Below are 72,089 nucleotides of genomic sequence, written 5' to 3'. Positions count from 1 at the left end.
AGTCAGGATGGCTGCTATCCAAAAGTCTACAAGCAATAAATGCTGGAGAGGGTGTGCAGAAAAGGGAACCACCCTCTTACACTGTTGGTGGGAATGCAAACTAGTACAGCCACTATGGAAAACACTGTGGAGATTTCTTTAAAAACTGGAAATAGAACTGCCATATGACCCAGCAATCCCACTTCTGGGCATACACACTGAGGAAACCAGATCTGAAAGAGACACGTGCACCCCAATGTTCATCGCAGCACTGTTTATAATAGCCAGGACATGGAAGCAACCTAGATGCCCATCAGCAGACAAATGGATAAGGAAGCTGTGGTATACACCGTGGAATATTACTCAGCCATTAAAAAGAATCCATTTGAATCAGTTCTAATGAGATGGATGAAACTGGAGCCCATTATACAGAGTGAAGTAAGCCAGAAAGATAAAGAACATTACAGTATACTAACACATGTATATGGAATTTAGAAAGATGGTAACAATAACCCTATATGCAGGGCAGAAGAAGAGACGCAGAAGTACAGAACAGACTTTGGGACTCTGTGGGAGAAGGTGAGGGTGGGATGTTTCGAAAGAACAGCATGTATATTATCTGTGGTGAAACAGATCACCAGCCCAGGTGGGATGCATGAGACAAGTGCTTGGGCCTGGTGCATTGGGAAGACCCAGAGGAATCGGGTGGAGAGGGAGGTGGGAGGGGGGATGGGGATGGGGAATACGTGTAACTCTATAGCTGATTCATATCAATGTATGACAAAACCCACTGGGAAAAAAAAACCAAAAAACTCAGGGGGAAAAAAAAAAAAAGAAAAAAAAATTGTGCCCTGCCTGCTTCCCTCTTGTTTTATACTCTATGTGTAATAAACCACTTAACTTGTAATAAAAAAAAAAAATAATAATACTAGGATGAGGAAAAGGAATTCCTCTCTTTTGTATATGAACCAAGGCACCGGGGTTGACTTAGTGAAACAGGTTACCAGGGATAGTGTGAAAGATGACAAATCAACATCTGTGTGCAGTGGACAACCAGATATTTTTCTGTAGATTGCAGTAATTCTGGATGACTCAGGATAAAATGAGACTTATATGTAAATAATTATACTTTAAGTTACCAGCCTGTAGGTTGGACTCTTACTCAGCTGTTTGATATAAGCAAATACTAGCAGACACATTTTATGGGGAAATGTTTCACCTGACCTAAGTACATAGGAGTATTTACTGCAATTCTGAAAATAATGTGAGATTACAAAGCTTTTCCATTCCTTTTACTGAGAAGATGCCCACTCTCGGCCAACCCTATTCCCCCACCACCCTGCAAAAATACTTTCTTCATTTGCCAGGATCCTGAAATTCAAGAAGTAAATGTTTTATTCTTTGCTTATTTTTTGTTTATCTAAAATTTATATAATTCAGGAATGATAACCGTTGAAGCTTTGTCAGCTATTTATATACGAAAGTGAGTCTATCCCATCATTTCCTGGAGGAAGTATAGGTGAGGGGTGAGGAGGCTGGTTTGAGAGCGAGGAAGATTACAAGGGTGAAGGAATGAGGGGGGCGTGCGTGGGGAATTCACGTGGGGAAGGTCAGGCAAAGGGAAGGGGGCTCTGAAAACCACAGCAACCTACTTGACACTCTGCCTGGCCGAACAGCAGCCTGCCATGATCTCAGTCTGGCTTCTTTCCTGATCCTTGTTAAGAAATGGTAGATGTCTGAACAAGCTCAAGAACCTAAATAACAATTGATGTGGCACTCAAGAGCCACACCTTGTTACACATTGTCTAGTAACATAAATATTATTCTGTATAGTTCCATGTATTCAAAGCTTTTAAAGCACACTCTATTATCACTTAAACACTCCTGCAGTATGGTTACTTTTTTGTCTGATGAAGATCTATTAATGATATGCAAATTTTACTGTACACAGGCAATGTATACTTGTAGTTACATTTTCTGAATTTCTATATTTTGAGCAAATTTAATTTTCAAACTGGGTACTTTATACTATGTTTAATAACACTGTCACTATTAAAACTGGTCAATTAGTTCAACTAAGAAGATGATTAATTTAGGAGAATATTATTTCAATTTGACTATTTTATTCTGTTATTTTAAAAATGTAAACAAAATTAGCCAAAATAAACAAACAAAAAATCCCAAACAAATACTAAGCCTTTCAGTTAACTCTATCAAAAAATTTGAGGCATTAGAAAACAGGTTATCGGCAACAGCAATGTGAATTTTTGTGAATCCACCAAAAGTTGAAGGAATCTGATTATGATTAACTTGGTTTTAAGAATTAGTTCTTAAAATGTATATGTTTATAAAAATTTCCCTCTGTAATGGTGAATAACTTGGATAGTTACTGAGGATTAAAATGTCAAGTACGTTTGTCCCAACTCATAGAATGTACAACAGCAAAAGTGAACCCTAGTATAAAACTATGGACTTTGGGTGATGATATATTAATGTAGGTTCATCAGTTATAACAAATATACCACTCTGTGGGGAATGTATATAGGTAATGGCGGCCACAATACTCGTATGGGTGGTGGGCAGGAGGTATATAGGAAATCTTTGTACCTTCTGATTAATTTTGCTGTGAATCTAAAACTACTCTAAAAATAAAGTCTACTTTAAAAAAGAAAAGAAGTCTGAACTTAAGAATGTGGACTTTTCACCAAGGAGGCAGTGATAATGGAAATTCTTCCCCCGAAAAGTGCTGGTATATGAAAGATTAGCACGATTAGGTTGAGAGAAATGAAACAGAAAAGTAATGTCTACAATAGACTAGGAAAATTTAGAAATATTTGGCTAAACTCTTTAGGCATCAAATTGAATTCATTAACTTACTAGGGTTTCCCTCATTTATGCTGAAATCAGTTTTGCCTCATGAACCGGATTTCTAAAGACTAATGGCCACCCAGAAAAGAAGCCAAGGAGGAGTAGGGGAGAGAGAAGTGTGCAGACATATCTGGGCACACACATCGTGGATCTGCTCTTGGTGGACTGCCTAGCCGCCCCCATACCTGTCAGCCAAGGGTGGATAGAAAAACCACTGCTTCTTTTATGGGGACAGAATACCCTCTTCCTACTGGCTGCCGTGTTGGGAGGTTTGCCAGCTTCACTGCAGAGGATGGACTGTTTGTTGTTGGTAAAGAAAGGTGGAAAGAAACAAATTGATTCCTTGGCTTTGTTAAAAATAGGATACTTAAGCTTGGAGGTCAGAGAGGTTTGAGAAGAGGGGCATGTCTGGGTCTGACCCTCGCTCTCAGCTGTGCAGTGTTTACTGAATAAAATTCAACATGTAACAGACACAGCAAATGCAGATAATCTTCAGAGGCTTAAAAATCTTCAAAAGTAAAATAAGTTAGTCTTTGACCCTAGGACACTATCAAGAGTCAGATCCCAAGGCTGATATGTTTTAACTATAAATAGATTAACTTTCTGAAACTATTAAGGGACAATAAAGCCAATATATGCACAGGTACGTATGTACATATATACATATCTATGTAAGTTCCAGGGTTAAGGGTTTACAATAAATACTAATTAAAATGACAAATACACAGCTATTTTTGGTTTACTTTCTTTTAGATTCCCATTAGTTAATGTAGTAAAATAGGGCATCTTTCCAGTAAGTTCCCTTTTAGTTGTTGTTGTTCTATTGCCCAGTTGTGTCCAACTCTTTGTGACCACATGGATTGCAGCACACCAGGCTTCCTTGACCTTCACCATCTTCCAGAGCTTGTTCAAACTCAGGTCCATTGAGTTGGTGATGCCATCCAACTATCTCATCATCTGTTGTCTGTTTCTCCTCCTGCCTTCAATCTTTCCCAGAATCATGGTCTTTTCTAAGGAGCTTCGGCTTCAGCATCAGTCCTTCAAATGAATATTCAGAATGGATTTCCTTTAGGATTGACTGGTTTGATCTCTTTGCTGCCCAAGGAACTCTCAGGAGTCTTCTCCAACACCACAGTTCAAAAGCATCAATTCTTTGGCTCTCAGACTTCTTCATGGTCCAACTCTCACATCCAAAATGACTACTGGAAAAACCATAACTTTTACTATATGGACCTTTGTTGGCAAAGTAATATCTCTGCTTTTTAATGCTCTGTCTAGGTTTGTCATAGTTTTAATCCCTTTTAGCACTTCAGTATAACAATAGTTTATTTATTAAAAATAATTTCACATATTTTATAGCTCTACTCTACATAGGAAACTTATGTTAGCATGTTTAATCTGTCATTTTGGTTTTGGACTATTCAGAATTTAAAAAATAATAGCTATCTTAGAAGCCATTATGAGTTTCCCTGGTGGCTCAGTGGTAAAGAATCTGCCAGCAGCACAAGAGCAACATGCAGCACATATAGAGGCCATTCATTATGCATCATCATGCATTTATTTTTCTTATGTAATTCACCTTAATATTCAACTCACACTAAAGTAACTTATTAAGACTATTTAATTTGCTTGAGAAGACTGAGACACAGTAGACTTTTTGGTGTTGATGTCTTGACACAAAACATCCATAGCTATTACTACTGCACAATGAATCATGTTTCCAGAAATGTGCTGTGCTGTGCTTAGTCATTCGGTCTTGTTTGACTCTTTGCCACCCCATGGTCTGTGGCCCACCAGGCTCCTCTGTCCAGGCAGATGCTCCAGGCAAGAATACTGGAGTGGGTTGCCTTGCCCTCTTCCAGGGGATCTTCTCAACCAAGGATTGAACCAGAGTCTCCTGCACTGCAGGCAGATTCTTTACCATCTGAGCCATCAGGGAGTATATAAATTGGGATAATTCCAAAATTATGTATTTGGAGGAGTTCAGAGAATAAAAATCCATTTTCCCCTCTAACACCAGTTATCTAGTGTTCTTGCACTCCGAATAGATAACTAAATTAGTCCTCCTTAACCTTGAATTAAATTTGGAGAACTCTTATTTTTAATTTGGAGAACTCTTATTTTTAATTTGGAGAACTCTTATTTTTAATTTGGAGAACTCTCACCAGGATTTCATTTTTGTTTTTTAGTGAATTTGTGCATCTTTGCTGAGAAAAGATATTTCAATATAGTAAGCAATTTGTCAAAATACATTCCTCTGCAAAATACATTCCCCTACAAAAATCCCCGGCATAGGATTTTTGTTGCTATTTAATTTTGTTTTTTAATCAGCAGTTTTGTCCTGGGTTGGTTAGCATCAGAGATTTGACCTCAAGCCTGCACAGTCTTATAATTATGATGCCCATATCTATGCAGAGGCAAGGAGCTCATTATTGTATTTATTTTTATAATATATATGTAACAATCAAGTTTGTGAAGCATGCAATGATTCATTGCCTACTGATAGTTTCTTTTTGTAATAAATAATAATTTATAATGGTTAAATGGAATTAGGATGTTTTTGTTTCCCTAGTTGATAGAAACACAGTAAAGAAAGAAAAACAAGATAAATGTAAAATAAATTTAATAAACACAAGTTATGCAAATAGCACTTAAAATATATCATAAAAAAATAGTATCATGTGGAGTTTCAAACTGCAAAATACTTCTTATTTATACTTTTGCAGAAATTTTTTTCCCAAAAGTACAAAGCAAATCAGTTATTTTTGTGATATTGTAAGTATTACTGAGACTGTGTTGTATTTGGTAAGCATTAGGTATATAAATCAGTCCTTAGCCTTAAATAAAGCTAAGCAAAATGAGCTTGTGAACAGATGGCTTGATAAAAGAACAAATAGTTTTTACATTTTTCTCAGGGTTTTTGCCCATAACACAATTTTTACCTGAAATTCACCCTCGTTTCTTATCCCAGTCAATTGTGCTTTTAACAAATGCCAAGTCTTTTCCACCGGCAGAAGGAAATGGCAATCCGCTCCAGTATTCTTGCCTAGGAAATAGAGGAGGCTGGCGGGCTACAGTTCATGGGGTCACAAAAGAGTCAGACATGACTTAGTAACTACATAACAGCAACAGTCTTTTCCAAATACTTCCTTTGTATTTCTGCTTCATGTCATTTCCTTCTTTGAACCTCTGGGAGTTCTCTGTGTATTGAAAAACACCTTTATTAATTCTTTATCCATTACAAAAGCTTTCAATGTTGAGCAACAGAGATTCTGGTAGTAGCTTAAAAATAGGGGATTTGATTTTTCGCACATGACACAAAATCTGGGAGGATGTGGCTAAGGGAAATATGTCAGCATCTTGTCTTAGTGATGTCAGCACCAGCATCACTGATTGTCTTGTTTGTTCCCATTTGATTCCAATACGGCTGCTACAGCTCCAGGCATCACTTCAGCTCTCAGATCAGGAAGCAGGGGAAGGGGCAGCTGCAAGCCATATAAGATGGCTATACTCCTTACAGTAAGAAAAGGAAGGATTTCCTAAACACACTCTACAGACTCCTTACATTTCATTGGCCAGAACTGTGTCACATGGCTACATCTACTTGTAAGGCCTTGGGAGAGTGAGTTTTTAGCTTTTCTTGCCTTTGTGGTAAAGGACAAGTGGACTGGGAACCAAGAATAACTGACACGGATGGTAATCTGTGTTTAGTCACCCTTATTATCTCTGTATTGCTGCTATATCTCCAAGCTATAGACATCACCCCACTGTTACTTACTGATATAAATTATTTTTGTGTAAGAACTATATACTTTTCAAAAACACATTAAGGTTTATTAATTTATTTGGGATCAGTTATCAAAATTTAGGGAAAAAAATCACATTATGTTGATGGAAAGTATTTAATCACTATTGATTGAGTATCTATAAAACAAATAAAAAGTAGTTCTGGCAATGTTCTAAAGGGTCACAAGAAAGACATAGCTTCCTATGAAAAGTGAAAGTGAAGTTGCTCAGTCATGTCTGACTTTGTGACCCCATGGACTGTAGCCTACCAGGCTCCTCCATCCATGGGATTTTCCAGGCAAGAGTACTGCAGTGGATTGCCATATACTTCTCCAGAGGACCTTCCCAATCCAAGGATTGAATCTGGGTCTCCTGCATTGCAGGCAGATGTTTTACCATCTGAGCCACCATTCACATAAATATTTATGCATGTGGTATCGATAGATGATTTTGATGAAGTACAGGATAGGTTTGCCTTTGATCTTGCTAAACTTCATACTTTATTTTTCCCTACTTTGGAAAGCCAAGAAAGAAGTAATTGTTAGAGGGGATAGAGCATCCATCTCTTTTTTTCCTAAATTAATGTATGTGCAACAAAATAAAACTTTTAAGTAAGCAAAGTGCATTTTAATCAATGAACAATGAGCAATATAACAACACATGTATTTTATTTGTAAATAAAAATTTACAGTATGTATTTTGGAATAATTTTCACTTTGGGTGAATTTATTAATTTTGATACATGAGGCAAAGAGAAGGAAAAGAAAGAGAGATTGACTTTTCCTTTTGTCAATCATACAATTTTAATCTTTTTTACAACTATTTTGACATGAAGATCTCTACTTAGTCATTTTCAAATTTCTAACAAAAGTTCCTTTTCAACTTTTCCTTTTCCAACCAATGTCCTCATGTGATATGCTTTAAATATTAAAGGTGTTTTGCTTTCAAAGTGATCATTGTTTTATGTTAAGTACAAGCCTGGGAAGACAATAGATTACATTGTCTAATAGAGTAATAGATTTACACATGAAGGGCCTTGTTTGACATAACTATATTCTGAATCAATTATTGGTTCCTGCTTTTTAAAAATTTCTCTTGGCATTTTCCCTCTGTCAGTAATGAAGACACCTAAATGTGTATCATTTGTGAAACTGAACCTCAGTGTGTTATCGTCACACATGACCCTTAGTGGGATGCCTGTAAATGGCTGAGGTCCCAGTAGCCAAGACTGGCCTGGATTTGAACAGCAGAAGTTCACAGGGACCTTGAGTATGTCCTATTGATAGCTCCCGCTGCACCATCCCGGCCCCTCACCCGCCCCCACACCCGGCTTCTCAGGTGCGAGAAGAACTAATTGAGTCCAGCGATTCCCAAGGACTCAAGTTTCTTTCACTAAGTGTGGCTGTCCCCTGGTGTTCCTGGGCCACCTAAGTACTAGAACTGACCGATGTCCCCAGGGACAGTAATGGTCCAGAGATTGAGAGTCTGGAAAATGGTCAGTGATTTCTTCAGATTTATTTGAATCTGACTACAATGAACAGAGTTAAAGTCTTTTTGCCGCTGAACTTAATAGTGAGTGTAAGGGCTTCTACATTATTCCTTTTTATCTAGTACCCCTTCTGATGTAAATACTTAATTAATCCTGAAAAAAGTAAGAGACCAGAGAAAGGCTTTAAAATTATTACAGTTGAGAAAGAAGAATGGAACTGGAGGAATCAACCTGCCTGACTTCAGACTCTACTACAAAGCCACAGTCATCAAGACAGTATGGTACCGGCACAAAGACAGAAATATAGATCAATGGAACAGAATAGAAAGCCCAGAGATAAATCCACGAACCTATGGACACCTTATCTTTGACAAAGGAGGCAAGGATATACAATGGAAAAAAGACAACCTCTTTAACAAGTGGTGCTGGGAAAACTGGTCAACCACTTGTAAAAGAATGAAACTAGAACACTTTCTAACACCATACACAAAAATAAACTCAAAATGGATTAAAGATCTAAATGTAAGACCAGAAACTATAAAACTCCTAGAGGAGAACATAGGCAAAACACTCTCCGACATAAATCTCAGCAAGATCCTCTATGACCCACCTCCCAGAATATTGGAAATAAAAGCAAAACTAAACAAATGGGACCTAATGAAACTTAAAAGCTTCTGTACAACAAAGGAAACTATAAGTAAGGTGAAAAGACAGCCCTCAGAATGGGAGAAAATAATAGCAAACCAAGCAACAGACAAAGGATTAATCTCAAAAATATACAAGCAACGCCTGCAGCTCAATTCCAGAAAAATAAATGACCCAATCAAAAAATGGGCCAAAGAACTAAACAGACATTTCTCCAAAGAAGACATACAGATGGCTAACAAACACATGAAAAGATGCTCAACATCACTCATTATCAGAGAAATGCAAATCAAAACCACAATGAGGTACCATTACACGCCAGTCAGGATGGCTGCTATCCAAAGGTCTACAAGAAAGAAATGCTGGAGAGGGTGTGCAGAAAAGGGAACCCTCTTACACTGTTGGTGGGAATGCAAACTAGTACAGCCACTATGGAAAACAGTGTGGAGATTTCTTAAAAAACCGGAAATAGAACTGCCATATGACCCAGCAATCCCACTTCTGGGCATACACACTGAGGAAACCAGATCTGAAAGAGACACGTGCACCCCAATGTTCATCGCAGCACTGTTTATAATAGCCAGGACATGGAAGCAACCTAGATGCCCATCAGCAGATGAATGGATAAGGAAGCTGTGGTACATATACACCGTGGAATATTACTCAGCCGTTAAAAAGAATCCATTTGAATCAGTTCTAATGAGATGGATGAAACTGGAGCCCATTATACAGAGTGAAGTAAGCCAGAAAGATAAAGAACACTACAGCATACTAGCACATATATATGGAATTTAGAAAGATGGTAACGATAACCCTATATGCAAAACAGAAAAAGAGACACAGAAGTACAGAACAGACTTTTGAACTCTGTGGGAGAAGGTGAGGGTGGGATGTTTCAAAAGAACAGCATGTATATTGTCTATGGTGAAACAGATCACTAGCCCAGGTGGGATGCATGAGACAAGTGCTCGGGCCTGGTGCACTGGGAGGACCCAGAGGAGTCGGGTGGAGAGGGAGGTGGGAGGGGGGTTGGGGATGGGGAATACATGTAACTCTATGGCTGATTCATGTCAATGTATGACGAAACCCACTGAAATGTTGTGAAGTAATTAGCCTCCAACTAATAAAATAAAATTTAAAAATAAATAAATAAATAAAATAAAATTATTACAGTGAAGCTACATAAAACTGGATAAAAACAATAATTACAAATGAGAGCTATAGATATATTTTTAGTCCTTAGAATGTGTCAAGGTTTTAGAAAAATATTGGATTAGGAGTAATTTGCCATGATTGGAAGTGCTTTCAAGATGAAAGGCATTTTGGTAAATACAAAGAATGGTTTTTTTAGTTAATAATAAAAGTAATTTAGTACTTTTATATGGAGACTTCAATGCACATTAGATACATCATTAAATATTCCAACAGGCAGCCTTTTTACTAGATGACTGAATGGACAGGAACTGATTTATGAAAGTTCACAGAACGAGTTACCAACATAACTTGAATTTCAATTTGTGACTTATTCCCAATCCAGGTAGCTACCTATGATTATACACCCATAAGGTGTATGTTTATTAGTCAACTTTGATCCAGTAGTGACTATGTATAAAGCACTATAGTAGGTACAGGGTTTCCAAAAGTGAGTAATATCTAGTTCTGCCTACAAGAAGCTCATAGCCATTCTATGTTCACCTAATCACCCTGCGGCTGCCCACATGGTTATCATGGAAGCGGCAGTAGCCTCTTCAGTTTTACTCTGCCTTCAGCTTGGGAATTTGTCATGAAATATACCTGAGAAACATGTTTAGAGCTAGACTTGCTTAGGCTATTTATGTATCATACACTAAAAATACAATTGTGCATGGATATTTGGGTGGGACCAGGACTTTTTTTTTATGTGAATGTGTAGAAATGCCCTTTCATAAGTTTTCAAATATTAAATTATTGACAAATCAAATATACTATCATCTTTCTTTTAAATTTTCTATTCTTATTTTCCCTGAAATATTTTCCTCTGCTCTTGAGCCAGTTGGTTCTAAGCCAACTGGTTCTTGCCACCAAAACACTCCCCATAGTTGGCTTCCTCTCATAAATTTATTTAATGTTTATTTCTGACTTTGAAGATCAAACGTTCTTAGAAAACTTCTTTTCCCTTTTCTGTGTAATAGGTAATCCACTGATTACTTGTTAACTTTTTTGTCTTCCAGACACAGATTCCTAAATGTTAGAGTGGAAGAGACCCTCCAAATGGAAACGTCTCAGCTTTCATGTTCCCTCAGACCCTAATTTATTTCCAGGGATGCATCATTTCTCTTCAGTGTCCATGTATCGTGAGCATAAACTTCTCAGAAAAATAAGAGAAGCAGTTACAAGCAACAAACCCAAGGTAGAAATTCCTACTGCTCATCAACTTTTTATATTATGTTGATATTGTACTATATTCATAGCCCAATTTAAATGGTTTTTTAAAAAATATTTGGAATAGATTGGTAGTTGCTAAAGGAAAGGGTGAAGGGAACCAAAATATATAAACTTCTAATTATAAAATGTCATAATATACAGCACGTTGGCTATAGTTAATAATACTCTATTGTGTATTTAAAAGTTCTGAAGGGTGTAGATCCTAGAAGTTCTCACCTTAAGGAAAAATTCTGTAATTATATATGGTGATGGACGTCAAACAGGTTTATTGTGTTGATCACTTCACTATATGTATGAATATCAAGTTATTATATTGTACCTTTGAAACTAGTATAAAGTATGCAATTCTATCTCAAACTCCATTAAATCCACAGAAAGGTAGTGTCCAAATAAAGATATTTGGAGTGGTCTTTACCACTATATTCCCTATTAGCAGGGATAATTAAGAGAGGTGATTATATGGTTACACATGTCTCTGGAATGTGTTTTGAACTTTATTTTATTTTGTGTCACACTGAAAATCTACAAAAATTCAGATAAAATAATGAAGCTTTACCATGAAGCTGAGACTCCTAAAATACAGAAATTGCCAGCTTTTCATGACATCAGCTTTTGCTTATTTCCTCACTCTCTACCAACCCACTCCAGTATTTTTGCCTGGAGAATTCAATGGACAGAGAAGCCTGGTAGGCTGCAGTCCTTGGGGTCACAAAGAGTCGGACATGACTGAGCAACTATCACTCACTCACTACCTTATGTTTGCGATGGCCAGCATCTTTACTTGGTCTAAAGAAACATCATCCTCAGCCTAAGCCATGACTTCCTCCACTCCCATCCAGATGACCTGCTGTTGGTCCCTCTTTCATGTTTGTTAGGAAGGTTAATTAAAATTTTTACTCTAAATCGTGTTAATTAAAATCTTTTCCCCTTAGTTTTTGGTAGGCTGTAAGAAAACTATTGAGGAAGCAGTTAAACAGGAAAGTAGTATCATGAACCTGTGCAAAGAAAAAAACATGTACTGCTGTCGATAATAGGAGCAGTTAATATTTATTCATTTTCTTTAATCACAGATTTTTAATATATTTGAGGATTTTTCATGTGTGATAGAAAATTTTGCAATTGTATTTCTTTTTCTCAGTACTGGATTTCTTCCACTGAAATTATCTAGCCAACCAACAAACTTTTCTCTGTACTATGCCTGTCTGGACATGGCTCACTTATTCCAGTGAGAAGGCAAATACACTGAACAGTTTCATTTGTTTTCACGAAGCAAGTGAAATTCTTCCTCTTTTCTTCACTTCAAAGCGTGTATCCCTTGAGGTCAGAAAGGAGCGCTATCCCCTTTGTTTATTTCTTAGATTCTCAGCATCATTCATTTTGAAGATAAGGGTCAGAATCTGGAATCTGCTGTGATAACTGGTGCTGCTCAGGTGAAGGACCTCTTGTGACTTCATGTTGTTTTTTTATAAGGAATTCTCATGGATATAAGAGACTAGAGTTGTATATCCCTTTAAGCTTTCTGAAAATAGCCCTTCAGCCTACTTTGAATTCTCTAAGCATTTTCTTTATTTAGGCAATATCCAGGTATTGTTCCCTTTAACAGGGAAAGACAAACACTTTTATACAGTGTCATAGTAAATAATGATGCTGAGTATTTGACAGTTTAAAAAATGATGATTAATCATGCATTCATTCTAAAAGTATTTACTGAGTGTCTTCTATGTGCTCAGACTGCCTCAATTCGAAGATTCCAGGTATTTCTATGATTGTTATTTTCAAAGACTACTGATTATAGTCCATAGTGTAGTCTTGTCTACTTAGGATCCAGAACAGGCAGGAGATGAGGATTTTTCAGGTGCTCTCAAAGTTTTATCTGTTAGCCTCACAAGTCAGCTGGACGCAGAATGGTGCAGTCTAGAGCCTGATACATAGTGTGCGCACAGACGATGTGAGTTCTCGTTCTGTATGCACTCCTCCATACTTTGCTGCTCCGTTGTTTAGTCACTCAGTCGTGTCTGACTATTTGCAATCCCATGGACTACAGCATGCCAGGCTTCCCTGTCCTTCACCATCGCCTGGAGCTTGCTCAAACCCATGTCCATTGAGTCAGTGAAGCTATCCAACCATCTCATCCTCTCTCGTCCCCTTCTCCTCCTGCCTTCGACCTTTCCCAGAATCAGGGTCTTTTCTAAAGACTAGGCTCTTTGTCTCGGGTGGCCAAAGTACTGGAGCTTCAGCTTCAACTGCTTCAGGTATAAGGGATCAATATCCTAAACCCTGAGTTGTCATAATGGGTATAAGTCTGATAGGGATAGAGATCTTGTCTATAATACTCACTTCTGTATTTAACCACCTGGATTAATGTCTGCCACCAAAGTAGGTGGCTGCCTAAATGAGTGTCCCAAAGAAAGGCAATGCCAAAGAATGTTCAAATTACTGTACAATTGCACTCATCTCATACGCTACCAAAGTACTACTCAAAATTCTCCAAGAGAGGCTTTAATAGTACGTGAACCAAGAACTTCCAGGTGTTCAAGCTGGATTTAGAAAAGGCAGAGAAACCAGAGATCAAATTGCCGACGTCTGTTGGATCATCGAAAAAGCAAAAGAGTTCCAGAAAAACATCTGCTTTATTGACTATGGCAAATCCTTTGACTGTGTGGATCACAACAAACTGTAGAAAATTCTTCAAGAGATGGGAATACCAGACCACCTTACCTGCCTCCTGAGAAATCCGTATGCAGGTCAGGAAGCAACAATCAGAATCGGACATGGAAAAACAGACTGGTTCCAAGCTGGGAAAGGAATACGTCCAGACTGTATGTTGTCACCCTGTATATTTAACTTCTATGCAGAGTATATCATGCAAAATGCCAGGTTGGATGAAGCACAAGCTGGAATTAAGATTGCTGGGAGAAATATCAATAACCTCAGATATGCGGATGACACCATCCTTATGGGAGAAAGTGAAGGGGAAGAACCTCCTGATGAAAGTGAAAGAGAAGAGTGAAAAAGCTGGCTTACAACTCAACATTCAAAAAACTAAGATCATGGCATCCAGTCCCTTCACTTCATGGCAAATAGAAGGGGGAAAAATGGAAACAGTGACAGACTTTATTTTCTTGGGTTCCAAAATCACTGCAGATGGTGACTGTAGCCATGAAATTAAAAGAAGCTTGCTCCATGGAAGAAAGTTATGACAAACCTAGATAGCATATTAAAAAGCAGAGACATTACTTTGCCAACAAATGTCCATCTAGTCAAAGCTGTGGTTTTTCTAGTAGTCATGTATGGATGTGAGAGTTGGAGCATAAAGAAAGCTGAGCACTGAAGAATTGATGCTTTTAAACTGTGGTGTTGGAGAAGACTCTTGAGAGTCCCTTGGACTGCAAGGAGATCAAGCCAGTCAATTCTGAAGGAAATCAGTCCTGAATATTCATTGGAAAGACTGGTGCTGAGGCTGAAGCTCCAATACTTTGGCCACCTGATGTAAAGAACTGGTTCATTAGAAAAGATCCTGATGCTGGGAAAGATTGAAGAAAGGAGAAGAAGGGGAAAACAGAGGATGAGATGGTTGGGTGGTGTCATGAGCTCTATGAACATGAGTTTGAGCAAGCTCTGAGAGTTGGTGATGGACAGGGAAGCCTGGAGTGCTGCAGTCTAGGGTATCACAAAGAATCGGACATGACTGAGCGACTGAACTGAGCTGAATGAGTGTTCACAACCAGAAGGATGACCCTCCCCAGAGCTGTCCAGGACCTGCTGAAGCAACTCTGCACCCCCTTCCCCCCAACCTCAGTGAAAGCACCAGGTCCTCTTATCTCTTCTCCCAGATTCTTTGGATGCCTCAAGATTTATGAGGTAAAAACTATAGCAAGATTAGAAAGCCATGCCTCATGCTTTTCCTCAGTTTACCTCTTGTTTCATTACTCTCTATTTTGATTAGCTTATGTTAATTTCTTTAACATTGATAATGTAACAGAATACTTGAAGCCCCATTTCATAGACTTAGCTCCTAAAAAATCTTCTTCTGACCAGAGTAACAAAATTTAAATGACTTGCTGGTCAAATATAAAAGTTAAGGAATTGTTCTGTGCTTACACTTTGTTGGTATTTATTTTCAGCTAATCTATTAAAGATCTTTAGAATTATAAAAAAGAAGCAGTCACACCTCAAATTTAACTTTTAGTCATATACTTTGTGGAATTACAGCGGTTCCAAGGGAGGCAGGAAAACTCTTACTACACTGTGTGGTGAGTTTTAAGTACTTGCAATTCAAATATGTAGTACTTGCAGAAGAAATTTGTCCTTATAAGGCTGACATCTTGGGTATACAGCACTGCTTCTAACCCAACAATGTAACAGTGTGAGTACAAAATTGTAGGCAATATGTGCATCCTGAATAGTTATGCTGTTTCAGACTGTCTGTATTCAGTGGGTGCTAGGTAAATGGCAGCTCAGATCATAACTCATTCATAGCTGACCAATAAGATGTAAATTCTGTTTGCAATTCTTCATTGCCACCTTAATTCTCAAGAGAAAAATGCACCATATACAGAGTTACTGAGACTGTACAAGTTCTACCTGTGTGGTACTATGACTGGAGAGATTGTTTCCAGCCAAGTATTGGAAGGTAGAGTATAGTAGGGGTTCATTACTGGTCAAGGATTTAGTTTCTTAGTCCTCAGGCCTAGAAACTCAGTAAAATGCTCAAGAGATCTAAACCTCAGTTTCCTTGTCTGTAAGGTGGGCAGAATCATCATGCTTACTTCATGGTTTACTATGAGAATTAAACAGATTAGTATATGTAAAGTATTTAGGGAAGTGTGAGGCACATAGCATCTGGTCCCATCACTTCATGGGAAATAGATGGGGAAACAGTGGAAGCAGTGTCAGACTTTATTTTTCTGGGCTCCAAAATCACGGCAGATGGTGATTGCAGCCATGAAATTAAAAGAGGCTTACTCCTTTGAAGGAAAGTTATGACCAACCTAGAGAGCATATTAAAAAGCAGACATTACTTTGTCAACAAAGGTCCGTCTAGTCAAGGCTGTGGTTTTTCCAGTGGTCATGTATGGTTGTGAGAGTTGGACTGTGAAGAAAGCTGAGTGCCGAAAAAATTGATGCTTTTGAACTGTGGTGTTGGAGAAGACTCTTGAGAGTCCCTTGGACTGCAAGGAGATCCAACCACCCAGTCCATCCTAAAGGAGATCAGTCCTGGGTGTTCATTGGAAAGACTGATGCTGAAGCTGAAACTCCAATACTTTGGGCACCTCATGCGAAGAGTTGAGTCATTGGAAAAGACCCTGATGCTGGGAGGGATTGTGGGCAGGAGGAGAAGGGGACGACTGAGGATGAGATGGCTGGATGACATCACTGACTCAATGGGCATGAGTTTGAGTAAACTCCAGGAGTTGGTGATGGACAGGGAGGCCTGGTGTGCTGCGATTCATGGGGTCACAAAGAGTTGGACGTGACTGAGCGACTGAACTGAACTGAACTGAACTGAGGCACATAGCAAGAACTCCATGTTAGCTATTATTATTGCTTATTATTATAAGTAGATTACATCTGCTGAACCCAAGAGATGCTGGTTTCTACCATTGTTTTACTTTGCAGAGAGGCATATCCTTTCTAGGGAAAAGAATCCTACCCTAGTACACCCTCTAGCCAGCACTATGTGATCTGTGAAATTAAATTAATAAATACTAGACTACTTGGTGAGAACTAAGTGAAAGGAAAGTGAATTGGATGGCTTTAAAGGATTTTTTGAGTAAGTGTGGCAAAGCCAAATGAGTCTCATATCTACTATTATGATCTTTCTAGGGCTTTTTGTCAGGTAGTTCTCTTTTCTTTGGATGGTATTGACAAACCAATTTCTCTTTCCTTTCCTTCCTTCTTTTCTTCTCTCTGTCTCTCCTGAGTAGGGCCAGCTCCTTTCCAAGGAGAGTTTAATCTCTCTAGAGAGACTTTCCACCCCTAGGACAGCCTCAGATATTTCTAATTAATTGTGATTATTTATTGTATTAGTTTGCTAAGGCTGCTGTAGCAAAGTACCACAAACTGGGTGGTCAGAACAGCAGAAGGGTATTTGTCTCATGGTTCTGGAGGTTAGCAGTCTGAAGTCACAGTGTCCACAGGGTTGATCCCTTCTGAAGGCTGAGAGAGAGAATCCATTCTCTACCCCGTCCCAGCTTCTGGTGGTTTGCTAGCAGTCTGTGGTGGTCCTGGCTTGTAGAGCTCTGCCTTTACCTTCATGTGACATTCTCTTTATTGTGTGTCCTGTGTCCAAATTTACCTTTTTATAAAAGGATACCGGTTATATTAGATTACGGGCCTGCTCTACTCCAGTATGACCTCATCTGCAATGACACTGTTTCAAATAAGGTCACATTTTAAGGTACTGGGGCTAGGATTTTAACATAGGAATGGGGGGAGACACATAATTCAACCCAGAGCTATTATGGTCCCCAGATTCCATTTTTCAATGCTCATGTGCATGGGGACCTGTCCTTTGGGTTTGTACCCTACCTGAAAAATATATAAACAAAAATTCACCAGCCAAAAATACACAGATGAATCTATTGACCAACTAATCAACACATTGCCAGTCATTGATTTTAAAGCTCAGTTGACAAGTTGATTGAGATAGGCTTCATCTCATAAATACAGATTCAGAAATGACATTCCCTTAAATTCTTACAAGGATCTAACACCCAGTAAGTTGCAGTGTAAAAGGTAAGTTCTAAAAAAAGAATGAGTAAGCAGATAAAAGAGAAAAGAACCAAATTTGAAAATTTTCAGATTTTATATAATCTACCGACTAGGAAACTCTAAGGGTGCCACCCATCCTGTATTCCGTGGAATTGTTCCAATCTTACCAGGAAAATCTTACATTCTATAAACAACTTTCATATCTGAATAAATGCTTACTATGGACTAGAGTGGCAAAACAAGTTAATGGTTGATGACAATTAATTATATTACCACCTCTTTTTTCTTGGCAAAAAAGTGTGGAAAGTCTACCAATGAATAACTGAAGATATTTTTAGTAGTTACCGTTTACAACAGATAACATTTAAAAATAAATGACCTTTAATTGTAACTATTGGGTATTTTTTAAAAGGTAGAGGTGAGTGTTTTGGTTTAATAGCCGGGTTTACCCTGATATATGTCTGTTTTTAATAAATTTTAAATACAGATTCACTTGGGGCTTCCCTGGTGGCTCAAGAATCTGCCTGTAATAGAGACCTCGGTTTGATCCCTGGGTTTGGAAGATCTCCTGGAGGAGGAAGTGGCTACCGACTCCAGTATTCTTGCCTGAAGAATCCCATGGACAGAGGAACCTGGAGGGCTACAGGTCAAAAGAGTCGGACATGACTGAAGTGACTAAGGATGGACATTTGGGAGCACAGTTACAATGAACAGTTAATAAGCTGAGTTTTTATCCTTTTACCCAATTTATAATCCTTAATACTTATTAAAAATTACTGGAAACAGGTGCTTTTTTTTTTTTTTTTCTGAGGAGACATCTTACTCTGAGGCATCTTTACTATGACACAGGAAATTCTTTCACCTGAAACTGACTCAATGACATCATCACCGACTTGGTGGACGTGAGTTTGAGCAAACTCTGGGAGATGGTAAAGGACATGGAAGCCTGGTGTGCTGCAGTCCATGGTGTCTCAAAGAGTCAGACATGACTGAACACTGAGCAACAACAATCACCTAAAACAGTATATCTGAAAACTAAGCAACATTTTTCTCACTAGTAATAGCAATCTGGAGAACCTCACAAAGCAGTAAAACCCTATTAGATCATATATACTGCATAGACTACTAATTTCTAAAACTTTGTACTTTCTGGTTTAATTTGAGAGTGATACTTTGAGACCGAGCTTGTCTTTTCATAAATAGTTTCAGTTCAGTTCATTCGCTCAGTCCTGTTCGAATCTTTGCGACACCATGGACTGCAGCCCGCCAGGCCTCCCTGTCCATCACCAACTCCCGGAGTTTACCCAAACTCATGTCCATTGAGTTGGTGATGCCATCCAACCATTTCATCTTCTGTTGTCCCCTTCTCCTCTTGCCCTCAATCTTTCCCAGCATCAGGGTCTTTTCCAATGTGTCAGCTCTTCACATCAGATGACCAAAATATTGGAGTTTCAGCTTCAGCATCAGTCCTTCCAATGAACACTCAGGACTGACCTCCTTTAGGATGGACTGGTTGGATCTCCTTGCAGTCCAAGGGACTCTCAAGAGTCTTCTCCAACACCACAGTTCAAAAGTATCAATTCTTCAGTACTCAGGTTTCTTTACAGTCCAACTCTCACATCTATACATGACTACTGGAAAAACCATAGCTTTGATTAGACAGATGTTTGTTGGCAAAGTAATGTCTCTGCTTTTTAATATGCTGTTTAGGTTGGTCATAGCTTTTCTTCCAAGGAGTAAGCGTCTTTTAAGGTCATGGCTGTAGTCACCATCTGCAGTGATTTTGGAGCCCAGAAAATTAAATCTGTCATTGTTTCCACTCTTTCCCCATTTACTTGCCATGAAGTGATGGGACCAGATGCCATGATCATAGTTTTCTGAATGTTGAGCTTTAAGTCAACTTTTCCACTCTCCTCTTTCACTTTCATCAAGAGGCTCTTTAGTTCTTCTTCACTTTCTGCCATAAGAGTGGTGTCATCTGCATGTCTGAGGTTATTGATATATCTCCCGGCAGTCTTGATTCCAGCTTGTGCTTCATCTAGCCCAGCATTTCTCATAATGTACTCTGCATATAAGTTAAATAAGCAGGTGACAATATACAGCCTTGACATACTCCTTTTCCTATTTGGACCCAGTCTGTTGTTCCATGTCCAGTTCTAACTGTTGTTTCCTGAGCTGCATACAGATTTCTCAAGAGGCAGGTCAGGTGGCCTGGTATTCCTATCTCTTGAAGAATTTTCCATAGTTTATTGTGATCCACACAGTCAAAGGCTTTGGCATAGTCAATAAAGTAGATATAAATGTTTTTCTGGAAGTCTCTCGCTTCTTTGATGATCCAGCAGATATTGGCAATTTGATCCCTGGTTCCTCTGCCTTTTCTAAAACCAGCCTGAACATCTGAAAGTTCATGATTCACTTATTGCTGAAGCCTGGCTTGGAGAATTTTGAGCACTGTTTTACTGGCGTGTGAGATGAGTGCAATTGTGCGGTAGTTTGAGCATTTTTTGGCATTGCCTTTCTTTGGGATTGGAATGAAAACTGACCTTTTCCAGTCCTATGGCCACTGCCGAGTTTTCCAAATTTGCTTATATATTGAGTGCAGCACTTTCACAGCATCATCTTTTAGGATTTGAAATACAGTTTAACTAAGTTAAATTTGAAAAGGTTGGATTCCACTTTTTTGATGGCTTGTATGATACTGTATACTAGATATAATATCTAAGGCATCTATGATACTAGAAAGCTGTTTGAATTTTTCACTTTATGATTCATGATTTTACTCTTGTGGTCACGGATTATTAGGACAAACACAAATCAGTATTCTTATGCTCACAATAAAGGACAAGTTTTCAGAATCAGTCCAGATCTTAATTTATTTCTATTTGTTGAAACAGATCTTATTTCCTTTATGAATACAAAAAGCCATTCAGACACACATCTTCAGAAATGGTAGCAACATCACAGACGCTGACAAAAAATCTGAAGGATTATTAGCTGCTTTCCTTGAATTATACACAGTATTTTATTTAAATTATTTTATTAACATTAACAAATTAATTAACATTGCCTTAGTTTTGCATTCACTTCTAGCAGTGCTAACTAAAAGCACTAATTTTAGTCTAGTTATAGCCGAGGAAAATGAACAGAATACTGAGTTTTAACACATCCTCCAGAGTAGGTTTGAGGATGGCAAAGCCATTCATTCTATTTCTTCTTCCTTGCTCACAGATATTAGCTGGAGAACCAATGATCTCAGGGAAAGTGGTCCTATTTTCTGGGCCTAGGAGTGAGAATGAAACCCAATTCTGACCAATGAAGTGTAAGGGGAAATTCCCTAGAGGTCTCCTATGAAATATTTTCCTCTCTGATAAGCTCTCTGCTCTGTACCACTAGTTACATCTGTTCTTGCACATGTTCCTGGGAAGACATGATGCCTGGGACTCCTGCAACAATCTTGCCAGCCAGAAAAGTTCAAGGGCTCTCAGAGGCTCTAAACCTGACTTCACAGGGCTACTGGGCTAACATAACTGGAACAACCTTTCTCCAAACTGTCAGGGGGAGAAAATCTCATTTATTTAGGCCACTGCTGGATAGGCATTCTGACTTGCAGTTGAAAGCATTATTAACAGGTATAACCAGGTATAACATATAGCAAACACATGGGCAGATTCTTTTTTTAAGACTTTTTATGTTGTATTGGGTTATAGCCGATTGACAACGTTGTGGTAGTTTCAGGAGATTAGTGAAGGGACTCAGCCATACGTATATATGTATCCATTCTCCCCTAAACTTCCCTCACATCATCCAGGCTGCCACATAACATTGAACAGAGTATACATAGGTCCATTCTTAATGGCGTCTATTTGCCCATTCCTTGTTTCAGGCAACAAACATTTTTTAAGCAGCTGCCGTGTGACAATTACTCTGCTAGACACTGGAAACACAATGTTAAGCAAGACAAACATGTTTTCCTGCAATTCGAGTGAAATGGGGTGAGTTATTCAACTCAGTGGCCAACGAATCACCCCGTCTTTGCATCCCTGCTTTTAGGCCCGGTTGTGCAGACCCATTTTACAGCCCACTTCTTGTTTGCAAAATTATCTAGGAGGTTTGGCTCGTCAGTACTACCCAACTCCTTAATAAGATCAGAAGGAAGACTGGTCGATAATTTTTCAATGAGTTCTAACCCTCAATGTGGGACTTTAATTTGTAAATAGGGAGACTTAAAGGAGGAATTATTGAAGACAATGAAATTATAGAAGGCAGAACAAGTGAGCATGAACTTTAACAACTTTTAAGGGCTCTAATCAGGATTCTTTCCTGACAGTTTGAAAATGAGATTTCAAGGTAAATAAAATAATGAATGTAAACAAATGGACTATTTATTCCAGTTAGGGAGTGATAATAAACTTGTGTTACAAAATCAAAACACAGATAGAGGAAATGTTGAGATCAGTGAGAGATAACTCTTAGCAGGTTTCTAACGTGTCTGTCTCTAAGTTCTGATGAAGAAATTGACATGTGAGGTTCACCATGTACCAAAGACATTTCATTTATTCCTTACAGTGCCTATGCAAAGAGACACCACTATCTCCACTTTATTCGAAAAGGAAGCTGAAGTCCAGAGAGCTTGTAACCTCATCACATGGTTGACAGGGAGTAGACTGATTGAACTCAGAGTTGTCTAGTGAGGACCAGCATGTCCCGCCCTATGTCTTACTAATGATGCTTCCTTAAAGAAAAAGAAGCAAACCGCTGTCATCTTCTTACAAATTACCCTTTTGTTCCAAGGTGGAAGACTAAATCTTGGATCCAGGTGACTTCCTTCTGACATTTAGAGTCCTGTTCTTGGGAACAGTTTAAACAACAGTGTCTAACTTCTTAACAGCAGAGCCAGGAAATAAAATTTAAGTTCAGAGAATCTGGACTAAGTATCAGAAGGATCTTCTTTTCTCTTTTAATTTCAAAATAAATGGATTTCAGTACCAATGTTTCCTTTCCCTTGAGGAAGTAAGTTACACAGGGATAATTTGAACAAAATTTATACCCAGAGTTGACCTGAACATATATAGATAAAGGGAAATTTATCAGAGAGATATTCTGACCAGTAATCCTTATAAACACCCCAGAAATGGTTACCCACTCTTTCGTTGGTTGAGTCATTGGCTGGACTTTTAGGTTTATATATTTGGCTGGACTTTTAGGTTTAGTAATGTAAGCCAAACTGTCTTTTTACAAACATGAAAGTGTTTTGAATTGGAAGTATCAAAACAACTATTTTGATCTTTTTCTACAAGAAGATAGCCACTTAATTTGACCAAAAGTCATGGTTAGGGCACTTCTGGAACTTTTGTCCCTTGGGGCCTTTATATACTGTTATGGTTTGCAAAACTGTTTGGAACAAATGGCATTGATGAGCCAAGCAGCCTTTGAAATAGAATAAATCAAGAGAGTTGTCATATACTTTTACTTTAAAAAAGTGTCAACAGTTGAAAGAGAAAACATGCCAGATTTCCCTTGGTACCATATAGCACAATCAAATAAAGCTAAATACTAATTTAATATAATTCATGAGATTTTAGTGAGGAATTATTTCCTAAATATTTATCCACCAACTCAGTATAAGTTCACAATAGGTAGGTGAATGCAGTTAATTTGCTAAAGAGCTGGTCAACTACGAACTGTAATGAGACTTTTTTTTCAGTAGACTGAAGAGATTTCTATGATGTAAATATGAACCTTCCCTCAACCATTTTATCCTTAGTACTCAACTTTAGCTTAGATGGTCCACCCTGTGAACAGCTGACACAAATTAATCATCATTATAGGTCAGTCCACTTTACCTTAAAGGGCAATCGATTGCTCACATGAAGAAAAACAAATTAGGCATGTCTAAGTAATTGGTGCTGAGAAGAAACAAGCAAACTCATGTAATGATACCCTATGTCCTCATAAACTGATAATTGTAGCCCAGGTGTTTTTCATTTGTAGTTTTAAATTAGTCAAAACATTAATGTTTTCTAGTGTGACTTCTTAAGGACGCATCTTAATGCTAGGAACACAAGGTAGATGACAAGATGTACACACCTCGTGACCACAAGAAATGGGATGCTGAGCTTGCCACAGCACAGTAATTGTCCATTAATGTCTATCAGAGGGAGAGGGTGGGGGTGGAAAAGGGGAGACTCACGGGCAGTGTTGATGGAGGGTCAGGTGAACCCAAGAAAACAACTCTTGAAGAAGCTGAAGCTGGCCTAAGCTGGACTTCCAAAACCAAAGGAAACCCAAAAGTTCGAGAACACCTTCTTTGAGAGTGATAGCCTTGAAAATATTTTTGTTCATCAGTTCTAGCAGCATATTTTTTTATTTTTGGCAACAATAGGTATGTATGGAAAACCAGTCTTCACATGTAAATACAATGTTTTTCAGGAAGAAAAATCTATTGTTAATTTCAGATGGCTGATGGACTAGACAATAAAAAGAAAATTAAAGTACAGAAGCACCAAAAGAGTTACCAAACCAAGGTCTCTTAGTTGGTGATATTACTTTCTATTTTATAAATATTTGGACCAGGTAGATAAGTAAAGTAGTCTAGAAATAAACAGGGATCATATGTTACTTTAATAACTAGCTCAAAATTCCCCAGTGATATAATAATGAAATCAATTTGAGTGCAATATTAAAACTAGAAATCTATCATCCATTTTCCTCTTGAATAAAATAATACCATATACGTGGCAGAAAAATTTATTGAGAGTTACTTCAAACACATTATTGCAACTCAGTTTTAAAAAAAAAAAACTTAATTAATTTAATTAGTATTTTATGGATCATTGTCCTTGAAGATAATTTACATTTAGTCCTGTTCAAAGGTTGAAGTGGCATAAACTGATACAAGAAAGCCTTTCTGTGGTTGAAGGAATTAGACCACAGAAAGTTTAATCTTTTTGTTTCTGAATATATAGGTAATAGATGCTCATTATAAAGGTATGTAAGTAATACATGCTCATTATGTGGAAAATTATTGAGAGGAAAATAAAAATCACTGAGGCTAACTACTGTTATTGAATCACAGACAATTTTGATGAATTTGACCTTAGAGATCAACTAAAGCCTTCATTTACAAACAAGAAAACAGACCTTGGATAGAGGTAAAGTAAGTTGCCCAAGGACACAAAGCTGCCAATTAGGAAAGATGGAACTTTGTCTCCTGATTTCCAATCTGAATTTTGTTTCTGATGTACCATGCTGCCCACTCTCTTTCTCCCTGTTCTTTTTTTCACTTTTATCTTCAGCCCCTTAAATTCTCTTTAACTCAGTCCCCTTTCCAAACCCATAATATCCTACATTATGAACTCCCATCACTGGAAACCTTTCCTGCTTCTAGAGGGACACGTACCGTGTGTGTGTGTGTGTGTGTGTGTGTGTGAGCACAGGCAATGGACTTCTGGGATTAACCTGATGTATGATGGCCGTGATCAAAATGCTGTACAATTATTAGACGGTTAAGCAAGAAAACATCAAAGCACATTCTAGACTAAAGAGACCTACGCAGATATTTTGTAATAAGGAGCTGATGATCTGAGCCACAGTCAGATCCAGGTCTTGTCTTTGCTAACTGTATAGAGCTTCTCACCGTTGGCTGCAAAGAATATAATCAATCTGATTTCAGTATTGACCATCTGGTGATGTCCATGTGTAGAGTCATCTCTTGTGTTGTTGGAAGAGGGTGTTTGCCATAACCAGTGCATTCTCTTGACAAAACTCTGTTAAACTTTGCTCCATTTTGTACTCCAAGGTCAAACTAGCCTGTTACTCCAGGTATCTCTTGACTTTCTACTTTTTCATTCCAATCCCCTATGATGAAAAGGACATCTTTTTTGTGTTAGTTCCAGAAGGTCTTGTAAGTCTTCACAGAACCCATCAACTTCAGCTTTTTTGGCATCAGGAACTGGGGCATGGACTTGGATTACTGTGAGGCTGAATGGTTTGCCTTGGAAATGAACAAAGACTGCCATATTTGAGATTGCACCCAAGTACTGCATTTTGGACTCTTTTGTTGACTATCCTTATTGCAAAATTTAGGTTTAAATGGAAAAAAGTAAGGAAAATCACTAGCCTATTCAGTCATGACCTAAATCACATCTCTTACTATTATACAGTAGAGGTGACAAATAGATTTAAAGGATTAAACCTGGTAGACAGAGTCCCAGAAGAACTCGGTACATAGGTTCATACCATTGTACAGGAGCTGGTGACCAAAACCACCCCCAAGAAAAAGAAATGCAAGAAGGCAAGGTGGTTGTCTGAGGAGGCCTTACAAATAGCTGAGAAAATAAGAGGAGTGAAAGGCAAAGGAGAAAGGGAGAGCAATACCTGGTGCAGAGTTCCAAGTACAGCAAGAAGTAAGAAAGCCTTCCTCAGTGATTAGTGCAAAGAAATAGAGGAAAACAATAGAATGGGAAAGACTAGAGATCTCTTCAAGAAAATTAGAGATATCAAGGGAACATTTCCTGCAAAGACGGGCTCAATAAAGGACAGAAATGGTATGGACCTAACAGAAGCAGAAGAGATTGAGAAGTGGTGGCAAGAATACACAGAAGAACTGTACAAAGAGGTCTTAATGATCCAAATAACCATGAAGGTATGGCCACTCACCTAGACCCAGACATCCTGGAGTGTGAAGTCAAGTGAGCCTTAGGAAGCATCACTACAAACAAAACCAGGGGTGGTGATGGAATTCCAGCTGAGCTATTTCAAATCCTAAAAGATGATGCTGGGAAAGTGCTGCACTCAGTACGCCAACAAATTTGGAAAACTCAGCAGTGGCTACAGGACTGGAAAAGCTCAGTTTTCATTCCAATCCCAAAGAAAGGTAATGACAAAGAATATTCAAACTACCATATAATTGTGCTCATTTCACATGCTGGCAAGGTAATGCTCAAAATCCTCCAAGCGAGGCTTCAATAGTACACAAACCAGGAACTTCCAGATGTACAAGCTGGATTTAGAAAAGGCAGAGGAACCAAGAGATCAAATTGCTAGCATCTGTTGGATCATCGAAAAAGCAAGGGAAGTTAAAAAAAAAAAAATCTATTTCTGCTTCATTGACTTTGCTAAAGCCTTTGACTGTGTGAGTGAAAGTCACTCAGTCATATCCAACTCTTTGGTATCTCATGGACTAGGCCATGGAATTCTCCAGGTCAGAATACCAGAGTGGGTAGCTGTTCCCTTCTCCAGGGGATCTTCCCAACCCAGGAATCAAACCCAGGTCTCTCGCATTGCATGCTGACTCTGCATTGCAGGCAGACTTGACTATGTGGATCACAACAAACTGTGGAACATTCTTAAAGAGATGGGAACACCAGACTACCTTACCTGTCTTCTGAGAAATCTGTATGCAGGACAAGAAGCAATAGTTAAAACCAAACATGGAACAATGGACTGGTTCCAAATTGGGAAAGGAGGACTTCAAGGCTGTATCTTGTCACCTTGTTTATCTCACTTATATGCAGAGTACATCATGAGAAATGCCAGGCTGGATGACTTACAAGCTGGAATCAAGATTGCTGGGAGAAATATCAGCAACCTCAGATATGCAGATGATACCACTTTAATGGTAGAAAGTGAAGAGGAACTAAAGAGCCTCTGGATGAGGATGAAAGACAAGCATGAAAAAGCTGGCTTAAAACTCAACAATCAACAAATTAAAATCATGGCATCCAATTTCATGGCAAATGGATGGGTAAAAAGTGGAAACAGTGACAGATTTTATTTTCTATGGCACCAAAGTCATTGCAGATGGTGACTGCAGCCATGAAATTAAATGCTGCTTTCTCCTTGGAAGAAAAGCTATGACAGAACTAGACAGTGTATTAAAAAGCAGATACATCACTTGGCTGACAAAGGTCTGTATATTCAAAGCTATGGTTTTTCCAGTAGTCATTATGGATGTGAGCGCTGGACCATAAAGAAGACTTAGCACCAAAGAATTGATGCTTTTGAATTGTGGTGCTGGAGAAGACTCTTCAGAGTCTCTTTGGACAGCAAGGAGATCCAAGCAGTTAGTACTGAAAGAAATCAACCTTGAGTATTCATTGGAAGGACTGATGCTGAAGCTGAAGCTCCAGTACTTTGGCCACCTGATGTGCAGACCTGGCTTATTGGAAAAGACCCTGATGCTGGGAAAGATTTAGGGCAGGAGGAGAAGGGGGTGACAGAGGAAGAGATTGTTGGATGGCATCACTGACTCAAAGGACATGAGTTTGAGCGAACTCCAGGAGAGAGTGAAGGACAGGGAAGCCTTGCATGCTGCAGTCCATGGCTTGCAAAGAGTGGCACACAACTTAGCAACTTAGCAATAACCCCATGAAAGAGATAGCACTACTCTTGATATACTCTTCCCATCCAGTTTTACACTGGCCTCCACTGGTCAATGCTTAGTTCCAGTTCCCTACTGGTGCCTGAGGCCCCATCATCTCTAAAGGAGCCAACAGTAAAAAAAAAAAAGCCCTATTTATGCTTATTGGCATCACCTGTGTTGTCCCAAGCTTATTAGGTGGTGACAGGCAGAATAACAAAGCAGAAAGAGCAAGGGCTTTGCAACTAGACAAGTCTAGGCTTGAATCCTTTCTAACTGAGTGACCTTAGATGAGTTATTTAACCTCTCTGAGTCTCCAATTTCTTTCTGTGTACAATGGGGATAATAATAGTATACTTCACAGGGGTGTTGTGAAGATGAGACAAGATAATATCTGATAAGCCCCTTGTTTAATATCTGCCACGGTGCTCCACATGTGATACCTTTTATTATACATGTAGCTCAATGCAGTTAAGATTGCAGTAAAACATTTCTGGCAGACACCTTTGTGAAGACCACCTCATTGTATTTTTAATTGTCCTTAAATGATTAAACAATCACTCTAGTTAATATTTTCTAATTGCATTAAACCGGAGGTTTGTGTCTAGGGCACATGATAAGGGTCTTATTTACCATATTAGGGTCTATTTGTGTGCAAATTCAAGGACCCAAGATGAGGGATACCATTAATCAAGATTTTATGGCTGTGAGACACTATTATCTTTTACTATGCTGCACTCATAACTGACATGTTGTCACAACTGGGCATCTGATGAAACTGTTAAGGGACAAATCAACACTATGGAAGTGGTATTTACTGAAATAAAAAACAAACAGAAGAGCAGGCACAATGATCACATCAGTAAGAGATTGGGGTGGGGAAGGAGCTGGAACACAGAGACTCTTACACTGGACATGTGGACTATGTTCCAAAGGGACATAGTTAGGAACTCTGAACGTTTTGTTAAGAGTCCAGAATGCAAACTTCATGCGTAAGTGTATGGCCAGCTTAGTGGGAATCAGCTTCAGGGTGATGCCCAGAAATAGGGGTGCAGTGTGGAGTGTCTGAGGCAGATGACTGAGAATATGAGCCTATATGACATGGGAACTCTACTCAAATGAGTTAGGCCCTATGTGCTGTCTCCTGGGAAGGCCTTGCAAGCAAATGGTGCAATTGAAAAGGGTTACCAAGAAGATCAGTTAAAATGACTGCATACCAGAGAAATCCATCCCCTTTTTTTTAAGCCGAGGACAGCAAGGCTGGGTGAAGCCAAGCGAGTTTTGGGGAATATGAAGGGAATATTGTGGAGCTAAGTGTTTGTCTTCTGTTTCTAAAGACAGCATACAAGAAAATGGTAACATGAGAGAAACAGATTTGACAGCAAATGAAACTACCTATGGCAAAAGTTGAGAGGTTGAAACATTCATTAAATGAAATTTGTATGTATTTTCTGGCTGTACACAGAGAAACTAAACAGCAAATGCAGTGCCATGTTTTTTTGGGTTTCCAGTGAGTGTCATGGACAAAATGTCTCTTTTTCTCCTTCAAATTCTCCTTCTTTTCAAGATTTTCTAAGACCACTTTTGGTTTACTTTTATCCCAATGAATACTACCATTGAAAAATGGCAAACTTTCCATAAATGAATGCATTTCTTAAAAAAAAAAATTGGGTAAACCTGACATAACACAAAATGCATGCATTTCAGTAAGTTTTAGTATATTCAAATGTTCTGCAACCATTGCCACTGAACATTTTCATCACTGCAGAAGGAAACCTCACACCCGTTAAGCAGTTACTATCCATCCTCCTCTCCCTCAAACACCTTCTATCTCTATGGATTTGTCTTAGGAATGTATTTCTTTTGGAATCTTACGAATTCTGTATTTAATTTTACAACTAGAGGTAGAAGACTACTGAGTGTATCTGTTGTGTGTGCGGGTATGAGATGGAGAGAGAGGGAGAGGTGAGCATTCATGAGAAACTTTGCAAGGTAAAATCTTGTGAAATAGTACAACAAAATGGAAACGTGGGAGGATACTTATTTTTTAATTAGCTGTTCATAACTTAAACTCGATATCTGAAGGTAAATTCCTCAAGGGTCTAGTCAATTACAGGTTCAAGAAATGGCCAACAGTTCTTGAGATATGCCTGCAACATTGAGAAAGGTTCTTGAGTGGCAGTGTGGCTTTATCACTCCTACGTTAGGCTAAACAGTTTCACGCCCGACAGCAGCTCTGTCCTGGATCCAAGCTCTTCCTGTAATTGCTGATGATAACCTTATTACTTTTCTTTAGAGCAGGGTTGCAGTGACCATTGCTTATTCCGCATTTATTTGTCCTGGTGAGCACATCAGATACAGCAGAGGAAACTTAGGATGCCTGACGGGTAAGTTAAACACAACTTAAAATAATAAAACTTTTTTTGTAGCCATAACTACTTATCAATTTTAAATTAAAATACACATTTTATTCTGGCTGGAATTTTTTAAAAGTTAGGTAACATATTTAATTTAAAAACTTGAAGAATGAGCTAGAAAACGTTTTATAGGGCATTTTTTGGTAAACTGATTTAAAACTTGCATGACTTCCTTCATTATGATTATATTGACAGGAAATTTGTGTTGTCTAAATTCTGGAAAAGATACATACAACTTGAAAGAAATCTTAATTTTCAACCAATCAAGTAAGTCCTCAGAAGGAGGAATAAATAGCTTGTTGGGTCTTGTGACTTCAGCGGTGCTTTGTAATCTAGACTGTCAAGGCCAGGAGCTTACTGTCATTTTGTATTTTGTGTGTATTTTGAGGAGTTTTATTCCATTTTCATTCTCAATGCCTTTCCATTTCATAAGCCCCAACTAATTATCTTAGTCATTTCCACTAATAAGGACTGGTTGTGGTTGTGGTGTTATGGATCTTGCTTGTTTTCTTTCCAAACTTCTTATCCACATGCTTCACGGTAGTCTCCCACCTCTTCTTTTTGCCCCCATTCTCTCATTTTGACTTCTGAGGACTCCCTGATGACGATGGAAAACAGAGACTCCACATCACATTGTGAAATGTGCATGACTTAGCTACTATTCCAACAAACATTTCTCAGACAGTGTGGGCCGGAAGTAATTTTTTATTTAACCAACTGAATCTCCTTTAAGCTACCTGGAAGTTGAGGGCAGCACAACACTTCTCTGGTGGCAAGTGCAAATTAACGTAAAGCACTTGGGGGTCCTCATTGCTGAGAGACTGCGGTGAACCTTTGGTGCCTTGCTTGAGGGCCTATCAACAAAATTCATCTCCCAGAAGAGACTGCCATAATGTGGAGGTGCTGGATTCCTCAGTTCCCTTCTTCTGCGTGTGCCTCATGTGAGGGCGCCTTGGTTTCCTTCTCAAGGACGTGTGGGTACATTACCCTATTTTCCAGCTTTAGAAGACAAACCAAAACCTCTCTAGGAGTGAAAAGAAAGGACTTGAAAGTGTTGTGAAAGAAACGGGGGAAAAGAGGGCTTGAAAAGGATAAAGGCAGTTAACAGCAGTAGCTAAACTGTAAATCACCTATCTCTGACCTCCAGACCACATCCCAACGGAGTCCAGCTGCACCCCGCCCCTCCGACCTCTGGGGCTCCTGACTGAGAGTCTAGATACAGGGCACATGTTCACTTGTCTCCTTTCACTACTGGGTGGCAGTCTGGCCTTTGCAGGGAGTGGAATCTGGCTGGAGTTTCAATGTGTAGAGTCCAGCCCCCAGGTTTCGGCGAGACTGAGACAGGTAAGTTTAACCTGGGGGCTTTAGGGGCTCCAGGGATTTTGGCAGAGAGGTGGTCGGACGGGGTGGAAAAGTCAAGGGAGGTTCAAGTCTGGTGTTCTTTAGAGTTTTTCACTAGCCCCTCCAGGAGGCCACCGAATGGCTTTATCTGGACAGGGACACAACTGGGATAACCGGTATTCCTGGTCACTGCCTGTCTCATCCTGGGCCGCTTGGAGGAGACGTGGGGAATGGCCATGTGGGTGCGGGCAGGGCTCAGAGGGCGCCGAGGGCGAAGCAAGGCTGCTGGTGAAGGAAGCGCTCGGGGGCTTCCTCCCGGTTGCCTCTCCAGGAAGGACACGGAGTCCCCAGCTCTGGGCTGGGGCTGGGTCCCTACGTCGCTTCGGGACTTCACCTTTCCAGAGGCTCCGTTGACTCCTCTGAAGAGGGCTGGGCTCTGATCCTGGCGCCCCTTCCTGCCCTTTGATTCTGGTTCTTTGAGGGAAGCCCCACTATGAGGCCCTGGGAAGGAAAGGCATTCTCTGCCCGCAGGCGGGCCGGAACGGGAAGGCCAGGAAAACGGCCTCCGTGACACGGACTCTATTTATTTATCTATATTAAAAATGATTTTCGTTTAAAAAAAAAAAGGGGGGGGGGATGCTTCCCCACACCTCCAAGCCCAGACTGGCGCTTTGCACGACGACCGTCGACCGTCGGCGGCAGCCCGCTCCCCGACCGACCAGGCCGCCGGTGCGAAGCGCGGCTCGGCAGCCCGGCCCGGGCCTTGGCTCTCGCCGGCCCCGACACCGCCCAGCCGGCTGGCTGCCCGGGCTCCCCGACCTCGTCTCGCGGCCTCCCGGAGGGCGGGGAAGCCGGCGAGCTCAGCCCGTCCGGCGAAGGCTCCACCAGGCCCGCGGGTCGTTTGCGGCCAGACGGCCTCGAGGGCCGCGGGTGGGCGGCGACTCCTAGGAAGGGCGTGGAAGGCTGCGGGGCGCCTGGCCTCGCGCCGCGGCGGCGGCCGGAGCTCCGCCCCCGTCCCCGTATAAGTGGCGGCCCGGGCCCGGCCCGCGGCGGCGGCGGCGGCGGCGGCGGTGGTGGTGGTGGTGCAGGCTCCCGAGTCGGTTCGGACGGCCTGTTGAGCCCCCTCCACCCGCTTCCATAAGGCTTTGCCTTTCCAACTTCAGCTACAGTGTTAGCTAAGTTTGGAAAGAAGACTAAAAGAAGACCCCCGGCCGTTTCCCTTTTTGTTTTTATCATAGTCGTCGTCGGAGGCTTTTTGCACAGAGCTGTTGTGTTTTCGGCGGTGCTTTCTTCAGTTTCTTGCACTCCTGGTGACAAACGCCTCAGCAGGAGCCGCAGGAACAGCAGAAGAACAAGCGGGGGGCGTCTGGTGCCATGACCAGGACGAGCCAGCAGAGCCGTCAGGGAGGATGCTGTGGTGAGTTGAGCCCACGCATGGCGTAGAAACAGGTTGGTTCGGTGGAGACCTGCAGCTCCACGCGGGTTTTGGAGGAATGTGGCTCAGCTCTTAACCAGCGTGCTTAGCAGCTCTTTTGACTCCTGTTTTGGTGGAGGTTAAGGAAGAAAGGAATTTCAAGGTTTGGGAAAGGATTTTGCACACAAACGAGGATGGAATCGACTAGAAGGTTTGGATTGCCTTGTTAAAAACAGAATGGCGTTTAAGACTGTTGAAACAAGAGCGTTCGTCACTGTATGTGAAGTTTTGCAGGTTTTGACCAATAATAGGTCATGCTGAATTTTTCATCTACCCATCAGTTTCTAGGTGGCTTGATGAAATCTACATGGTTTGCCCCACAAAGCAGTTTTTAATAATTGTATTTAATAAGAGCAAATGAATGAGCATTCCAACCTCAGCTCGCTCAAGGGACTAAACATGCTTTTTATCTCCTCACTGTGTATCTTTGCAGGCTCCTTGGCAAACTACCTGACCTCTGCAAAATTCCTTCTCTACCTTGGTCATTCTCTGTCTACTTGGGTAAGTGATGACCTACAGTAACTCTTACAACATACTTGCACAATTTCTTGTTTCCTTTCATTTGGGCCAGTTGTATTAAGCCATCTTCCAGTTTTGTCATGCATCTGAAGAAATCAATTGGACACACATGCTGTAAGTTGTTTTCACCAAAGATGTTTTCCCATAGGTGTTGGTGAATGCTACTTAATTTTTAGGTTATCATACTTTATGTAGACCAACAGCTATCCGAAGACAGGATTTAAAAAGGCAGGATTATCTTGTATTGTATGTTGCCTTACAAGGCTTAATAAATGGTAGTATCTGCTACTAAGAATGGATGAATGTCTCACTGATATTACTTTCTGTTTTTACATATTTTAAGGTATTTCTCTATTTTCTTTAGTTAAGATAAGTTCCAGCACACCACACTATGAAAATACAGTAGAATAATGGCATGACTAACAGGCTAAAAATAGCAGTTCTAAGATTAATGTAAATATAATGGACCCCAAGAACAAATATATGAGTGATGAAAATTCTGGTCTTTTCAAATGTTATCTGTAGCTAGATATGTGTGAGATATCTTAGTCTATCTTAAAAGCCATCATCCAATGAAAATCAGCAGCTGATTGATAAGTCACCCTCTGACTTCTTATGTGGTTTTGGAAGAGTCCCAGTGTTTCTGTAGGCCTGGGTTCCTTCACCAACATCCCCCGACCCCAAAGAATAACCCCCAAAGGATGATAGATGTGTTTTTGATTATTAAATCATTTGGATGGATAAAATCTTTTAAATTAAACAATTAGTCTTACTGTTTAAAGCAATAAATCTGAGTATATTTTATCCATGTGTCATGTGTGATAGTTACAGAACCATATGTTTCTGTTTTACAGAACTGTAAGTATGGAGAAGGAATTTTGAGAGTAAATTTTGTGAATGTTATTTTCTTTTTAAATTGGAAACTGCTATTGGATCATCCTTAAGACTTACAATGCAAACTATAGTATGAGGAAATCTGTACCCATGCCCTTGGGAAATTATTAAGCTAGGTTATCAGCTCTTTAAGAAAGAGCAGTTCAAAGATGGTTTTTTAGAAAGGCCAGCTTCTATCTCCCCAGAGGCTTAGACAGGGATGACTCTGCAAATACATGTAAACAAAGTAGACTTGGCCAGAGTTTCATTTCCGGTAACTGATGATTCTAAGTAGAAATCGAGTGAAACTGCCCTTAATTAATTTAAATCCAATTAAATTACTCTTCCAATTTAATTCAGTAGTATTGAGTATTTTTTTAAAAAGTGGTAAGTGGAGAGGGGGGATCGGGATGGGGAATACGTGTAACTCTATGGCTGATTCATGTCAATGTGTGACAAAACCCACTGAAATGTTGTGAAGTAATTAGCCTCCAACTAATAAAATAAAATTAAAAAAAAAAAAAAGTGGTAAGTGATAGACGTAAGTGTCTGAAATGCTTATCTTGTGATCTGGACCTATTTCTTAGGGGAAGAAGGTGCCTAACTTCCAAATACTGATTAAGTTTTAGGTTTTTATGACCTTTCGTTAGTAGGTTAACAGGTCAGATTTGCCAAAAGAGTGGAACTGTGATTGTTCCAGGAGGATTTGTTTTTTGTCTTACAAAACACAAGAAAAATGACAGATGGTTACTCCAGTCTTAAAGATAATTGAGCAAAAGGAGTTCTTGTGGGAAACTTGGATTAAAACAAAACACAGCAATTACAGCTGGGTAAGGTTTAGTGGGTTTTCACTTCTTGGTGCAGAAGAGTGCAAAAAAGGAATGCTCTCTAACGCTAGATAATTCTGCTTTTTGAGTATTGTCTCCTGTTTGACGCTTTGCCTGATTTTATTGCAACAAAATAAATGTGCTTATTTATTATATATGCATGTGTATACAAATCTATCTATCCATCGCCCACGGTTTCCTGTACGCTGAGTATATAGGTGTTAGGGTAGAAGGTTATATTGAGTTAGATTTGTGTGAGGTTGAATGCTTTTTGTTTCTGACTTCATTTCTTTCTGCCAGTGGATCAATATATTTTACTCTGTGCTATCAGAATACAAAATATGGCAAGAAGTGAATCCTGTTTTCAAGAAACTTATGATGTAATTTGGTATGGGTTTTAAACAATGTATCTAATTACAAAAAGATAACTAACAGTGTAAGGCAGTGAAAAAGGGTGGCCAGTGTTACTACCTTATGCATCATGCTATGGACTGGCTCCATTTACGTGCCAGATGTCTGCATGGCGCCAGCTGTTACTTCCTTGGATTTCTACTCATAGGTCTGCTTCATGCAAAATGCCACCTTCCTGCCCCACGCTACTTTATTTTTCCACATAGCATTTGTACCACCTGGCCTACTCTGGGTTTACTTTAGGTCTCTGTTCACTGGGATGCAAGCAGCATGAACATATAGATCTTGATTTTTATGTACTGCTGAATTTCTAGTGCCTGCAGTATGGTTGGGTACATAGTAGCCTCTCAAAAAGTATTCAGTGCAGTAATGACATTCATTTGGCCTTTGGCTCAGTGCCCTGGAAGTAGATGACCATGTAAACAAATCCTCAAAGTATGATGAGAGCTTGTGGGAGGGCAGGAAATGGAGGTTAGGAAAGAATGGGTGGGTGGGCCTGAGATTGCGCTTGGTCAATGTTTACAGAGACTTTACCTGATTCTTGCGCTTGGTGAATGTTGAGCCTGTTACTTCTTAAAGCCTAAGCCTTTGGAAATCGGAGCAAGTGAAGCAGTTTTATTCTTCTCCATCAGGGAGGCGGCAAGAGAGAAAACTTTTGTGGCACTTGTTTCAAAGTCCTTCTTTAAAAAATCCTAAACAGATTCTTTTGGAAAAAAAATATAGGAGTAAAACAACAGAGAAAGAAAGAAGAACCTACTACATAGCGCAGGGAACTGTATTCAATATCCTGTGATAAACCGTAATGGAAAAGAATGTGAAAAAGAATGTGTAACTGAGTCACTTTGCTGTACTCCAGAAACTAACACAACATAGAAAGTCAACTGTTCTTCAATAGAATAAGTGTAATAAAGGAAAGAAAGAAGCAATCGGAATAATATTTCTTATTCTTTACGCTAGGAAAGAGGACATTCTCTCATGGAGGCAGGCTACCATTTGAGGCATTTATGTGTGTTTGTCTTTTTAGAGGATTGAGATTAGGATAAAGCACCTCTGCTCTCCTCATCCCATTTTATTCTAATCAAATCTAAATGTACTTCTCATGTTAAAGGTTAAGAAAATAGGTTAATTTGTTACTCTTATTGACATTTTTATCTTAATGTATAAATTGTCTTTTTATTGTTTTCAGACAAGCTGTATCATATATTTTTAGTCATTTAGTACAATGGTATTTGAAACGTTATTCCTACTTAAGTGGAAGACATTTTCTATTATCAAAGCAAACTTTAAAAAGCTGTATGAGAAATGTGAATTATGGTACTAATTAAACCTCAAACTTCTGGAACATTCATGTAACAGATCTAGTGTACCAGAACATTACAGTTGATAACTTAGTCTTACTCTGCACTCATTTACAGCCAGGACCCCTGCGCATCCGCTTTGTTGATTGCACGGTTATTTGCTGTGTTTCTAGTCTGGGATTTTGCCCTGCGCTGAGGCCTATGCTAGAGCTCACATTCCAGACCATCAAGTGAGAATCAGTCTTTCAAACATGCTGCTTCCCCTGGTTTCCAGACGTTTACTTGTCCTTATTCACCCCATCCCTCAAGGCCCTACTCTCATGTTAACTTTCAACTGTGGTTCTAAATAATGTTCATAACCCTCTACACCAAATTTTCTGTACGTTGGCACTATTGACATCTTAGCCTGATTAATTCTTTGTTGTAGGGACTGTAGATGCCAGTAGTAAACCTACCCTCACAGTTGTGACAACCCAAAATAGATCCAGATGTTGCTAAGTGACCCCTGGAGGATCACCCCCATTTGAGAAATACTGGTCTACATGAAACTTATTGTAAATGTTTACTACAGTATGCGTATCCATTTAACTTTGGATGCATCAGATTGTTGTCTTGGCTTTATTAAATGTTTAAAATCATATGACATAGCAGGATAATACATTGCTCCTTGTACACTAAATTTGTCAAGAGGATGTTAAGACGTTGGAAAGAACTAGGAGTGTAGTACTGCTTCCAATCCGTAACTATGGAGGCTAGCCTGGGAATTTAGTTTCCTATAGTGATTTCTCATAGGGATAGGTTATGATAGAATGTTATTGTCCTGGTTTAGGTTAACCTTACAAGTCAGGAATGGGGCCTAAAAGTTCAAAATAAAGTCCATTTTAGACTTCTTACATATTAATTTGGCTCAACTCATTTAAAAGTTTCTGTTACTCGTTTTGCAGCAGTGAATTCCAGAATTTCCTATATGCTCTGGAGAGAAGAAATCGTTTTTTTTTTTTTTTTTCCCCTTTTAAAACTCATCTATGTCAAAATATTAAAATTATCTATGTATTTATTTCTGACATCTTCATATGGTGCCAGAATTTGAACATATTAACTTCATCTTTTTGATTGTCCTGATGTTTTATGTCTTTGAAATTTATTTGTGAAGTAGAACATAGATTTTAGAATGTTATAGGTAAAAGAAACTTGAAAGGTAATGTAGTGCATTCTTAGCATTTACAAATTGGGAAACTAGCTTTTACTTGACATCCAAGGCATACTGATGTTTGTAAACTACAATACTGTAGTTTCATTCTGGTTCAGTAGCAAACTCCTTCATGCCTCTCACTCCCAGGCCTGGCTAGAAACCTGACAAAAAAAGGGAACAGGTTTTACCTCAAAAAATCCTTCTTGAACATGGAAACTGTATGCTTTTCTGGAATGATAAGTATGTTTGTTCCATTAATATGCTTTTCCTCTCAGGTTTACTTAGTAATTGGGCAGGAATATTTTCCACTGTGCCAGGATGAACAGTTTTAACACCTGACCACGTTCAATTCATAGAGGAATTGTTGACTTTGAAAATCTCCTGATGTAGCCGGAAACTGCCCCTTTGTTAGGAAAGCAGCTTTTTGAGTATGATTGACTAGCAACTCGCGCCCGCAAACTCTATGAACGCCTCTTCTCTCTCCTCCGACCCCAGGGGGACCGGATGTGGCATTTCGCGGTGTCTGTGTTCCTGGTGGAGCTCTACGGGAACAGCCTGCTCTTGACGGCGGTCTACGGGCTGGTGGTGGCAGGCTCTGTGCTGGTCCTGGGAGCCATCATCGGCGACTGGGTGGATAAGAATGCCAGACTGAAAGGTGAGTGGTGTCATAGGAGCCTTTGTGCTCATGGGACCAGGGCCTGCGCTGGGGAGAAACCCCTGTGGCGAACCCTCTGCAGCCCCTCTCTGAGTGGTGGGGTGCTCAGTGGCAGCACCCCTGCTTGGAGGGTCCTGGGACTCCTACAGAAAGATGGGATATCAGGGTATTGAGCTTACAGATTTGGGGAGGTATCTTTTTTGGCTATTCATAAATTAGGAATGTTAATGGTTAACATCATAGCACTTTTCTGTGAACCATGTTAAACATTAAAAGTTTACTTAACTCTGGCATCTTTTTAACCAGGACTTGCATTGGAGTTCATTTAATACAATGTTCCTGGGACAGCTTTAACATCTGTCCTCTGGGTTACTGTGTTTCATATAGGCGGGTGTGTAGGGGAAGTGAAAACAATGGATTTAAAAAAGAGCATCTGATCACAGAGAGTTGAATTACTAATTTTTTAAGAAAAAAGAAGAAATGGTAGTATACTGACATTAATCTAGAGTATTAATACTGAAATCATTAAGCATTGTATAAGAAAAAGAAAACAGTTCAATTATTCAGAATATAAGAGCAGTTTGGATAATAATTCAGGGCAGAATTTCCCAGAATTATTCAGTTGATAATGCTAAGACCTGGCCATGTCTGTCTTAGTCATTGGGGAAAGATTGAGGTATCTGTTTCTTTCAATGCAGGATGACGGCCCCTGGTTAGAAAGCAACTGGATTATCAAATTCTAGGACTTGATGCTATTAGTAAAATAGCCAAGATGGACGTTATTTTATTTTGAGAATCAATAGACCAAAGAACATATAGAAAAAGGTTTTGTATCCTAGAAAAAATTCCCAGTTATTTACATCACTATACATATGGGCATGGGAATGCTATATATAGAAACCTTTAATCTTATGATTGTTGAACAGTGAAATTGTAAGTTAGGAAAGAATGTTGAGTTGGATGAAGAGGAGTTCAGTGGGATAGCAGTCTTGCCCTTATTTGATGTAATCAACTCGTGTCTGCCTCCATGAAAATCTTTGATGTCTCTAGGCTGAGTTAACTAGAGACACGTTTTTTTTCTGCAGTCCCATTAAAGCTTTGTTAATACCTCTGCTATTTCACTTATGCTCTTATAATTATCTGTTCACGTGTCTACCTTTCCTGTGGTCTGTGGGGTTCTGAAAGCCAAGAATCTCATTCAGTTGATATTTAAGCCTTGTACAATAAAAGAATGACTTATATGTTGGGATTTTATTTCATACTAATTTCAGAAAGCAGTTTGTTTTGTCTAGAGGCTTTGATATAGCCTTCCAAGTCAGAATGAGCTTTACTGTCCTTCAAGGCAAGAGCTATAATTATACCTTTCATATACAACCCTCTGTGTTTTTCAGAGTGCTTTCATGAGTATTTTATTTGAGCATCATAATAACCCCATAAAGTGAGGAAGGCAGATAGATGTGTATTATATCCTCACTTTATAGACACAGACACAAGGGTTTAAGTATGCTGCCCTAGATCACCTGCTGCAGCGAGTGGCAAAGGAAAGCCTACAAGGTGTCCTTCCCTGGATCCTGACCTGTGCTTATGTCAGCTCTTGTCTACACGGATGCTTCACTCTCAGAAAGCTGCCATTTTCTCTGAGGAAAGATGTAGTTTAGAATTTCATAGCAAAGCAAATAGCTTTAGTGTTCTAAAAGGAACACACTGCTGCCTTATTCTTGGCAATTTTTTATATGTCTTTCCTACTCATCCGTACGATCTTATCAAATTCAGCCCACCATCTAGGAGGTCATAAATTCCATGACCTCTTCCTTAGCCTCTTCCACGTTCTTATTTTTGCCTAAGCTACAAAGGGCTGAGACATGAATCTTGTTTATCTAATATAGTTCTGTTTATGACAGTATACTTTCAAGAGAATAAATGAAAAGGCAGTCATTATGAATGGCTTTACCAGGGAAAATGAGAAGTACTTCTTTATTCTGTCTGTAAGTTTTACTGACCTGATGTGATATGCTGGGTCTTGCTAGAAATAGTTCAGGTAGGAATGTTTTTATTTCTTGTAATTTGCATATGCATTAATACAGTAAAACAGTGATACATGGATGGGAGCAGCTCCATTGAGATACTTTGGTGTGTGAACACTGTTTCTCCCTCTGTATAGTGGCCCAGACTTCACTGGTGATCCAGAATGTTTCAGTCATCCTGTGTGGAGTCATCCTGATGATGGTTTTCCTACATAAGAACGAGCTTCTGACTATGTACCATGGATGGGTTCTTGTAAGTTCTCAACAAGATTCTTGATGGCAGAAACCTGATGTGTCTGTTAGTGATAAAAGAGGAAAACTCTCTGAGGCTAGGGAATGTCATTTTGCAAATGGGTTAATTTTAATCTCATAGTTTCATTGAATTAGACAAGGCTGTGATCCATGTTACTTTAATATCCCCTACCACTTTTGTTTTGTTTGGTTTTTTTTTTGCCCATAACAGGCATTCATTGTGTGTTGTTTGAATTTAAATTTTATTCTATTAGTTTTCTTTCCTTTTGTGTTTTAATGGCAGTTCAAAGAATTTATTACATAATCCAGTTGCTAGCTTTCAGGTCATCAGTATTAACCTACAATTTGTTCACACCATATAAGAAATGTTATCCATGTATATAAATCAGTCATGATTGTGGTCCTCCAATAATAATTGGTATTTTTATTTGAGGACATAGAGTAGATAACTTCTCACACTTTAATTTCATGATAGCTTGACGGAAAAGAGCACAGAGATGGGTGTAGTGGAAAACAATAAATTTGGTGTCACTAGTAAATCTTAGGTATATTTGAATTGATATTGTAGAGTTCCAAAGCTAGATGGCCAAGAAACCTTCTACTCTATTCCCTTCATTTTGTTGATGAAAAAGTGAGGCAAGGTGATGATGTTAGCTGATTGCCTATTGTCATGCAACTGGAAAATGTCAGAACTCTGATTTAAATGCAAGACCTTTCACTTCCCTTTCAGTGTTTCTTCCAAAGGACATATTTGTGGGAGGAATTAAAAACTACCCCGAGGTTAACACTCTGTGATAACTAGGTCATATAAACGTGCATTTGACTGTTTTGTATCATGTATACCACAGACGGGGTTTCCCAGGTAGCCCAATGGTAAAGAATTCACTTGCCAAAGAAGGAAACGCAGATGTGGTTGGATCCCTGGGTTGGGAAGATCCCCTGGAGAAGGGAATGGCTACCCACTCCAGTGTTCTTGCCTGGAGAATTCCATGGACAGAGGAGCCTGGTGGGCTACAGTCCATGGGTCACAAAGAGTCAGACATGCCTGAGCACTCAACATGTTTTTGTACCACAGAAGATACAGATTAGAAAGATATTAATGCCCTTTAACTTGACCACTGCTATCTTATTGTTTCATGTCTACAAGTAAGATGATTTTTTATAATTTATGAAATTAAAATAAAAATTTTATTAAGCTACCAAAGACCAGTAAGTACAGTGTGGTAAAACTGACAGTTTAATGTTTTTTCTGTAATTCCTTAGACTTCATGCTATATCTTGATCATCACAATCGCAAATATTGCAAACTTGGCCAGTACTGCTACCGCAATCACAATCCAGAGGGATTGGATTGTTGTTGTTGCAGGAGAAGACAGAGGCAGATTAGCAGGTAATTTGCTTTTCTCTTTCTACCAAATGATCTATATTAGGATTCACTTTAAATCAGTGGTAATAACTGAGGCTTAAGCCTTTTTTTCTGAGTAATTTTAAGGAATACTAAATTGAAAGCATAGTCTTTTTCTTATATTATCAATCTCAGCACAAAGATTTGTCTCACTGTTAAGAAGCTAATTTATAGGCTAGTGACCTTCTATTTTATTCTATGAAAACCTGGTAAAGATTTATCTCACTGTTAAGAAGCTAATTTATAGCTTAGTGACCTCTTTTATTCTATGAAAACCTGGCAAATAGAAGAATATTTCTTTTGAGCTTTTTCTTTCAAATACTTAAAACAGCGAATATCTGACATGAATTTTATCATCATACTATGGTTATTATTGTCACTACTTATTGGTCATATTGTGGATGTTATTTTTATCCAAACAAATAGAAACAAATATGTGGCTCAGCTGGTAAAGAACCCTCCTACCAATGCAGGAGATGCAAGAAATGTGGGTTTGATTCCTGGTCAGGAATATCCCCTGCAGAAGGAAATGGCAATCTGCTGCAGTATTCTTGCCCGGGAAACTACGTGGACGGAGCCTGGCACACGGCAGCCCACGGGGTGGCAGAGTCGAACGTGACTGAATATGCAGCACACACACACACACACACACACACACACACACACGATTCTAGGATAGACTCTGGACGTTAATTCCTTCAACTTTAAAGTTCTAATTGATAACTCTTACTACATTATGTATGATGCACTATAACTGCTGTTATGAACACTCAAGAAGTATAGGATAGAATGTAGGTCTTCCAAAACTTGCATTTTAGTTGTCCATTGGAAATGTACAAGAGGGCAAACAAAGGCTGAAGAATGCTTACAAAGCAATATATCCATTACGTCAGTAATACTTGGGCTTAGAGTAACCTACCTTACTCAACATTCCCTACTCACCCCTTACTCCATACAGCACCCAGACACAGATGGATTGAAATTGCGCAGAGAGAAGGAGGAATGTACACTTATTTACTGATCAGGTCAGCTGAGTCAACTCTGCTAGTCACTAAGATTGATGGGTATTACAAACTCATTGCCAGCCTTCCTGACTGACAAGACCATTCCGGATCACTTTAGTGGCTTATCCCAGGACACAGAGGCAAGATTAAGTACTGGGGTTAGCAAACAACTTTGACTAGACACGTGGTTAAAAAAAAAAAGACAGGAAGTTGAGAGAAAGGGAACAAAATCTGTGAAAGGTCTACATGAAGAAAAAGAAGGATTTGCTCAAGTCATCACTTTGTGATAGCAGTAATAATACTGCTTCAGATAGAGATACCACAGTGATTTTAGAGGCCAGTGAGTATGGAAGATGCATTTAGCACAGGAAAGCCTGTATTGCAGAAAATTCTCTCTAGAGCTAAAGTAGTGATTCTCACTGATTTTTCTTCCTGTGATCATTTACCAACAGGAAATAACTCCATATCTCTTTTAGTCACATAGAATTAAAAGATAAGATTTTGTCCCTTTTTTGGTGTTTTCTCCTGTTATTTTCTTTCTCTTTTAGTGTGTTATTTTAAGGATGTTAATGTATGCCAATGTTTTGAAATTCAAAGGGTACAAAAGGATATATTTTAAAAATAGATCACATATATCTGTTTAAATGTATTTGGGGAAACAGTTAGCTTTTAAGATGATTTTCTTTCTCTTATCTGAATTTCTTAACTCATGCTGACTGTGAAGTCTATAGAGTCTATAATTAGAGGGGAAAAAAAGCCCTGAGTAAAGAGAAAGTTACTCAGAATCTTTAATTTGTGCTAAATATCTAAATAAATAAATAAGTAACAAAACAAAGATCCCATGTAATTTTCTGGGACCTTTCTGACTATAAAGTGATATTCCAGGAAAGCAACAAAAATATGACTGGCCACTTCTCAGCTGTCTTTCTTTATTTGAGGAATCATTGCATAATGGAAGAATCCAGGCTAACCAGTTTATTTTCTAACCTTCTGGAGTTTTTGGAGTTTAAGAAAGGAAGTAAGCTGCCTGTTGAACTCTTGTCCACTGTGAATTAGTTTAGGAAGTGGTGCTGTTTCAAATTCGGCCACAAGTACAGGATAGAGCCTAAAGAAGGAAAACTTCCATGTTGTTTTTCCTCAAGTTTTGACCTCCATATTTGTTTAAAAACTAATTGAAAATGGTCCTTCAAAATAGGAACAGATAATTCTTCCATCCTGGGGGTCAGCAAGGCTCTCACCATGGATTTTTGGTAGTATTCCTGCTATAAGGCAGAGGTACAGAACAGATGAGAAAAGAGGAGGGCAAAGGAAAAGCAAAAGAGAAAGGGGGAAGGTGCGGCAGGAGGGGGCTGCCCGCGCAGCACCTCTGGTTCTGTGTCTCTGTACACAGATACACACCTGTCCGGTCAGGAGTAATTTATGTTCATGCAGGCCGATTTTTGAGGTTGCTGGCAAAGACTGCCAAAACCAAGCAGGAGGCTGGGCAGGACCAACTGAGCTCATGTGCATCACGCACACGTGTGAGTGTGTGTAAAATGTACGTGATGGGGTAAGGGTGTGCCCATGAAGAGGGACGGTTGTCAGCTGGAAGCTAGTTGTTCCCAATCCCTCATCCCAATGTTTCTTGTTTTCAGAGTAGTTTATAAAATTGGAAGTTGTATCACTGAGGGTAAAGAACAAGAGAGATATTCTCTGGAAGGTTGAAAAGTTTTCTAATTTCAGTGGCATCAGGTCAAAATATAGTTGTTACCATCCAGTTTAGACAACTCCAGAAAAGGTACTTTTTCCGCATATATACTGTTAATTAATCTGTCAACTAATTTGTCTAAGTACTTGATTTAGTGTCTTATTAAAGTCTTCTCTTGAATCATGACCCTTAGCCTGTCAAATCTGTTTGAAATTTCCTTTCCCTGACTTTTTATTCCATCTGTTATTTTATTTCCTTCTTCATTTCCTTTGTTAATTGCTTTTTGTTCATAGCCTATGAGATTTTTCTTGTTCATCATTCTAGAGAAACATCTGCTGGTTGGCTTGATCAAGTAAGGTAGATACATTTCTTACTTGGACTCCATTGACTGAAAATTGTCTTCATATTTGAGGTAGACAAAACTGCTAGGTGCTCTTTGCTCAGCAAATATGTTCTTTATTATTCTATAAGATATATACCCTTTATAACAGCAAGTGGTTACTGATGTCCGCTCTGTCACAGCTGCAGCTGAAAACACTTAATTGGAATTAAATGAGCACACGTTTGTGTGTTTGCGTAAGAATCAATACAAGCCTGTGAGAAAGAGTATGTTTGCACATTGAGAGGACCAGTTCTTCTCTAGTGTGTTACCAGTAAAATGTTTATGTCTTTTTCAAAAGTTATTTAATTAATTCTACTTCAGAAAAATGAAATCTCTTTTCTGATACTACATTACATCTAAACATTATTAGCTTCCTCAGATAGAAATTTCTAAATTTTGATAATAAAGAAAAGAAATTGGTGGCATTAGGAAGTTTCATGAGCTCTTGAAAAGGGAGGTAGTGAAAAAGTAACAAATCATTTAAATTACATTTCATTGTTGTTCTGAGGCCTTCAGATTCAAGTGTATGTTTTCATGAATGTTTGATTTTTGGATTCAAGTTATTGAGTTATTAGGAGCAATCCTACATTTCCATGTTAAGAAATTATTAGCAGGGGCAGTTGGAAGTTAATGAGGCCTCTGCAAAATTGGTTATGTACAAGATCAATGAAAACTGCCTTTGCTTCTCAAGTGAAAGGTGAAATATGTCAAAGTTCTCCTGTTATCATGCAGGCGTTCTGCATGCATAGGACTAATTGGAAGGCAGTTGAGGACCAGGAAGAGTGAGGGAAAGAATAATGACGGTTTTCTGTTAATGTTCTTATTAGTCATATAATGCTTTTCCAAGGTGCCCCACATGATTGATAAGGACTTTCTCAATTTTCAGTCTACTCTGTGAGATAGAAAATGAGAAAGTAGGTTATTTTCTTGACTTCCTCTCCTTTATGCATCTTGTCCTCCACTCTAACTCAGCTATATGTTCCCATGGTCATACGAAAAGACCTTGTTATCACTGCTAAACCCTCCCCTTCCCTAATCGCAATCTTTGGCATCCAAGACTTGAACTATACCTCCTGTCTTATCAGCTCACTCCTCCTGGTTCCCCAGTCACAGCAATGCGCCAGCCTGGTTGGCACCTGCAAGGCATCAATTCCACTGCTCATGACCCCATCGTCTCCTCTCTTTACCCAGTTTAAATTCCAAATTCAGTCATTCCAACCACATAAATGCCTCCTAGTATACACCCTCAGTTCACTTGGCCTCCTCTCCTTTTGTTACTCCTTTCATAAGATCCTGCTTAAGTCCAGCTCTCCATGGTAGCACATGACTGGTGAAAAAAACAAAAGCACAATTTTGCTCACTGCTCTCACTTAAAATTCATGACCACTGGGTTCAAGCTGGCCCTTTCATGCTGCTGTATGATCATACAGTTTTCTCTGGTCCCTTCCTCCTCCCACTTTGCTAAAGGACTGCATCTTACTTTTTCCTCGTACATTCAGTGCCGCCTCGCCCATCCTCACTTTCTCTGATGACCTTGCCTTGTGTTCTACTGAGAAAATGGAAAGATGAGAAGAGAACTTCCATGTGCTCCCGTCTTCACGTGTTGCCTCTTCCCACTTGTACCTACAGCCATTTACGTGACCTACACTTGTGAATTGCTTGTGGTCCTATCTAAGAACAGCTCTGCCGCCTGTGCGGAGACTCAGATTCTATCCTTTCTCATTGACTGTATCATTCACATTAGCATATAAACATGCTGTAACATTGCTTATCTTAAAAATGCCCTTCTTTACCCCCTCTATCACTCCCATTTCTTTATTCTCCTTTTGAACAAAACTTAACAAAAAGAAATATCTGTGCTCACTCTTTCCAATTCCTTTGTTTGGTTGGGGCCTTGCTTTCCATAATACCAGGGCTGGTGGAGGAGGGTGCAGCATTCACATTGTGAAGCTGGACAGTGCCACTCACTTAGAATATAATAGAAATGGTGTCCCCTGGAGTTGGCGCCAACCTCTTTAGTTCAGTTCAGTCGCTCCGTCATGTCCGACTCTTTGTGACCCCATGAATCACAGCACGCCAGGCCTCCCTGTCCATCACCAACTCCCGGAGTCCACCCAAACCCATGTCCATTGAGTCAGTGATGCCATCCAACCATCTCATCCTCTGTCGTCCCCTTCTCCTCCTGCCCGCAATCCTTCCCAGCATTAGGGTCTTTTCCAATGACCTGTCTCTTTAAGCAGCTTCAATCAGGCATTTGCCCTCATTGCCTACCAGAATTACTCCTTTTAAGGTCCTCAGTACCTTCCATGTGACCTGTCTAGAGCTGCTTCTCCATGCTCATCTTTCTTGACTTAACACCACTGCTTGCCAGTTGATCACTTCCTCCTCTTTGAAACATTGCTGTCTCTTGGTTTAGGACACCACACTCTGCTGGTTTTTCTCCTCTTTTGCTGGTTCCTCTTCATCCTCCTGACCTCTGAACAGTGGCATGCCTAGGACTCAGTCCGCAGACCTCATCAGTCTATACTCAGTCGCTTGGTCTCAGCCAGTGTCTTTGGTTTAAAAATCAAGCAGCTGGTGGTGACTCGCAGACCTGGTACCTGCTGCTTCCCTGGACTCCAGAGCTGTATGTTTAATTGTCTGCTTGACAGAGCCTCTTGAATGTCAGAATACCTAGAGAAGTCAACACCTCTAGAACCAAATGCTTGTTCTTTTGTCCAGACCTGATTCGTTTGAAGTCTTCCCTTTCTTGGTAAGTGGAAACTCTGTCCTTCCAATTGTTGCTCAGTATAAAAACTTTAGAGTCATCTGTAATTCTTCTCTTTCTCTCTCGAGTACCATATCTAATCTGTTTTCAAGTCTTCCTGATTCTCCTTTAAATTATATCCAGTATCTGTTTCTCTGTTTCCATTGTTACTGTCTTGCTCCCCCACGCATCGTCTCCACCTGTCTCCTTGGCTGCACTGCTGTCCACACCCTCGCCCCACCCATGCGCGCGCGCACACACACGCGCACACACACTACACACTGCACACTGTTTTCTCATCACAGCAGCCAAAATGAACCTTTGAAAATACAAGTCCAGTGGTACCACCTCTCTGTTCATTAGCTTCGAAAGATTTCCTAAGTCATTCGGCATAAAAATTGATTTCCAAGTAGTAGGCTAAGATCCTGCCTGATTGGGCCAGTCCCTCCCTCTCTGACCTCATCTCTTCTTATCCTCGCCCTTCCTCATTCTGCTGCAGTCTTACTGTCCTCCTCGCTGTTCTTCTGGGCATGCTCCTCCTGTCCCAGGATTTTTGCACTTGTCTTGGCCTGGGATTGTCTTTTCCCTAATACCCACAGGACTCACTCTTTTGCCTCCTGCTACTTCATGCCTTGCTGTGATATTCTCTTTTTTTCAGTGAGTTCTTCCCTGACCTTGCCATATATAGAACTGAAGTTCCCCCTTCCCCTGAGCTCTCTCTATGCCCCTTTTCTGCATTTTCACTCTAGTCTTTAATGAACCTCTGACTTGCTGTGTATTTATATGCTTGTTGTTTGTCTTTGTTTTCTCATGCAAGTATAAACTTCATGAAGACAGGAAGGGTATTCATTTTTTGTCATAGCCTAATTCATGATAAGCATTTAATAACTGCTTGTTGAAATAAATGAATGTAGAGTTACTATTGAATTCATTTTTAAAAAGCTGATGTTAGACTAATTTATATAATCCTAGAGAATCATGATTTTTGAGGCAAGTTTAATGTGACTTGCTCCAAACAGCAATTGATTTTCTAACAAAATTGTTTGCTTGCAGAATGCTTTTAGAAATTTACATCTTAGGAATCAATACTCTTGGTTTATTAGTTGTATTATGTAAGTGGGCAGTCTCTCTTTGATAGATTTGCACACTTCCCTGCCTTCTCCACCTCTCTCTGTAGATATGAATGCTACAATACGAAGGATTGACCAGTTAACCAACATCTTGGCCCCCATGGCTGTTGGCCAGATTATGACATTTGGCTCTGCAGTCATTGGCTGTGGTTTCATTTCGGCATGGAATTTGGTATCCATGTGTGTGGAATACTTTCTGCTCTGGAAGGTTTACCAGAAAACCCCTGCTCTAGCTGTGAAGGCTCCTCCTAAAGAGGAAACTGAGTTGAAACGGCTGAATTTATACAAAGGTAAACTCAACAAAATGTTCAGTCCCTTTATTTTGATTTGCAGATCCTATATGTTGGTTGAGACCAAAATAATTCTGAATTTATGTCAGGTTTAGTTATTAATGATGGCCTGCATGAGGTTAACCATATCAACATGGTAATTAGCTAAAATCCAGTCTTTTGAGGATCTGTGGAACAAATCTAGGTTGAACCTCAAGGAGTTGGAATGGGGCCTCTGGCCCTTTTTTTTTTAACATGAATAGCAGGCACAGAGGGGCAATTAATTGAGGGCTGGGCAAAGTTGAGCATAGTGATGGGAAGAGCACTGGGGGAAAGAGAAGAGAATTCCTAGAAGTCTGTAAAGAAGGGAGTTACATGCCCTTTGTAGGACAGTGGAAGAGAGTGAGGATATGAGGTGGACATTTTTCAAGAAGAGAAGAGGAAGTTGGGCTTCTGAGCAAATGGAATCTTAAATGGGCCTCAAAAATAAGGTTGTGTATTTTCTCAGACAATTATTATATTTTATCTGATAAGTTTTCCTGCTGTTTACTTTGGTGGGATTATAGTTTCTGAGAGAGAGGGGGAATGGGGAGGGGAGAAGTATCAATAGTATTTTGTTTATAATGTAAATACTTGGAGTTTATTCCTTGGCTGAAATCCTTAGATGAGTAAAAGAAAATACATATTATATTGTAGTAGCCGAGGGTGTCCATGGGTGATGCCCTCCATGGGTGAGGGAAAGGGGAGAAGAAAATTACTGTATAAGGTAGTTAGCTTTTTCCTCCATATCCCCTCCTTCAAATAATAATGTCTTTTATTAACAGAATCTGAGCCAAAACCCCTGGAGGGAACTCATCTAATGGGTGAGAAAGACCCTGACATCCATGAACTTGAACATGAGCAAGAGCCAAGCTGTGCCTCGCAGATGGCTGAGCCCTTCCGCACCTTCCGGGATGGATGGGTATCCTATTACAACCAGTCTGTGTTTCTTGCGGGCATGGGTCTTGCTTTCCTCTATATGACTGTCCTGGGCTTTGACTGCATCACTACAGGGTACGCCTACACTCAGGGGCTGAGCGGGTCCATCCTCAGTATTTTGATGGGCGCATCGGCCATAACTGGAATAATGGGAACTGTGGCTTTTACATGGCTGCGTCGGAGATGTGGCCTGGTTCGGACTGGTCTGATCTCAGGAATCGCGCAGCTTTCCTGTCTGATCTTGTGTGTGATCTCCGTGTTCATGCCTGGAAGCCCCTTGGACTTGTCTGTTTCACCTTTCGAAGATATCCGTACTAGGTTCATTCAAACAGAACCGCTTTCAATTACACCTACAAAAATGTCTGAAATCATCTCTACAGCTGATGCGCACATGTCAAATGGGTCTGTTCCTGCTAGTACTGTCCCAGAGATGAGTTCTGAATCCGTGCCTATAATCTCTGTCAGCCTGCTGTTTGCAGGCGTCATTGCTGCTAGAATCGGTAAGAAGTCTCCTTTTGTATATTCATGAACTAAAGTGTCTTTTTGCAATGGAGGTTCAGATAATTCAGCAGAAATTGGGCTAAAATATTCCCTGAATGTTAATTTAAGCAAAATCCACTCTATTCTTAGGTATAATCCAGTCATTTATTATGAAAATTTAACTTTATAGTTTAAAAGAACCTGTATTTTGTAGAATGTGTATGTATATGTACTTTCTTAAAACATGGTTAGGGCTTGAAGATTTTTTACTGAGTGGATATCTTTCTCTTTTAATGTAATTTAGTTAATTTTAAAAAAGATATTATCAATAATGATTATAATTTTAGTAATTTAGAGCCTTTTTATTATTATAACTCTACCAAAAGGACTGTAATTTAGCAAATAGTTCAGTGCAATAAAGTTAAAAAAAGTGGGATTTAAATTAAAAAAAATAAGACACAATAGAGAAAAATCCTTCAGAGTTCTTCTCTACCTGATATTTCTTTGTTGTATACTTTGCCAAACAAATGGTTTTTATAGCTCTGAAAGGAGGCATAATGTAAAAACCTCTTACAAAGGAAAGTCTAACTAATCATTAATAGAGTACTGATGAATTATCTCTATCTGAATTCATTCTTGAAATGAAACCATATTTATCTTGTGATACAAAGCAGTTCATTAATTTATTAAGTATATTAATATTAAAGTAAGACAGCTTTATTGTAGGGGCTTGAGAACGAAAGCAGTAAATGTATTAATGGCTTAAAGTTTCCTTACACTTTAAACCTAACAATATATTAGGTCCGTTCATTTTAAACTTTAAAAATACTAGTAATTATAATAGGATTTATTATGTCTCTGATTTCAGAGTTCTGCTTTCAGAGTATGAATAATCACAGAAAAGAATTGTTTCTTATGGCTGTAAAAACAATTTCTTGAAACCAATAATAGCACAGTATTTATTAATTGAACTCTCTAAAATTCAGCTATGATAAATATACATATGGTGATTTTAAGGTAATAGTGTTAAGTATGTATTTTGTATATGTCAACAGATATTTAATGTATAGTTCTGAAATGTATGGCTCTAAGTTAAAATTAAGTTTCTAAGAAATATCTTTTATTTTAGGTCTTTGGTCCTTTGATTTAACTGTGACACAGTTGCTGCAAGAAAATGTTGTTGAATCTGAAAGAGGCATTATAAATGGTGTACAGAACTCCATGAACTATCTTCTTGATCTTCTGCATTTCATCATGGTCATCCTGGCTCCGAATCCTGAAGCTTTCGGCTTGCTTGTGCTGATTTCAGTCTCCTTTGTGGCAATGGGCCACATCATGTATTTCCGGTTTGCCCAGAAAACTCTGGGCTCCCAGCTTTTTGCCTGTGGTCGTGATGATAAAGAAGTTACAGATGCAGATCAAGCTAATACTTCTGACGTGTAAGGCAGTGCAGCTGTTGCCACCCCTAGATTATGTTACTAGATTATGTAGAGCACATGTGCGTATTTTGTTCTTCAGAATTCCAATAAATTGCTGGGTGTCTCTCTCTGGTTTTACCATAGCTATGCCTTGAGGGCCAAAAGCTAGTTGGAAACAAGCCAGGAGAAATGAGCTGGTTAATTTTCCTTATATTTAAGGATAGAAAAAAAAAAATAGAGAAAGAGAAACTCAACAGAGACTAGAATAGTAACACTGATTTTCCCTGTTTCTCGTAAGAGTGTAAAATTTTCCATAGAAGAGGGATTAGTCAGGTGAATTAAGTTATTTTTTGGCAGATATTAATTATCTGTACTAGAATTCAGATATGTCAGTTTGCCCTAACACTCTTGTTCAAGTCTAGTTAATTTACTTTTTAAAAAATCTTATTCTCAGTTATATTATAAAAACAAATTCTCTTCCAAGTTTGAAGATTAAAGTTTGATAACCAGTATTATCCCTGTTGGTCCTGTTGCTGTTAAGGGATTGACATATATGTGGAGAAATGAAATACTTAACTAGAATTCTTTAATAGGGTTTATGGTTTAACTTTAGAGAGCACCTTTGTATTTTTCTTATCAGCTAGGGCAAAATATTGTATTAAGCATATGTAGCACTTCATAAAATGGTTATTGTGTAAGCTACAGGTAAAAGCAAAGCTATAGGGTAGATTTATAATACAGTGAAGGCATGAGGACTTCAAACGTGTCCGTAGTTTGGCCATAGAAACTAGGAGTTAAAAGTCACATGAAGGTCAAGATCTGGACTTAACTCATACAGCTATCCTTCATGATCTCTGTCTTGGAACATGAGGGAGTTGGCAAGTTAAATGTAGAAAGCAGGCCCAAATTTGGAAAGGTTTTGTTTTTATAAATCATTTGATTTACTTTTAACATGCTCGGTAGAACATTTTTACTTTTACTGTTTTGTACCCAGGAGTTATTTTTACCTAGTCGTAGAGCAAAACTGTTCATAAATGTATCCCTTTCAAACGTCTTTGAGAAAAATGGAGGGAAAAAAATCCTTTTTTATATATATTTTTTCAAAACTGTTTTGCAAGTCATTTTGCAGCATGCCAATACCAGCGGCATACTTTGCCTTAACCGTTCATGCACTTTCATGGAGACTGCAATACATTGTGCTGAGCACTTTCTTTTTTCTTGAGGTTTAATCTTTTTCTTCTTTCTACAGTATGATGTAATGATTTGCTATGTTGTAAAATCTTTGTAAAATATTTCTATATAAAAACATTTTAAAAAATCTTGACTTCTTTTTCCTGAGTTGCATTCCCTTGTTGTTTAATATTGCTTTTGTTAACAGAACATCTGTTTTAGATAGTATATAGTATATAGTATCTGTTTCTCTCTAAAGATCTATAATGTTGTAATAATTCACAATTTTAAGTGTTATCTCCCTGCTCATATGTCTAGTTTATGGTGACTTGGATAACAGTATAGTAAACATGAGCCCTAGAACTCATTCTTTGACCTTGAAGAAGTCACTTTAAACTCTCTTGAGTTCTATTTTCTCTTTTGTAATTTGGAAGTGTTATTATAAAACCAGCCGTACCTGCATAACCGTTTCCCTGATTGAGTCAAGTAAGGAACTTCTTGTAGAAGCCCTTTGTGGACTATACGACAAGGTAGTAATAATATTACTAGAAGTCGGGTCTAACTAATAACAGAGAGTTAGATTCCTGTTGAGAGGCCAGAGAGAGTAGAGCCACATTCTCTATTCAGCAAATGTTTACTAAACAACCAATCTGTGTCCCAGCGTGATTGGTCTTGGAGATGCAGATTTGACTCAAAACATGGTTGATCAGAGACTCCCTTTTCTTTTCCCCTCAAAATTGGGAGCTTGAGGACTTCTGTCATCACCCATAATTACTGAGCAGCTGCTGACTTCTGAGTAGACAGTAGATGCCTCTGTTAGGTCTGGCTGCTATCTTGAACTGGTCATCTACTTCTTCCCGCAGGGGTCGAGCTAGGGTTGGAGGTCTGCCCTGAGTGTAGCTGTAATTGAAGGCCTGTGACCTTGTAGAATGAGTAAAACCATCTTAGCAAAGAAAGGTCTCGTGTCTTAATGTGGGCATTTTGCCAGACTGTGGGCCTGGTGAGAGAGGCTCTGTGTGGGAGGAAGGAAGTGGACTTAGTTAACAGAAGTGTTTATAGGTGCTGCCCTTATCTTTGCAGAGAGTTGCTCCGAGCAGGAGAAGGGAAATGGAGGAAGAGCACTGCTGGACAAGGCAGCCTCTGCTGGGTACTGCGCCAGGCGTACTAGGGCTGGGTGGATGATGTGTGTCAATCTGGGCATGTTTCTAAATAGGGAGACAAACTCAGATAGCTACAAGGTCAATAGGTAATACAAATGAGTGAAGTGAAAACAGTCTTACATTTAACATGTAATTGCATTTCTCAAAAGTATCACTTATTTGTTCCCACTTAAAAACAAATTATTACCATTTTTTTTTTTCTTCTTAATTCTGGCTCTGTCAGTAAAGAATCTTCCGGCAATGCAGGAGACCCAGGATTGATCCCTGGGTGGGGAAGATCCCCCAAAGAATGAAATGGCAATTCATTCCAGTATTGTTGCCTGGGAAGTCCCAGGGACAGAGGAGCCTGGTGGGCTACAATCCATGGAGTCACAAGAGTCGAACACAATTTAGTGACTAAACCACATACCACCACAATTCCCATGCAGGCTTCTTGTGGTTATTAAAATAGATTCATTCCACATAGACATCCTTTGCATAGGAAAAACTATTTATTTCCTAAAGAAATACGCCTATTCTCACTTTTTTTCCTTGGGGCATCTGGCTTCCTTGATATTCCTTTCATTTCCTGCTCCCTGACCCACTTAAAGAAATAGGTGTAAGTAAGAAATAACTTTCCTGTTCACCATAAGAAAAAACAATACAAGAGGGGAGCTAAACTCCTGACCATGCTTTTGGGGATGTCATAGGGTATGCGAACTGGCGAGCACATAACCAGGATAAAGGAACAGCTAAGCAACGTGGAATGTGAGTTTCTCTAGTCATAGCTTTCATCTTTCAAGAGAAGCTGGGATTCTGAAATTTTGTGTGACATCTCCAAATCCTTCAGTTCTGGCAAGTAACTTGAAAATACTAAAAACATTTTTCTAGCCAAACCAAGTATATCCATAGGCTACTAAGGAGCCACCCTTGGGGTGCCATTTTTTAAGTTTTTCTTTAAGAGGACAGTTTATTTGCAAGAGAATGGTATTTGAAAAATGTATAGATAATAGGAGGTATATATACAAAATTGGTGGAGTACAAAGAACAAGAATGAACTTGCCAAACTAATGGTGAAAAACATTAAGAGATTAGACATCCTTTGTTAGAGATCATTTAAGATCAAATAATCTGCATTTGTTACCTGCCATATTGACGTCAGTGAGAATTCTGCCCACTGTCCCTTATTCCATGTGTTGTTTAAACAGTTGTGTTAAAGAATAATGACAATTTAATTTAAAAACACTTTTAAAAGTTTGTCTTAAGTATAAACATAATATGCTCCTATTTTAAAAAAGAAAAAGCACAGGCTTTATTCAATTCCTCTCTTCCTACCCTGCTCCTCAAATCCCCAGTACCCACTGTGAATAGTTTAGTATATACTTGCAGAGATTTTTTTAATGAAAGTTTCAAAAATAACTTGTTATATCATTTGGTTTGTTCACCAAGATTATATCATTATCTGTCTGTTGCTTGATCAAGTCAACCAATGTATATTTCCCCCCCAGATTCAGAGGGCTCTATTAAAGTCATGTTTGCATTAAAGATGTTGATACAGTAATTAAAAACTTTAAAAAGTGACATAGGTATACAAATTGCCAAGTTTAATTTTATTGTCATTGAGAAGCAGATTTAGTCTGATAGTCCTTTCAGTAAGACAAAAGACCACTGAGTTTTACCTTTTTCTCCTCAAATGACACTTACTTGAAACTCTTATTACTTCAGTTAAGTATTGCTTTTCCATTTATAATGTCTCCCCTTTTCCTCTTTATCCACCATTCAGAGTAATCTTTGCTATCAGAACATTTTTGTTTTACAAGATAGCAATTCAAGAATAGAGTTGAAATGTTAGAAGAGCCTTGTGACAACACACACACTTTTATTACAAACAAGTCTGAACTGGTTACATTTAGTCACACTTGGAAAGCTGAACAAATTTTATCCCTTATATGGGTACTTGTTTACATTTTCCAAGTCCAAAAGAGCAGGTATTTTATCTAAAGAATGGACAAATGAGAGGTGCAAAGTTCAAGTACTTTTTTCCAGTTCTTCACCCTAAGCTCTATGTAAGTTATTACATATCTTCCAGTTTGAACATTTTCCTTATTGCATTTCACTAGGATAAAAGTGCATTGCAAACTTCTTGAAATACTTTCAAAATTGTCTTAGAAAGTGGTTGTCCTTAACTTATGTATGCAGTTGTAGCGATGATAATGCAAAAATAATTGAACAGGTTGAAGGTGCAAGAGGATAAATATGTTTTATAGTAACTAAAACACTTCAGGAGAAATATATGTTTTGAAGAACTAATTTTCAAAGACTTTATGATAAATGATCCCTAATGAACAGGACATGGTCCCATAGTAAATCATACATAAAGGAATATTTGAGCTTAATGTATATATATTCTCAAAAGAAAGGTTGTTCTATGATAGATTTATTTTTATTTAGTACTATGTATTGACCAAATATATATATAATATATCTTTTCTATTAATTCTAAGTTGTTTAAGTAAAAGACACTATGGTGGAAAGGAAATAATATTTAACATCTGTATTTGTCAGCATTTTATTCATTTAATCCTCACCATAACTCAGTGAAGAAAGTATTATTATCTGTGTTTTATAGATGAGGAAACTGAATCTTAGGGTATCATGCACTTACATAGCGAGTAAGTGTAGAATAGAATCTAAAATCATTTCTGTCTGTCTCCAAAGGCTGTCTTCTTTCTTTCATAACACAACTACAGCACGTTTTTTCTTTTTTCTAATGGGAAAGGTCAGAAAATCCTAAGGGGGTCTATTTATTTATGGGAAACATTTTAACTTACATAATGAAGTGGGTGTAACTATGTTTACTGACTCATTGAACATGAGAATTTCTAGTTGTTTTTCCAGACAGCTCAAGTTTCTCCGGTATTCATAACTGTCCCGTTTTAAATGTCTTCGTTGGTCCTTGTGCAGTCCTTACAATACTTTGGGACTTTCTCAATACCTATACGAGGTGGAAAACAGAAATAGTGAGGAGTGGCAGAGAGATCTGGGCTCAGATTTTGGCCTTGCTGTTAGTAATTACTAGCTTCTGTGCTCTGGGAATATTTTCAAACTTCCCTGAACTTCTGCTCTTCATTCACATAATGGGAATATTAATACCTAACATATGGGGGATTAGAACTCTTAGTAAAGTACCAAATATATGCCCCAAAGTGTTTCTTAAATTCATGTGAAGAATAATTAGGGATATTTTCTGTTTCAACATATTTATTGTTACATGAATTATTCTTATGCAAAGCATCATGTTGGAAGAACTATCTAGTTAAATATACCTGTCAATTTTTTCCTTCAAATGTGACATATTTTCTTTGATAGTAAGAGTCTATAAAGAGATTCATTTAAAATAAAGAAACTGAATTGTTTTCTTTCTGTTCTTTGGAAAACAGCTGAAATTTCTACTGTGGTCATTATAAGCAACCTCTATGGTAAAAAAGGAGGAAAATTATCATCACTGTTTTTTACTTTTACTAAAGTATAGTTGATTTACAATATAGTATTAGTTTCAGGTGTGCAATACAGTGATTCAAGATTTTTATAGATTAGACTCCATTTGAAGCTGTCATTAAGGTATTGGCTATATCCTCTGTTGTATATTACATCCTTATATATTATTTATTTTATTCATAATGGTTTGTACCTCTTTGATCCTCTACTCTCATCTTGCCTCTCCCCTCATTTCTGTTCCCACTGGTAACCACTAGTTTCTTTTCTATATCTGTGAGTCTGTTTCTGTTTTGCTATATTTGTGTATTTATTTTATTTTTTAGATTCCACATAAAAGTGAGAGCAACAGTATTTGCCCTTCTCTGTCTGATTTTTTCACTAAGCATAATACCCTCCAGGTCCATCCATGTTGTGACAAATGGCAAAATTCATTCTTTTTACGACTACTATTCCATGGCATATACCACATCTTTATCCATTCATCTATTGATGGAACTTAAGTTGCTTCCTTATTGTGGTTGGCTGTTGTAAATAATGCAGCTGTGAATATCGGGGTAACTTTTCAAATTAGTGTTTTCTTTTTCTTTGAATATATACCCAGAGGCATAAACAGCTCATACAATTCTATATCAGAAAAACAAACAACCTGATTTAAAAATGAGCAGAAGACCTAAATAGTCATTTTCCCAAAAAAGACATAAAGATGGTCAAATAAGCACTTGAAAAGACGCACAACATTGCTAATTATCAGGGAAATGCAAATCAAAACTATAATAAGTTATCACCTCACACCTGTCAGGAAGGTTATTGTCAAAAAGACAGCAAATAACAAATGTTGGTAAGGATGTGGAGAAAAAGGAACCCTTGTACCGTGTTGGTAGGAATGTAGTGTGTAGCCACTAAGGAGAACAGTATGGAGGTTCTGCATAAAACAAAAAATAGATCTACCATATGATCCAGCGATTCCATTCCTGGGTATATATCTAACATCATTTCCTATACTTCTAGGTAGTTATCTGTAAAAGAAAAGGTTAGAGGAGAAGATGGAGAGAAGAAGGAGTGAAGGGTATTGGGGAGAGTGGGGAGGGAATTCCCAGCCCAAGTTGCTAGTCAATGATAGACAGTAAACAGGGTAGTATGCCTATTTATCCATTCTATGCCTCACATGTGGAGAAATAACTCCAGGGAGAATGCAGAGACAGAGCCAAAGCAAAAACAACACCCAGTTGTGGATGTGACTGGCGATGGAAACAAGGTCCGAGGCTGTAAAGAACAGTATTGCATAGGAACTTGGAAAGTTAGGTCCATGAATCAAGGCAAATTGGAAGTGGTCAAACAGGAGATGGCAAGAGTGAATGTCAACATTCTAGGAATCAGTGAACTAAATGGACTGGAATGGGGGAATTTAACTCAGATGACCATTATATCTACTACTGTGGGCAGGAATCCCTTAGAAGAAATGGAGTAGCCATCATAGTCAACAAAAGAGTCCAAAATGCAGTACTTGGATGCAATCTCAAAAATGACAGAGTGATCTCTGTTCGTTTCCAAGGCAAACCATTCAATATCACAGTAATCCAAGTCTATGCCCCGACCAGTAACGCTGAAGAAGCTGAAGTTGAATGGTTCTATGAAGGCCTATAAGACCTTCTAGAACTAACACCCAAAAAAGTTGTCCTTTTCACTATAGGGGACTGGAATGCAAAATAGGAAGTCAAGAAACACCTGGCAAATTTGGCCTTGGAGTACAGAATGAAGCAGGGCAAAGGCTAATAGAGTTTTGCCAAGAGAACACACTGGACATAGCAAACACCATCTTCCAACAACATAAGAGAAGATTCTACACATGGACATCACCAGATTGTCAATTCCGAAATCAGATTGATTATATTCTTTGCAGCCGAAGATGGAGAAGCTCTATACAGTCAGCAAAAACAAGACCAGGAGCTGACTGTGACTCAGATCATGAACTCCTTATTGCCAAATTCAGACTTAAACTGAAGAAAGTAGGGAAAACCACTAAACCATTCAGGTATGACCTAAGTCAGATCACTTACGATTATACAATGGAAGTGAGAAATAGATATAAGGGACTAGATCTGGTAGAGTGCCTAATGAACTATGGACAGAGGTTCATGACATTATATAGGAGACAGGGATCAAGACCATCCCCAAGAAAAAGAAATGCAAAGAAGCAAAATGGCTGAGGAGGCCTTACAAATAGCTGTGAAAAGAAGAGAAGCCAAAAGCAAAGGAGAAAAGGAAAGATATTCTCATCTGAACACAGAGTTCCAAAGAATAACAAGGAGAGATAAGAAAGCCTTCTTCAGCGATCAATGCAAAGAAGTAGAGGAAAACAATAGAATGGGAAAGACTAGAGATCTCTTCAAGAAAATTAGACATACCAAGGGAAAATTTCATGTAAAGATGGGTTCAATAAAGGACAGAAATTGTATGGACCTAACAGAAGCAAAAGATATTAAGAAGAGGCAGCAAGAATACACAGAAGAACTGTACAAAAAGATTTTCATGACCCAGATAATGACAATGGTGTGATCGCTCACCTAGAGCCTGACATCCTGGAATGGGACGTCAAATGGACCTTAGGAAGCATCAGTATGAACAAAGCTAGTGGAGTTGATGGAATTCCAATTGAGCTATTTCAAATCCTGAAAGATGATGCTGTGAAAGTGCTACACTCAATATGCCAGCAAATTTGGAAAACTCAGCAGTGGCCACAGGCCTGGAAAAGGTCAGTTTTCATTCCAATCCCCCAAAAAGGCAATGCCAAAGAATTTTCGAGCTACCACACAATTTCACTCATCTCACACGTTAGTAAAGTAATGCTCAAAACTCTCCAAGCCAGGCTTCAACAACACGTGAACCGTGAACTTCCAGATGTTCAAGCTGGTTTTAGAAAAGGCAGAGGAACCAGAGATCAAATTGCCAACATCTGCTGGATCATCAAAAAAGCAAGAGAGTTCCAGAAAAACATTTATTTCTGCTTTATTGACTATGCCAAAACCTTTGCCTATGAGGATCACCACAAACTGGAAAATTCTTCAAGAGATGGGACTACCAGACCACCTTACCTGTCTCTTGAGAAATGTGTTTGCAGGTCAGGAAGCAACAGACAGAACTGGACATGGAACAAAAGTCTGGTTCCAAATAGGGAAAGGAGTGTATCAAGGATGTATATTGTCTCCCTGCTCATTTAACTAATATGCAGAGTACATCATGAGAAACACTGGGCTGGATGAAGCACAAACTGGAATCAGGGTTGCCGGGAGAAATATCAATAACCTCAGATATGCAGATAACACCACCCTTATGGCAGAAAGTGAAGAAGAACTAAAGAGCCTCTTGATAAAAGTGAAAGAGGTGAGTAAAAAAGTTGACTTTAAGCTCAACATTCAGAAAACTAAGATCATGGCATCCAGTTCCATCACTTCATGGCAAATAGATGGGGAAACAATGGAAACAGTGATACACTTTACTTTCTTGGGCTCCAAAATCACTGTAGATGGTAACTGCAGCCATGAAACTAAAAGATGCTTACTCTTTGGAAGAAAAGTCATTACCAACCTAGACAGTATATTTTTATATACAGAGACATTATTTTGCCAACAGACATCTGTCTAGTCAAGGCTATGGTATTTCCAGTAGTCATGTATGGATGTGAGAGTTGGACCATAAAGAAAGCTGAATGCTGATGAATTAATGCTTTTGAACTATGGTGTTGGAGAAGACTCTCTAGAGTCCCTTGGACTGCAAGCAGATCCAACCAGTCCATTCTAAAGGAAATCAGTCTGAATATTCATTGCAAGGACTGATGTTGAACCTGAAACTCCAATACTTGGCCACCTGATGTGAAGAACTGACTCACTGGAAAAGACCCTGATGCTGGGAGGGATTTAAGGCAGGAGGAGAAGGGGATGAAAGAGGATGAGATGGTTGGATGGTATCACTGACTCAATGGACATGAGTTTGAGTGACCTCCAGGAGTTGGTGATGGACAGGAAGGCCTGTCGTGCTGCAGTCCTTGGGGTCGCAAAGAGTTAGACATGACTGAGCTACTGAACTGAGCTGAACTGAACTGAACTCCTCAAATGCCAGTGATATGAAAGGAAAAGAGTATCAAAACATGTTGTCTCCTTCTTTTAAAAGCAAGCTAGCCTGGAACCACTAGTGGATCAAAAATAGATTTCTGATTATGTCAAATGTCATATAAGCCATTTGACATATATTGACATACAAGTCCCTAAAGCCGCAGCGCAGGTGCAAGCCATCTTTCCTGGAAAGGCTTGGGTCCCCAGTGAGGGGAACGGGCAAATGGATTGTATTTAATATACAAAATGGCGGCTCCTTCCCGTCTATGCAGACCTGTGTGTGGAGCTTGCTTGCAGTGCTAATTAGCCTTGGAAAGTTTCTTAGTGAGGGTGTGGGAGGTAGAAAAGAACCTCCTGCTCTTATATGGAGAGTGAAACCCTGATTGCCTTTGTGTTCTCGCTCACGTATCTTACAGGAGCCTACCCATCAGCATGACTTGCCCACTTACCCTGAAATCTTCCCAGTCGGTAGCACCTTTTGAGAAAAAAAACACCTACTTAACAGTGGTGGAAATCCACCCAAACTCCTTGAGTCCATTAACCCAGCCTCTCCTTTGTGAGTATGAACAGATGATACCAGGGGGTAAGCAATAGCACCAGATAATAGAACTAAGATGAATAAAGAAGGTGACAGATTAAAAGAGAATCAAAGGAAGTGGTAATTCAGGTAAGAAAATGACTTCTTCTCAACTCTAGTTAATATCCTCAGAAAGATTGTTAAAAAGGATGGCATCTATTAAGAAAGTATCAGGTTGTATGCAAGAAGAGAACAGGAGAAAATGATTGGGAATGAAAAATATTGTCCCCCTATGTTCAATGACAAGATGAATTTAAAAATAGAGCAGTGAGACAAAAATATAGAATGCGAAAAAAACAGGTGACCTTAAGAATTAATCCAGGATGCCAAACATCTTTCTACTAAGAAATCAAGTAGTTCAGTTCAGTCGCTCAGTTGTGTCTGACTCTTTGCGCTGATAGCTCAGTTGGTAAAGAAATCAAGTAAGAGGAGCAGAAAAATGGAGATGAATGGGAGGGGAAGGAAAAGAAACTGGATTGCTTTAATAATATGATAAAAGGGTGCATATGTTTCTTGCCTAATAGAGAAAGAAAGCAACTAGAAAAAACCTAAAACTTGTATAAGAAAGTCATTTCCATATTTGAAACAAAGTAAACTGTGCATGATTGCAGTTGAATTAATTTTATTTTAATTCTTTGATCATTTTCTTTGAATGGCAAAGCTTTCCTTACACAGGATTACATTTCTTTCCCCTGAGGTTCAAATGTCATACTTGAATCTGCAATGAATAATAATGACATGATAACAGTGTTGTATTGACTGTTTGTTTTTAGTTTTTAGAATTAACCTCTAAACAAAGCTCAGAGTCTTCTATACAAGTTATAAACAAGGTCAGGGTGGCTGTAGATATGATTGTTCTAAACACTGATAATTTAAAAGTTCTGGTGTAGTTGACAAAGCTGAGGAGCTGGGGGTAGAGAAAGGTAAAGGTAATGTAGGGGTCTTATTCCCCCATCCCACTGAAAGAGAATTAAGATACTGTCTAAAATAATGAAACAATAATGTAAGCATTTTATTTGAAATTATAGGCATTGTATTATTTGCAATTATATGAAATTATGAAATAATTCCTATTATATGAATTATGTAACCAATAAAAAGAGCTAAGAAACCAACCAAACCTGGGAGAAGGGGTAGGGGAGAAGCAAGGAGTGAATCACTTCTCTGTCATAGTAGGTCATAGAGAGATACTGTCTTATGTCGCTAAACCGAGAAACAGGGATAAATTAGTAGCTTGAGAATTAGATGTAGCTGGCTTACTATCAGCCTCTCCAGCACATCCTGGTAACTATCTTTTATCTACACATTTATTAATAAGCTCAGTTCTTCTCAAATAACTCCCAATGAGCCCATTGATCAAAATTTTTAGAGGATAATTTGTTAATTTAAACTTACACGTTTAGGAAGGCATGAACAGACATTTTCAAAAGTTTATTGTTGTGATATGTTAATGGCCATTGATGACTGAATATGTAACAGACGCCTTTTTTATATAAATTTATTTATTTTTGTCTGTGCTGGGTTTTCGTTGCCATGTGGGCTTTTTCTCTAGTTGCAGAGAGCAGGGACTCGTCTCTAGTTACAGTATGCAGGCTTCTCCTGTTGCAGAGCAAGGCGCTTAGGGCACATGGGCTTCAGTAAAAGCGGTTCCCAGGCTCTTAGGCTCAGTAGTTGTCACACAAGGGCCCAGTTGCTCTGAGGCATGTGCGATCTTCCCCAGACAAGGATTGAACCCATGTCCCCTGCATTGGCAAGCAGATTTTTTACCACTGAGCCACCAGGGAAGCCCCAGAGGCTGCCTTCTTTTAAAAGTGAAAAGTATATTTGTGTAAAGTGGAAAGAAAAGACTGTGTGACCTTAGATTCATATCTAAGTTAATTGCAGTATTTATGCTATACATATATGCTATGCATGTGGGCTCAGTCAAGTCTGACTCTTTGTGACCCCATGGACTATAGACCACTAGGCTCCTCTATCCATGGAATTTTCCAGGCAAGAATACTGGAGTGGGTGGCCATTTCCTACTCCAGGAAATATATGCCATATGTGCTATAAATTGTCAGTTCAGTTCAGTTCAGTCACTCAGTCGTGTCCAACTCTTTGCGACCCCATGAATCACAGCACGCCAGGCCTCCCTGTCCATCACAAACTCTCGGAGTTTACTCAAACTCATGTCCATCGAGTCGGTGATGCCATCCAGCCATCTCATCCTCTGTCGTCCCCTTCTCCTCCTGCCCCCAATCCCTCCCAGCATCAGGGTCTTTTCCAATGAGTCCACTCTTCCCATGAGGTGGCCAAAGGATTGGAGTTTCAGTTTCAGCATCAGTCCTTCCAATGAACACCCAGGACTGATCTCCTTTAGGATGGACTGGTTGGATGTCCTTGCAGTCCAAGGGACTCTCAAGAGTCTATTCCAACACCATAGTTCAAAAGCATCAGTTTTTCAATGCTCAGCTTTCCTCATAGTCCAACTCTCACATCCATAGCCTGGAAAAACCATAGCCTTGACCAGATGGACCTTTGCTGGCAAAGTAATGTCTCTGCTTTTTAATATGCTATCTAGGTTGGTCATAACTTTCCTTCCAAGGAGTAAGCCTCTTTTAATTACATGGCTGCAGTCACCATCTGCAGTGATTTTGGAGCCCAGAAAAATACAGTTTGACACTGTTTCCACTGGCTCCCCATCTATTTCCCATGAAGTGATGGAACCAGAGGCCATGATCTTAGTTTTCAGAATGTTGAGCTTTAACCCAACTTTTTAACTCTCCTCCTTCACTTTCATCAAGAGGCTTTTTAGTTCATCTTCACTTTCTGCCATGAGGGTGGTGTCATCTGCATATCTGAGATTATTGATATTTCTCCCGGCAATCTTGATTCCAGCTTGTGCTTCTTCCAGCCCAGCGTGTATTCATGTATTGCTGAAGCCTGGCTTGGAGAATTTTGAGCATCACTTTACTAGCGTGTGAGATGAGTGCAATTGTGCGGTAGTTTGAGCATTCTTTGGGATTTCCTTTCTTAGGGATTGGAATGAAAATTGACCTTTTCCAGTCCTGTGGCCACTGCTGAGTTTTCCAGATTTGCTGGCATATTGAGTGCAGCACTTTCACAGCATCATCTTTCAGGATTTGAAATAGCTCAATTGGAATTCCATCACCTCCACTAGCTTTGTTTATAGTTATGCTTTCTAAGGTCCACTTGACTTCACATTCCAGGATGTCTGGCTCTAGGTGAGTGATCACACCATTGTGACTATCTGGGTCGTGAAGATCTTTTTTGTACAGTTCTTCTGTGTATTCTTGTCACCTCTTCTTAGTATCTTCTGCTTCTGTTAGGTCCATACCATTTCTGTCCTTTATTGAACCCATGTTTGCATGAAATGTTCCCTTGGTATCTCTAATTTTCTTGAAGAGATCTCTAGTCTTTCCCATTCTGTTGTTTTCCTCTATTTCTTTGCATTGATCACTGAGGAAGGCATTCTTATCTCTCCTGGCTATTCTTTGGAACTCTGCATTCAAATGGGAATATCTTTCCTTTTTTCCTTTGCTTTTCGCTTCTCTTCTTTTGACATCTATTTGTAAGGCCTTCTCAGACAACCATTTTGCCTTTTTGCATTTCTTTTTCATGGGGATGGTCTTGATCCCTGTCTCCTGTACAATATTATGAACCTCCATCCATAGTTTCTCAGGCACTCTATCAGATCTACTCCCTTAAATCTATTTCTCACTTCCACTGTATAGTCATAAGGGATTTGATTTAGGTCATACCTGAATGGTCTAGTGGTTTTCCCTATTTTCTTCAGTTTAAGTCTGAATTTGGCAATAAGGAGTTCATGATCTGAGCCACAGTCAGCTCCCGGTCTTGTTTTTGCTGACTCTATAGAGCTTCTTCATCTTCGGCTGCAAAGAATATAATCAATCTGATTTCGGTGTTGGCCTTCTGGTGATGTCCATGTGTTGAATCTTCTCTTATGTTGTTGGAAGATGGTTGTTTGCTATGACCAGTGCGTTCTCTTGGCAAAACTCTATTAGCCTTTGCCCTGCTTCATTCCGTACTCCAAGGCCAAATTTGCCTGTTACTCCACGTGTTTCTTGACTTCCTACTTCTGTATTTCAGTCCCCTATAATGAAAAGGACATATTTTTTGGGTGTTAGTTCTAAAAGGTCTTGTAGGTCTTCAAAAAACCATCAACTTCAGCTTCTTCAGCATTACTGGTTGGGGTATAGGCTTGGATTACTGTGATATTGAATAGTTTGCCTTGAAAATGAACAGAGATCACTCTGTCATTTTTGAGATTGTACCCAAGTACTGCATTTTGTACTCTTTCGTTGACTATGATGGCTACTCCATTTCTTCTAAGGGATTCCTGCCCACAGTAGTAGATATAATGGTCATCTGAGTTAAATTCCTCCATTCCAGTCCATTTAGTTCACTGATTCCTAGAATGTTGACATTCACTCTTGCCATCTCCTGTTTGACCACTTCCAATTTGCCTTGATTCGTGGACCTAACATTCCAGGTTCCTATGCAATATTGCTCTTTACAGCCTGGGATCTTGCTTCTATCACCACTTACCTCCACAACTGGGTATTGTTTTTGCTTTGGCTCCATCCCTTCATTCTTTCTGGAGTTATTTCTCCACTGATCTCCATTAAAATATTGGGCACCTACCGACCTGGGGAGTTCCTTTTCAGTATCCTATCAATTTACCTTTTCATACTGTTCATGGGGTTCTCAAGGTAAGAATACTGAAGAGGTTTGCCATTCCCTTCTCCAGTGGACCACATTCTGTCAGACCTCTCCACCATGACCCGACCATCTTGGGTGGCCCCAAACGGCATGGCTTAGTTTCCTTGAGCTAGACAAGACTGTGGTCCTGTGATCAGATTGGCTAGTTTTCTGTGATTACGGTTTTAGTGTGTCTGCCCTCTGATACCCTCTTGTTAACACCTACCGTCTTACTTGGGTTTCTCTTACCTTGGACGTGGGGTATCTCTTCGCAGCTGCTCCAGCAACATGCAGCCACTGCTCCTTACCTTGGGTGAGGGGTATCTTCTCACAGCCTCCCCTCCTGACCTTGCTATAAATTATAGTCATATATAATGCTGACTATAGCTTGCATGTTCCTTGTCTGATACTTCTTTTCCATGCTTATTTCTAAACATCCTTTCTTTAACTTTCTCTCTCTGTTTCTTTTCCCTGGAAGTATTTCATTCATATTCCCCAATGTTTTACATTTCTCAAAACTTTGGGTGACTTCACTGGCCTTACAATGGTAAAGGTTTTGCCTTCTAATGCAGGGATTGTGGGTTTGATCCCCAGTTGAGGAACTATCCATCCTACATACTTTGAGGCCAAAAAACCAAAACATAAAATAGAACCAATATTGTAACAAATTCAGCAAAGACTTTAAAAGTGGTCCATGTAGACAACCTCTTTAACAAGTGGTGCTGGGAAAACTGGTCAACCACTTGTAAAAGAATGAAACTAGATCACTTTCTAACACCATACACAAAAATAAACTCAAAATGGATTAAAGATCTAAACGTAAGACCAGAAACTATAAAACTCCTAGAGGAGAACATAGGCAAAACACTCTCCTACATAAATCTCAGCAGGGTCCTCTATGACCCACCTCCCAGAATATTGGAAATAAAAGCAAAACTAAACAAATGGGACCTAATGAAACTTAAAAGCTTCTGTACTACAAAGGAAACTATAAGTAAGGTGAAAAGACAACCCTCAGATTGGGAGAAAATAATAGCAAATGAAGCAACAGACAAAGGATTAATCTCAAAAATATACAAGCAACTCCTGAAGCTCAATTCCAGAAAAATAAATGACCCAATCAAAAAATGGGCCAAAGAACTAAACAGACATTTCTCCAAGGAAGACATACAGATGGCTAACAAACACATGAAAAGATGCTCAACATCATTCATTATTAGAGAAATGCAAATCAAAACCACAATGAGGTACCATTACACGCCAGTCAGGATGGCTGCTATCCAAAAGTCTACAAGCAAGAAATGCTGGAGAGGGTGTGGAGAAAAGGGAACCCTCTTACACTGTTGGTGGGAATGCAAACTAGTACAGCCACTATGGAAAACAGTGTGGAGATTTCTTAAAAAACTGGAAATAGAACTGCCATATGACCCAGCAATCCCACTTCTGGGCATACACACTGAGGAAACCAGATCTGAAAGAGACACGTGCACCCCAATGTTCATCGCAGCACTGTTTATAATAGCCAGGACATGGAAGCAACCCAGATGCCCATCAGCAGATGAATGGATAAGGAGGCTGTGGTACATATACACCATGGAATATTACTCAGCCATTAAAAAGAATTCATTTGAATCAGTTCTAATGAGATGGATGAAACTGGAGCCCATTATACAGAGTGAAGTAAACCAGAAAGATAAAGAACATTGCAGCATACTAACACATATATACGGAATTTAGAAAGATGGTAACGATAACCCTATATGCAAAACAGAAAAAGAGACACAGAAGTACAGAGCAGACTTTTGAACTCTGTGGGAGAAGGTGAGGGTGGGATGTTTCAAAAGAACAGCATGTATATTATCTATGGTGAAGCAGATCACCAGCCCAGGTGAGATGCATGAGACGAGTGCTTGGGCCTGGTGCACTGGGAGGACCCAGAGGAGTCGGGTGGAGAGGGAGGTGGGAGGGGGGATCGGGATGGGGAATACGTGTAACTCTATGGCTGATCCGTGTCAATGTATGACAAAACCCACTGAAATGTTGTGAAGTAATTGGCCTCCAACTAATAAAATAAAATTAAAAACAAAACAAAACAAAACCCTTGGAGGTAAAAAAAAAACCAAAAAACAAAAAAACAAAAAACTTTTGAGTTAATTTGGGGTAGCCTATGTAACTGTAGTCTTTATATTTCAAACATATCGAAAGAATTTCATTATTAAATATATTTACTGGAAAAAAAAAAGTGGTCCATGTCAAAAATAAATAAATAAAACTTTTGGACCATTGATTTTAAATAAATAAACATTTAGCAATGCATATGTCTTAATAAGCTTTTCTGTACTATGTTAAGATTAAAATGATAACACATGCTTAATGTGTAGAAATTCCAAACTTAATTTCCAAAAAATTAAGTAAACAAACACTAAGGAAGGCATGACTCCCACACCAGTGTCAATATTTATAAAATAGGAGTCAATGTTTTCATGTGGTCATTAACAGCTGGTGCTTCCATTGGCTGGAAGAGCATGTGAAAATTACACCCACCTTAAACTCAGGGAAACAAACCCAAAGGTGAGGTAGCCACCTGAACACCTACGAATAATCTGAAATGATTATCTCTAGTTGGTGTGTTGGGGGCTAAAGCTTATTTACTGCCATTCTGTCTGCTGCTTTTTAAAGCAACAATAGCACCATCAACACCAAAACTAACACTGTCCTCTAGAATATGTTCAGGAATACCCTAACACTTTGAATATGGACTTTTAGTCTCTCTGTTTTTAACTAATTTCATTTAGAGGACTTCTTTGCAGTATCTGATATGTTATTTACTCCCCATTTCACGTATTTAAAATGTCATATTACTATCTGATGATAATTATAATATAGTAGTGATTAGAGACTCTTTGTTGTTGCTTGGTCACTGAGTCATGTCTGTCTCTTGCGACCTCTAAATCTGTAGCCCACCAGGCTCCTCTGTCTACGGGATTTCCCAGGCAAGAATACTGGAGTGGGTTGCCATCTCCTTCTCCAGGGAATCTTTTCAGCTCCGGGACCAAACTTGGGTCTCCTATGTTGGCAGGCAGATTCTTTGCCACTGAGCAACCTGGGAAGCCCAGGCAGGGACCATGTCTACCTACAATTCCTATCTGCTGCTATAGTTCTAAAGCACCAACTCCAGAATGTGTTTGCCGTCTGGCTTGTGGAAAACCTCACATGATGATGTCAACAGGCTGATAAGAAGAGCTTATTGTGAAACATTTGTGAGTGTTGCTCAGTGCCAAAACATTTTTTCAATGTCAAAATAGAGACAGAGTTCACTGGAAAATTTGGAGCTGAAAGAAAGCATGCCTAAAGCAAGGCTCTCAAGCAAACACTGATAGCTATTCCTTGCCCCCGCTGTCATTGGCGGTAGATGTCTGTTGCTGGGCAAATTACCCTCATTTCCAGGTTGCAGATGCAGAAACTGAGACATGTTTCCAGCAGCAAATCAGTGTCAGGCACTCACAACCGAAACAGCAGTACTCAAAGAAGTGTTCTGAAGGATGTTGGTTAACTTGTTGAGACCCTGTGTCTTGCTTGAAGGGAGAGAGATCCATTGAAAAAGGTGTTATTTTACATTTCTGCACAATGTATTTATCTCACTAAAACCAATGGGAAAAACAGTATCTTAGTGTCATAAAACTCACACTACTGTCTTGAACAATATATTACTTTACTAGATGTTTGTTTGAGCTCCCAAATGGTTGAGCAACTGGGTGCCTGCTCTTTCCAACCTCTGAGCTTAATACAGGGAAAAATAGCATAAATAAGATATCAGGGATATT

General features: G+C 39.1%; 1 protein-coding gene across 1 annotated transcript; it reads left to right on the top strand.

Moving 5' to 3' along the window:
• Nucleotides 1-32,932: 32,932 nt before the first annotated feature.
• Nucleotides 32,933-54,433, top strand: SLC40A1 (solute carrier family 40 member 1). Its single transcript, XM_065931914.1, has 8 exons — nt 32,933-33,440; nt 33,931-33,998; nt 39,113-39,272; nt 41,434-41,549; nt 42,812-42,938; nt 49,950-50,192; nt 50,996-51,649; nt 52,759-54,433. The coding sequence occupies exons 1-8, from the start codon at nt 33,398-33,400 to the stop codon at nt 53,070-53,072; spliced, it is 1,725 nt and encodes a 574-aa protein (XP_065787986.1). The 5' UTR covers nt 32,933-33,397; the 3' UTR covers nt 53,073-54,433.
• The last annotated feature ends 17,656 nt before the right edge of the window (nt 54,434-72,089 follow it).

The sequence above is a fragment of the Muntiacus reevesi genome, chromosome 3 (genome assembly GCF_963930625.1).
Source record: "Muntiacus reevesi chromosome 3, mMunRee1.1, whole genome shotgun sequence".
Classification (NCBI taxonomy): domain Eukaryota; kingdom Metazoa; phylum Chordata; class Mammalia; order Artiodactyla; family Cervidae; genus Muntiacus; species Muntiacus reevesi.
Note: the sequence above shows the minus strand (reverse complement) of the source record. Positions and strands in the feature narration are given on the sequence as shown.

What these genes read in the sequence shown, in the direction of transcription:
- SLC40A1 (XM_065931914.1), top strand. Translation starts at nt 33,398, where the DNA reads ATGACCAGGACGAGCCAGCAGAGCCGTCAGGGAGGATGCTGTG. An exon ending in TGTACCATGGATGGGTTCTT is followed by an intron (nt 41,550 to 42,811) that starts GTAAGTTCTCAA and finishes GTAATTCCTTAG; the next exon opens with ACTTCATGCTATATCTTGAT. An exon ending in AGACAGAGGCAGATTAGCAG is followed by an intron (nt 42,939 to 49,949) that starts GTAATTTGCTTT and finishes CTCTCTCTGTAG; the next exon opens with ATATGAATGCTACAATACGA.